General features: G+C 36.1%; 1 protein-coding gene across 1 annotated transcript; it reads right to left on the bottom strand.

Moving 5' to 3' along the window:
• Positions 1-29,544: 29,544 nt before the first annotated feature.
• On the bottom strand, positions 29,545-59,478 carry LOC150099523 (protein spitz-like). Its single transcript, XM_090403450.1, has 7 exons — positions 59,280-59,478; positions 50,915-51,022; positions 34,459-34,630; positions 33,592-33,653; positions 33,334-33,439; positions 32,052-32,154; positions 29,545-29,652 (listed from the first exon to the last, which is right to left on the bottom strand). The coding sequence occupies exons 1-7, from the start codon at positions 59,476-59,478 to the stop codon at positions 29,545-29,547; spliced, it is 858 nt and encodes a 285-aa protein (XP_090259576.1).
• Positions 59,479-72,089: the final 12,611 nt, after the last annotated feature.

Raw genomic sequence — 72,089 nt, 5'->3', positions numbered from 1 at the left:
GAACGGGCTCCCCATAAGGATAATTAGTAATTAAATAAATAATTCAGGAACTAGTTTCTTCCGCGCATGTAAACAAACCCACATGGCGTAAGCGGTTCGTTGGCGCAGCATCTTTACGCTAGGAGTATTATTATTATTATTATTATTACCGTATATGCACTGTTAATCAGGGATCCGAGATACGTACAAATCCGACTTAAAGACGTTCTCAGGAACGTATCTCGTTCGTAACCCGGGGACTGTCTGTACCTCAAAATTTATCCGCTTGTCGCACCTGAAATCCCAACAGTTCTGTATTTTGGAATTTTGATGTAGTGGCTGATGCAGCTGGTATGTTGTCTCTTTTTTTCCCTTACGCACATTACCAGCAGTATTAGACCGACAGCACATATATTGAAGCAGTGAGATCTGTTAAGGATAACTCTTGAAATGCATCGCAAAAAGAAAACTATCATTGATTTCTCCTTGCACCATAAAAAATTCACTAAACTCGTTATATTGAAGCAATGAAACTAGGCAGTGTCAAATTCAACGGTGATTTTCATATTCTCAAATGGAATGTTTTCATTATGAAAGTGGTGGAAAATTTCTTTTCATTTATCACCGACAGAAGTCTAGCGATCTCCGAAATGCAATTTTTCCTTCAGTATAACCTTTTCAGGTAGCAATATTCGTTAAATAAATTATCTCGATCCATGAGTTATGCTTATGTGGACACTGAATTTATAGTTGTTAAGTAAGTGGCGACGTTTTCCATTGTAGAGTTTTATTTGGTGCTGCAAAGGACATAGAATTAAATTGTTCGAAAAGATGAGCCCATTCTTGTATTCTAGTGTATTATAGAATTCATCTACATCAGAGCTTCCCAAACTGTGAGACCTGGATATTCAAGAAGAGAGTAAGACAACAGATAATGGCCTTTGAAATGTGGTGCTATAGGAGAGCTCTGAAAATCCCATGGACAGAACATGTGACAAATACAGATGTCCTACAGAGAATGAGAACACAGAGATCTTTATTACAGGAAATGATCCAGAGAAAGATGAGATTGGCAGAACATGTACCGAGAGGTTCAGCAGGACAGAGTATACTAACAGTTTTAGAAGGAAAAATTATGGGGAAAGGATTAAGAGGCAAAAAACGAAGGACATGGCTTAAAGATATTAGGTTATGGACAGAATCACATGGCTAAGCAGAAACAAAAAGGAAAGCCACCAACAAAGAGAACTGGAAGGACATGGTGCTGCACCCTCTCACTGAGGAAGCTATATGAAGAAGAAGAAGAAGAAGATTTAATTTTTATTATTTCTTTTTCGTTAATTTTTATATTTTAATGGAAAAATTCACACATTGGTGTTGGTTCACAAATTTTGCTTCCTGCGTATTTCGGCGCTCTTAATGAATATTAGTAAATATATGCATATTTACTAATATATTCATATAAGTTTCATTTCAAAGGTATTGATAAGAAGCACAAAAAAGCTTACAAACGCAAAATCTTGCGCTCATTTAAAACGGCCAAGTTTTTCGTGCTTTCACATCACACTTTGTTACACATCACACACATCGATTCACGTCACGCATACTTTGATTCACACATCACACTTTGTTAAATTAATGTTTCATTGCTGGTGTACACAGGTGCGGGCGATGCGCTGATAGCACAGATCACATGCATCAGAACTATAAACGCCGGGGATTCCCTTATTCACGTAATTCACTAATTTCTTCTTGTTAGTCTGTGGTGTGCTGGTATCGGTACGTGGTGTATTTGATCTATTCTACGTTAAAAATTTAACCCTGAGATGGATATTTTATGTTTTTAATTCTTACTTTATTTAAATTAAGGGGATATTAAATTCACATTGTTTTAAAACCGAATAAGTTCACATTGTTTTAAAACCGAATGTTTTAAAACCGGATATTAAATTCACATTGTTTTAAAACCGAATAAGAAACTCAAAGATTGGAATCAGAGAGTTTCATGCCGAATATAGTATAATAAACTATAAAAGAATCGGCGATTACTAGCGTGAACTAATGCAAGTAGTCCTAGTACGTAGTACAATCTCAGGCAACTCGCAGCAAAGGTGGTAAAGTTCTGATCGCTATTCCTTGGTATTTTCCATAATGTAAAAACACATTTCCTAGGAAATGTATGCTGTTATTACATTATGGTGGGAGGTCATTACCCAGACCGGTTTCAGCCTTATGAATAAGTAAAGCCGTCTCTAAAAACTCGGACGATCCCTAGGCCACTCAATAGTGGGTGAAAGACCGTCCATCTCAGCGTTGGCTCCACTCAGTGATGGCCTTCCACCCACCACCACCACCGAGCAGAACCACTCATATTCCGAAGAAAAGCATTCACCGACAAAGCCCCTCACCGGGCCGTGCAGGAAAACACTTTCCCCAGAGACTCAAATTGTTCCCTTAAGGCAAAAACCTTAAGAGAGTGAACTCATATTAGTAATCTCACCGGTTTCAGCCTTTATTGCCATATGTAAAGGTAACGCCTCGGACGATCCGTGGGCCACTCAATCGTGGGCGAAAGACCGTCCATAGGTCTTAAGACGGGACCAACGGAAAATTACGTAAATCGCAAGAAAACGTAAATTGCGGGAACGTAAAAACGGGGTTTTACTGTATCTATCTCTATAAAAATATAAGATAATGTGTCATGTCAAATGTGTATGTAAGATGCTGAAAATGTAATATTTGCATTTGATTTTTGCAATATTCGCTGTATGTTTTGTATTGAATATAAATACAATAAATATTATAATAATATATGTCTGTATTTACAATTTTTTTTTTCGATGGGGGCCGTGAAATATTTAAATTTTTCCAAAGGGGCCTTTACATCCATAAGTTTGGGAAGCACTGATCTACATGACACTTAAATTGTGAATGGGTTAGAAAACTATCATTAATCGAATTATGCAATAACTTTTCAATAGTGGCAGGTAAATGTATTTCATTTTGTTTCATTTAACTATGTTAGTAAAGATTTTAATCATAGCTTAACTTCAAATGATGATGTGTCGTTTTTTTTTTTTTTTTTTTTTTCAGAATTGTAGATGAAAAGAGTTTGCATTTACTGTGTAAGAAATGCATTAATATAACAGAAAAAGTAGTTTTAATAAAATAAAATAAATGATAATACGGTTAGGCATTTATCGATAAAAGAAAAATAAGCTAATAGTATAGTGGTATTTTAAAGTTCTTTAAAAATGATCTGTTATTCTCTATCTTGATTTGGTCAGTTCTTAAACTTAATGAAAAGAAAAAATCCAGACATTTTGATAACAGAAATAAATTCACACATCACACAGGTGACGGTTGCTACATGTAAGAGTTATTTGTTTTATGGATATCACATGAAAACACTTTACTTGAAATCAGATATTGAAAAACGAGACATATTTGCCATCTCGAATCATGTCTGGGAACGGTGGGAAGTTTTTGTGAGAACGGGACGAACGGACACCCAAAGTAGACCGACCGACAGCACATATATTGGAGGAGCAGTGAGATCTGTTAAATTGCGTTATACTTTTAAAGAAAGGGGATGAAAGTTTTTTAACGAAAGTCTTTTTAGAACAGTGTTACGTTCTAGAAAGAATGTAAGATTTTTTAGAATTAAAACGCAGTACTTAAAAAACATTTTTAAAATCATTTTTAAATTGTGACAAAGCTTTTGATTTCAAACAGACTTCAAGCATTCATTCACCCTACTATTTTAATATATGGTAGTGTGGATATTATCTAATTGTTAAATTTTACAGAAAATAAGTGTGCACCACTGAATTAGAAACCTTTATGTAGATATACGTAAACGTCATTTACGCAGCATATATGCAAACTACTTGGTCATGTGCGTCACCAGGTGTTCTAGGCACCTATTTAAGAATGCTGCTGGACAGTAATCATCAATAGTGTTGACCACAATGGGAAAAGCAAATGATCTTTCGGCGTTCGATCAAAGGCTTATTGTCGGTGCACGTCTGGCTTGAGCCACGATTTTGAAAACAGCAGAGCTGCTGGTTTCTCAAAAGGTGAGATATCCCGGTTGTTTAATCACAGGATCGGTATTGGCAGTCGCAAGCCTATACCGAAACCACTGATTTCTGAGAAAGAACCAGAAAGTTTGTCTACAACGGTCTCAAGAACACCGTGACTGGACATTGGAAGACTAGAAAAAAAAAGTCATGTGATCCGATGAATCGCCGTACACCTGCAGAGAGTTTGGAATGAGCCCCATGAAACAATGAACTCAGCCTGCCTTGTAAACACAACTCAAGGTTCTGGAGGTGGTGCCATGGTGTGGGATATGATCTGTAGGTACTAAACGGGTCCCCTGATATTCCTAGAAGATCGGGTATCCTCCAAGGAATATCTGAACACTGTTGCCGATCAGATCCATCCTGCAATGTTGGCTTTTTATCCAGCAGGTGATGGTTATTTCATGGACGACAATGGTAGTGTACATCGTGCAAGAATTATTCTGTGAGCATGACAGCGACTTCCACGATCTTCCCTGGCCATCACAAAGCCTGGATTTGAACCTCATTGAGAATGTTTGGGGGAAATGTTAGAAAAACATGTTAGAAAAACAGATCTGGGATCAAAGTCCTCTTTCGTCAAATCGGAACCATTTAAAGGACTGTCTGGTGAACGCGTGGTATATTGTAGACGTAGATGCAATCCAACGCCTTGCGGACTCTGTGCAGAACCGCATATGTGCTGTATTTCGTCGGTATGTGTATTGATATAACATGGAGGTGGAATTAGAGGAGACTGAACCGGAAGTCAGAAAAAGTGATATTATCCATGTACGAATGATCGTTAAGTATTGAATGCCAAGACTGGAACTCCGTATGAATCGTTCACATTTTAGTGTAGAGCAACTCGAATTAGCTATATTATAAAGGAGCTTCGGAGAAGTGGTTAAGCTTCAGTCGTCGGGGAAGCTTTGGAAACTGACGCACAAAATGAAACAATGCCTCTTAGTTCTGTTGTGAATCCGCTGTCTCTATTCCTCCCCCCCCAAAAAAAAAAAACTGTGCTTGAATGAGAATAAGAGAGAGAGAGAGAGAGAGAGGTCATTTATAACCCATGTCTGCTTTCTTGGTATTACAGTAGATTTAGAAGTAACTACGAATTTCAGGTTTTCATCCTACGCTTTATTTTAATTGTAGGAATAAGCAATAAACTTATTTTAACAAAATATATAGATTGAATTTATCATTTATGAATGAATATTGAATCAATTCAATGCTGCAATGTTAAAGGTTTTGAAATTTGAGAAGCAAAGATGGGATCTAGAGTGCACAGTCGGTGGAAATATCTTGGAAGAGGTGTAGAAGAGATGAAAGATCTGGAGCGATTGTAGACAAGGACCTAAAATTTCGGGGACATATTGCTAAAATTGTGAGGACAGCACATCGGATAATGGGAATGATGCATAACGATGTTATGATTCCATTGTATAATGCTTTGATCAGGAAGATGAAGATGTATTACAAAAGGTCCAGAAAGATTGACTAAGGAGGTTTCTGGTCTCTGGAATATTGAGTATGAAGACAGATTGAGAAAATGCAATTTGCAGCAATTTATGGATAGAAGGAGCAGGGGATATGATTGAGAAATATAAGCTGTTAAAGGGTTATTAGTAGATTAATGTGCTTTGCATAAAATGGGTAAAGGCAGAGAGAGAACAAGAGGTCATACCTAGAAGCTGTATTATAAGGAGGGTGTGAGCATGGAGGTGAGAAGCAGGTTTTTTGTATGGAGAGTGGTGAGTAATTGGAATGCATTGCCCGAGAGTGTGGTGAGTGCAGAGACGGTAAACATGTTTATGGCGAGGTATGATAAACTGTCCGTGGCAGTGGGACCTCCCGCGATGAGTCTTTTGACTCCACGGAGCTTTCAAAAAAAGAAGTAAAAAAAAGAGAAAAAAACGGCTAACTCCTTTGGTTCGCTAACGCAGGCGAGGCCGTTTTAGCCCTATCTAACTTTTGGAGACTGAGGGAGCAGTTCAATCTCCACCAGAGGCCAGTTAGAGATAGCTGGCCCAAGACTATTACTAACGTATCCGGTATCCGGCGAAGAGAGACGGCTGGCAAGTTACGCCATCTCGTGGTCCCTAATCCTAACACTATATATTTATTGTTGAGATGGTGTGGGTTCTACGGTCGATTTTCTTGAGTTTACAGGACGAAAAATTCGAGTTTCCGGGAGGGGGGGGGATTGGGAAACGCGCTTGACCGTGCCAGAGATCGACTAACTCAGGAACCGGTCGAAGAAAGGCTTAAAAAATGTTCCTCTAGTCGGCGACTAGATTTGAAACTCGGTTTCCTTTTGGGCGATCGAACGCCATGGAGTGCAAATGCCACTTCCACCGAGTATATTTTATCATTATCACCATCATCAAATTCCTGACATTTACCCTCAAGGGGTGTACAGGAGATGATTTTTTTTTCGTTTTTTATGGAGTATATTTTACTTATTTAATTAAACCAATAACAAATAAATATTGGGCCAGCTATCTGTAACTGGTCTCTGGTGGAGATTGAACTGCTCCCTCAGTCTCCAAAAGTTAGATAGGGCTAAAACGGCCTCGCCTGCGTTAGTGACTCAAAGGAGTTAGCCAGGGTTTTTTTTTCTCTTTTTTTTTTTTTTTTTTTTGAAACCTCCGTGGAATCAAAAGACTCATCGCGGGAGGTCTTGCTGCCATGCACAATTTATCATACCGCTCCTTAAACATGTTCACCGTCTCCACACTCTCCGGCATTGCATTCCAATTACTCACAACTCTCCATTCAAAAAATCTACTTCTCACCTCCAGGCTCACACCCTCCTTATAATACAGCTTCCAGAGATGGCCTCTTGTTCTCTGCTCTACGGAGGTTTGATAATAATAATAATAATAATAATAATAATAATAATAATAATAATAATAATAATAATCAAACTGATCGGCATGTGGAACACAACAGACCTGACATCACAATTATCGAACATCCACAGGTTTGGGTTATTGATATCACAGTACCCAATAATAACAACATTAACAACAAACAACTGGAAAAAATTACTAAATATCGAGATTTGGCAATCGAAGTTGGCCTGCTGTGGCTTAAACACACCAAAGTCATCCTAATAGTTATCGGTGCACTTGGTGCAATTTCAAAGAAGCTATCTAACTATTTACAGCAATTAAACATCAACGAAGTGACCCCATATGACCTATAAAAAACAACATTACTTGGAACAGTCCATATTTTACGACGCTACCTGACAGACTATTCCTAGATTCTTGGGTGGAATCTTAATTGCTCTGTCACATTGTTGTTTAGATGATATCTTGCTTTGACTGTGTATCAGTTATGTAAATAAAGTAATAATAATAATAATAATAATATCCACTACTGCGAAAGAGTGTTAGAATATTTTTGATCAGATAGTGTATGACGAAATGTCTTTTAACCATCTTAGCAATGTTGGTCCCTGAAATCCAATTGCTTACTATCATCACCCCCTAGTGATGATAGTAAGTAGTTGCTTCATTAGCCACTGACAGCAAAGTCCTTTAGTATAATGCTCTACCTGTAATATCTTCAGCCCAAATTACAAGATTTGCAATTTCAGCTAACTTCTTTTCATAGTCTGATTTCACCTTCCTTTTATGGTTCCCACTCTCCTGTGCCTGCTTATTACCGATATTAGTTCTATAACATTTTATGTATTGTTTGCTTTACAGTTTTGTGCATCCATTTAACTCTGTGATTTATTCTCCTGACTGGAAATTCAGTCAGTTATTATTTACTTCAGACAACCAGCTCTGGACGACTTACAATCTGCTACTACTGGTTCATCTAACCTATCATAGTACAGCTGCCTTCAGAGTTTATTATAATCAGCTACCTTATAGTTCCACATATACATATTTCATTTTGAATAGAACTTCCATAGGCTTTGCTATTATCCAAGTTAAAAGTCCATGACCTTTTACCAATTGGAAGCATAACGGTACCGGAAGCATAACGGTACTAAACTGAGAATCTCAGTGTTATTACTAGATCTAATGTTCCTGTTCCTAGATCTTCCCTTCTATAACGTGTTACTTATGAAAGTTATCCTTCACTTGGTCGATCAATTTTTTATCTTACCACTTGCATCCTTTCTCCTCCTTCAGAGTCTATATCGCCATAATGAAGTCGTGTTTATTCTTTAACTAAATTCCCTTCCACACAGCTGCTTTCACCACTTTTCCTTTTGGATAACCCTAGTTGATACTGTTTTTGGGGCGTATTTCCATATTATTATTCTCAATCTCTTTGTCGTTATAATTACGTTCTATCTCTCATCTTAACATCCTAGTCTAAGCTCTCATAAGTCTCCTATCCGTTCCATAATTTTTCATCTTGTTACCCTGATCCTCATCTTTGTTGCTTCCGCTGATACCATCTCTGTAGTCCTATCTTTCATTATTCATCTCGCACCTATCTTGATATTTTATGCTCAGAAACTTACCTTCTAATTATCATTTCTCTGTCTAGGCATGTTCTCCTCTCCTCTCAAGATCAATCTATCCGGCTTCTCGTTACCATCTCGCTTATATGCAAACCATCAACAAAAAACAACAAACAACTCTTCTATCCTCAAATTTATCTTATAGATCAATATGGACAAAGTCTCTCGTCCTGCATATTCTTGCTATTATACCATTCATAATTTTCGCCCTTCTCAGCTCCTTACTGTTAACTCCTAACAACTGTGTTCCAATCACTTTTACGCTTCACTATCTGTAATAAATTTCAGATCTCGTGCAACCTCATTTACGCTTCCCCGCAAATCATTCGTTTCGACCAGCACGGGCCCGCACATTTCCTCTCATTTCTGTACTCTCAATCACTCTTCTTATTGTCGCTCCTCTTAAATAAATACATCTTCAGCATCTGATCTGTTTTTACATCCTTGGTAATTAAGTCCTACTCAGCACTGCTGCTGCTGCTGCTACTCTCTCTCTCTCTCTCTCTCTCATACACTCATTTACCTTTAACTTTTCTTTTACTGGACCATCCCTGTTCGATTTTCAACAGCTAATCTCTCCTCTAACTTAGCTCACGTTATTCCGCACCCTCCTTAATTCACATATGATATACTTAGTCTCCACAGTTCACTCCTAATATCCTTTTCTTCAACAGCAAAACTGTTACTATCCATTATATTGGCACATCTGAAAAGATAGCCAGAGTACTTAATAAACAATCTTCATTCCATTTTCAAACCCATATATCAACTAACAGCCCTCACGTTCGTTCACCTATGGATAAATTCCATCCTTTTACAGATCCAGGAGTGTAAGAAATTCCATTTACTTGTTAATTGGCTTACTGTGAACAGACAGGAAAGTCAAATGCATTCCCTACATTTTTGTATCAAGTCGCAACTGGCAGACCATGCTTTTAGACACACCGCACAGGATTAGATGAAAAAACCCAAAGTAGCGCTACACAGAAATCGTTAAGTCCGTGATACTCTTTTAGAATCAGCAGCATCTATGAAGCCTTAACCACAACCTCAACAACTATTGCTACATTCCTTGCAATGTTCCTGCTTCTTTTGATAGTCTTTGTCAGGTTTTTTACATGCATTCCTAATTGCAGTTCTCTTGTTTAATACGCCATGATGCCACTGCTTGTTTCATTTAGAATTTTTAAAAGTAATCATACCAGGCAGATAGATTATCTTTATCTTCAGTTTTCATGTCACCTGTATCATTTATATATATATTATTACTAAAGACTTCCAATGACTTTTGTTTAGCTAATTTTACACATCACTTCGCTTTCTTACATTTTCTTTTTATTCTCCTAGAACACGTGCTGACAAAATCAGAAACTCAACTCTGAATAATTCAAGCTGTATTGCTGTATGAACAATTATAAGAGCCTGCTAAGCATAATAGTACATAAGCTCATGTGCGTACGCTGTAGCACAGTAAAACCAATTCTAGGTTCAAGAGCGATCCATGAAAAAAAAAAATAATAATAATCCACCATTATTGGCTGAAATTATACTAATATTTTTGCTTATTATTTATGGAAAAACGATTCTCCCTGATAATAATCATAATTTCCTGGTTTAATGGAATTTAATGAAATTTGGTATTTAGGACATTAAACAGTATGTTTACGCGAGGGTGGTCTAAAAGGTCTCGACCTAACAATGAAAAAACGAATTATAATTTCAAAATTATTTTTATTTTTCAACATAATCTCCTTTAAGACTAATACATTTATTCCAGCGATGCTTGTCCCTGTAGTGGTTCTCAGTAAGAGCTGCAAAACAGCTGAAGTCACCTCTTGATTCGAAGAAAAACGCTGACCAGCGAGGAAGAGTTTTAGTTTTGGGAAGAGATAGAAGTCAGGGGGAACCAAATCTGGGGAATAGGGTGGATGTTCGAACAATTCATAGTGCAGATCCCTTAATTTTCCCATTGCCAAAACACCTTTGTGGGCACGCGCATTGTCCTGATAAAAAATGATTTTTTTCTTCTGCAAACCGGGTCTTTTATCACGAAGTTTTTCGTCTAGTCTGGTTAAAAGATCGAATTATCCTCGGTTATTGCTTTACCCTTTTCAAGATAATTAAAACAAAATTATGAAGCAAACATGCTGTCTGTATCCCTTGAAATGGATAAAATCGAGTATCGTGCGGTTATAAAATCCTCACGCAGTTACAGCAGCAGCCTTCTGACATGGTGCATTGTTTTTCTGAAAGAGACTATGGTCAGTACCGCAGAAACGCCACAAAGTAGGAAGCATTGCATTGTCCAGAATTTTGAGATAACGCTCAGTTAAATGTTCGTGCCACCATAAACAGAAGTCCGAGGCCAATTCAGGAAAACCAGGATTATACCATCACAATGCCACCTCTGAATTTCATATTTGGGTTACGCACTCTGGTAAGAGACATTCACTGGGTATCCACCACATCCGTTCATCTGCTCGGTAGAGGGTGTAGCTGTGATTCGTCGCTCCATAACACAGCTTTCCAAGCTTTCGCGTCCCACACTGTACAGACCCTTTGCATCACTGAAGATGACGCTGCATGTTGGTTTGGGTAATGTAGGGCTTACATATTGCGGTCCTGTCATGGAAACCCATATGCGAGCCTCGGTTCTGAATGTTTTTGTGCAGATCTATGTTGCAGTCGATGCCCGAAACTCCGCATTCAACGTGTTGGCGGAAGAATGGATGTTTCTACATATTCTCCTTCGTATCATCCTACGGTCACGTTCGGTGAATGTGGTGGATCGTCCACTGCGGGTAGCACTTGCAGCCCAATTTGTCAACAATTTGCCGAACAGATAGGCCTGCAACTTGCATCCTGTCACAACGCCTCTTTCAAACTCCGTCAGTTTCCTTCTCGCAGGCATTTCACCCGAACACAGTTGCACTGACTTAAGAGCATCATAATCCTCCAATGCACCTTGCCCATTTGGGTGTCCGTTGACTTTTTTCCAAACAGTGTATAGAAACACAAAAATATGAGGATAACAGCAGAAAAAACTAAAACAATGACAGTTGCCAAGGAACTCATAAGATGCAAATTAGAAATTAAAGGGAAAACAATTGAACAAGTTAGTCAGATAAAATATTTAAGAATAGAAATAAATAAATAAATAGGGAAAAAATGAAGTACAAAACAAGCAATAAAATCTCGTAGAATGTCTGTAACTCTCATCTGGAAGAATAAGAACATAAGCAAAGCAATAAAAATAAGAATCTATAAAAGAGTAATCAGACCAGTATTAATGCATGCAGCAGGAACGCGCGCAACGGGAACACAAATTAGATAAATCAGTGAAGCTACTGAAATGAAAATATTAAGAAAAATTGAAGGTGTAACAATATGTTAACTCACAAATCAGAAAACTTAAAATACAGCCAATAAATGATTGAATCACGAAACAGAAAGAATGCAAAAATTACGTAGAAAGAATGCAGAGTAACAGATGGTCAAAGAATATAAAGAACTGAAGGAAAAGAGCAATAGAGGAAGAGCAAGGAAAAGACGGTGGGATGCTATTTGAAAACGGAGGCACTACGAGCATTTATGCTATAATAGTGGAAAATTGTTGAATGACTGACAGTTCCGATGAGATCAAGCTAAATAGCCATGTTGCTCTCGTGCGTCCTTCGATACACAGATGTATACCGTATATTAGGGAACGTAGAGCCTCCGTAGCTCAGTCGGTATGGACGAAGCGCTTTGGTTGGAAAGACCTGGGTTCGATTCCGTCCGTGACGTGAGGAACCTTTATCTGGTCTCTTTCGACGAAAGGTGAGTTAGCCGGTCCCACGTTGGTGTCACCCGGAAACTTGGGTTTCTCGTCCCCTAGAACAGGCAAACTCCCCCGTGAACACACGCACGGATTACAGTCAGGAATACTTAAGACGGTCCCTCCAGCCATAGGTCTGATTCGTCAGCAATGCCGGTCCTGAGCCTGGATAAAAATAGGGAGGACTGAGGTGGTACCGTTCCTCCCCATATAAAATCATCATATAAAATAAAATAAATTAGGGAACGTAAAGCAATAATTCTCCGTTTTGTGAATTTCTGATTGGCTGGCCACCGTACACACATACCGTAATAATAATTATAATTTTTAGTTCGTAAAATTTGTTTGACTGTTTCCTAATGAGAAAACAAAAGAATATTTTGGTGTGTAAATTTGAAATTTAACCTTCAAAAAATTACCTTTTCTTTTTGGATTGCTTGTGTCTGCCTAGAAGATATTCGAAAATGATTACAGTATTTATTTGGGGGGGAGGGGGGAACTGATCGACGAAGGTTCAAAGCTCTTGCGTGAAAATCTATTTTTTATTCCTTCGTAAGAAATCTAACGTCACAGCTCCAATACCTGTGACGATTGAATGAAAAGAAGAGATAAAAAAAAAGTTCCCTCATCTTTTAGAAGTGTGATTTGGAAAATACTCAAAAAGTTGTTATCAGATATCGATCATTTTCTTACCACTCACACTTCATAATACAGTACTCTTAACAATCACGAAATTGGTCAAACTGATTCGTTGCAAATTCAAAACTTATTTTTAGTATACACGCTATGATTATTGATATGGTCAAGTGTTATTCGCTTATTTCATTTTCTGTATCAGTGGGAGTTGCCTCATGATTATATTTAATCTCGCATGTCAATGGATTTACACTGTTAATCGGTAAATAAATGATCCTATTATACTCGTAGAACTTATACTTTTAGGAGCGAAAATTAAAACCTTCGTATTTCGCTTCGCATTGCTATTAATTGCTTCGAATACCGATAATTTCACGCTTCAGCTCTGATTCTGTTGGTGTCTTACGGCTCAATTACAGCCAGGTTTGGGAAAAGTGACTGAAGTCCTAACGTGTTACATCTGCTTTACAGATTAAGCGAGTCCCTCCTATGGCGTGCTTATGTTTCTCATTAAACGGTGTGCTGTCTACCGTACAGTCAGATGTTAGACCTTTACAGCAAGGTCAGAACGACGACAGATGGGACAACAAGAGTCACCCCTGTTGAGGAATTGCCTCTTTTAAAGCACTTTTAGATTAAAGTAAAATAACAATTGATATTTGTTTCTTTAATTTGATCCGTAATATTTATGACTAACCACTCTCGATATATCTTCATTTTTCCCCATTTTATTATAATCTTCATTCATCGCAAAATTTCTGGTAATCGCATTGAAATACTTTTCCTGTTTGTTCGTTTTAAAACCATATTAAAATAAAGATAAGGAATCTCTAGTTATTTTTTTTATTATTATTAAAAGTGATCCAGAAAGTCTCATTCAAGCAGAACCTGCATATTATTATAATAGTGGATATCGCAATGTGCAATAAAAAAAATGTAATTGCTGCTTCCTATCTTCCATACGAATGTTTCATTCCATTTACCAAAAAAAAAAAAAAAGTAAATAAATAAATACAAACAAGCAAATACAGTTTAACCCGTTGTGATGCGAACCGTTTTATCAGAGACAACCAAGTCCGCTTTTTTTTGTAGTGAAAAAAATGCAAGTATATCAAAAATGATACAACACATTCTATTATTCTAATATATATTGATTTTATAATTTTTCAGAGGAACTGTTTTCATTAACTCTCAACGCACAGTAAAGTAGATGATTACAACATTGCAGCGTCTCACATCCAATATTCAGCGAAGACTTTTAGCACGAATCCTTCAGCTCACTAATTTTGGCTTTAAGTTATTCATTTTATTATTTAATTGTCTGGTATGGCTATTCTTTCATTTATTTAGAAATTGAGGACGTATTTGGTCCGTCCTGTAGACTTCAGCATATAAATAAAAACTTACATATAAATAAAGCTACTCCTACTGTGGTGTTAAAGGACTTTTTTCTCTCTCTCTCTCTCTCTCTCTCTCTCTCTCTCTCTCTCTCTCTTCTTTTTCACTATCATGGTAGTCAAAAATCAAGCCTTGCGTGTGGGCATTCCTTGACAGGTGGTCAGCAGCCCCGGGAACGCCATGTGTCATCATTAACTGAAATTCAGTGAGCCTCGTGCGCTTAGTCCACATGTATTCACCGAAAGCACAAATGTTAGCAGTTGGAAGTACGCCAAGAAAACACAAAACTGAATCCCATTTGTTATAAATAAAATAAATTTTAAAAAAGTTTTCGTGGTTTGGGCTAATCTAGTTCGTTTCTTGCGATTAAATTTATTCTACCTAAATCAAAATTATTTAAATATTTAGGTCATGCACTTAATTCTGAACCGTTGTTTTCTGTATCCATTAAAATGTTTAATTTGTTATCGATTTTTTTTATTCGAAAAATATAAACTTGTCATCATATTGTAAATTTGTTCAACGATGCCAGTGATGCGCCAGATTGCCAGCAGGTAGAACTGACATTAGGTCATAAATTAAACTTATTATTATTATTAAAGAGAGACCTCCAGGGAGTCTGGTACTCAGCGAGAGAGGCCATACTATTCGCACCAGCTGCCATATCTGTTCTTGAATTCATTCACAACTTGCACACACAACATCCAACGGCAATTCATTCCAATCACTCACTACTATATGAAAGAAAAATCTAACCCTAACCCCCTTCTGGACAGCATTCATTCTCAACTTCCATGGATGACCTCGCGTCCTTTCCCCACCCTCCACAAAATGAAAAATTCCGTCCACTGAAATTCTGTATAACTCTTTCAAAAGTTTGTAACTCTCAATCATATCACCCTTCTTTCTCCTGTTTGTTGGAGTCTTCAGCTTACAAATTCTCAATCTGTCTTCATAATCTGTATTCCATAATTCCTAATATCATTTTTGACACTCTCCTTTGTACTCTCTCCACTGTAGCAGAATCACCACGGAAACCAGAAGACCAGACCTTCGCACGATAGTCCAAGTGTGGTCCTATCAAGGCCTTGTAAAAGAGGCAAAATGACTTTCTTATCTTTACATGTCAAGGTTGCCATTATTCTCTGAGTTGTGTTTACAATTTTTGCTACTATGTGACCCTTGAACTTCAACTTCCGTCTACTAAAACTCCGAGATCCTAACCCTCATCAGTTTCTTCAAGCATAATCTCGCCAATATATACGACACTGGAAATCTAATCACACCGAAGTGCATGACTTTGCATTTACTGACACTGAACTGATATCCATTTTCCAATGTCCACAATTCCACAATTACAGCTTATTCAGATCATTCTGCAAGTATTGCATATCAGTAGCTATCCTAATTACCTTACATATCTTTTTATCATCAGCAAATAGCTGTATGTCACGTGTCAAATCCTTCCCAATGTCATTAATGTACAGATTGAATAAAACAATTGACCAAGGACTGATCCTTGAGACACACCACTGGTTACCTTGAATCTTGCAGATTCACCCCCCCCCATATACCACTTTCTGATATCTGTTAGTCAGCCATCCTCTTATCATACCAATAGTTTATAATCCAATCCCATATTCTCCAATTTATGTAACAGTATTCCATGTTGTATTCTGTCAAAAGCCTTAGAAAAATCCAAAAATATCATGGTGTATCCATTCCCCTTCTCTAGTTCAATGGTAACATTACTATAGAATATGAGCAAGTTGCTAAAACATGACCTTCCCGTGGTAAACCCATCTTGTTCATTGCAAAATATAGATTCATTGTCAACCTGTTTCTGAATGCGAAGCCCTCACCAATTTTTCCAAAATCTCTACCACCACTCCTGAGATATTGATTGATCGATAGCTACCCTTGTGCAATGAGATTGCCATACATTCTTTCACTCGGGTGGAATCTTGCCTGTTCTGAGACTCAAATTATATAGCCTAGTCAAGGGAATAGCCACTTCAGCTGAACACTCTTTTAGCATATGTGACAACCAATCAGTTCCTATTGCAGAATTCTTATACAGTTTGTGCAACAGCTTTTGTACTTTCTCCTCATCCACACCAGTTTCCTTATACGGTGAAGAGGTAGCGGTGAGTTCAATGTTGCATGTACCAGATTGATAGCTTTTAGTAAAATGGCTGCTCATTAGTTGAACAATCACTTCTGCATCAGTCATCCGCATACCATTTGCATTCGGTAGAGTTATTCTTTCAAATTTATTCTTTCTTTTACTTGCAGCATAACGATAGAATTATTTTGAGTTGTTTGTAACTTGTGAAGCCAATTTCCCAAGTGTTGCGCGGAAAGCTTTCCGCACAACACTTGTGACTCTTCTGGCTTGCTTCGTATAATTTTCATAATTGACATCATCCTTATGCACACTATACTCCTTCCACATCATCTTTTTCGTACGAATTTCTTGCTTAATTAGATTACACATCCATTTCACTCCTACTCTATTTATTCTTCCAACCCTGAGAACACATTCTCATATTGCATCATTTAAGTATTTTTTAAACACTTCCCACGAACTGTCGATATCTTTCCCATCCAATAACTGATCCTATGACACTGAACCTAGCATATCCCCCTCAGGTGGTCATAATTTCCTGCTTTGTAGCTCGGCATGTGACCTTTTCTGAATGGAACATTCATAAACTTAGACACTTCCCAAGTGAGTACCGCATGATCCGTCACCATCCGGAGGCAGAATAGTTACGTCTTTAAACTGAAACTCCCTCTGACACTATAATCAGATATTTAATTTTAGGATGCCTTTCTGTTATTTCTGCTTTATTTATCTGATTCCATCTAGTCACGCATCGATGTCGTTCAGTAACTAAGGGAACCCAATGAAAGGAATATCTTATAATAATCGTTAAAACAATATTTTATTCTAATTTATTTAATTTATATATTTAAGAAACGTGTATTGTGGGATGCATGATTTTGAATAATTAAGGAAATTGTCAAGGATTATAACAATTTTTGCAAACCAAAAAAACATGGAGAAGATTAGTGTTTTTGTCTGACCACTGTACAAGGATAGAAAAACATTTCCTCTCCAAATCTTCCTTTTGCCACAAGGTCTGTGAATAAACTTTCACCATCAGAATTGCTAAATACAGTTGCTTCATCTGATTCGAAATGTGATGTCATTATAAGCAATGAATATAACTCCAACTAGCCTTAAACTATGAATGAAACTGAAGCAGTTAATTCTGAGTGAACTAATTTGGAATTCCTAATTCAACACTTAAATTTAAAATGTTTAAATTTATTCCGAGCCTCCGTCGCTCACTCGGTTTGGCGATGTATTTTGGGTTAGAAACACGTGTTCTAATCCCGTCTAAGACATGAAGAACCTTTATCAGGACTTTTCAATTGAAAATGAGTAGTTAGTCGGTCTCATAAGGAGCTTTTTTTCCTGGAGGAAAAACCCTGCCTTCATACGCGAACTCTGCCTGTCTAGAAGGCGAAAAACCGTCTAGAGACTAAACATAGTATTCCCTCCAATCGGTCCAGGTCTCCAGTAACTGGGAGATGATCTACCCAACGATAAAAATAATATATCGCCTAAAGGCATTCACAAACACTGATAAGGTGAGATTCGATCCCTGGTCTTTGGCAGTGATGTTAGGACTAGGTTTCTACTGTATATTCCGGGTTTTCCTAAAGAAACAAAGCTGGTTTTGAACATTTGTAACGTCAGGTGTAAAGTCAGTATGAGTCGGATAATTCATACGTAGGCTCATATCTGTTTCCACTCTAGGTGAAATGTCTCATGGTGGCAGAAGGACGAAATAATAATAAATTATCTGACAAGAAATTTAGGTCTAACTGAAGATTCTGCACAGCTTCTGGGTTGGAGACTCAAATGAATCGGCTCCTGAAAAACCTGCTTCAGATGCTTAATCGCGAGAATTCAATTTATATATATTTCGCATGAATATTCACTAGTGTATTGCGGCAGTATTTCTGAACCTCTGACTAGCTAGGGTGAAATATGTGACAAGTTAATGGAAGTTGTTCATTGGTTCACTTAACAAAATCTTGTAAGATATACTATAAAATGGCATTATTTTTGCTTCCGTTTCAGTTTCTCATTCTGTTCGCTTAAACCAGTGTTTCTCAACGTGGGGCGTATGCCCCACAGGGGGGGGGGGGGCAATGTGAATATTTTGGGGACAATTAGAAAATGTGCATGTACATATTTATACATATTTATATTCTACTTTTTCAGAATTTGGCTGACTGTTATGCTGGAGAGGGGGGGGGGCATCAAAATCTTTGAGACGGTGATGTGGGGCATGATCCAAAAAAAGGTTGAGAAACACTGACTTAAACGAAACTTAAGAAAAATATATTGAACTTTTCCTTGATAAAGAGAAATATCAAGAACATCTATGATTAATTTGTGGAAATTTCGGATTTATTTATTTTTATTTAGAAACTGTTTATTCTAAAATGTTATGCGTTTTAATTAATGTGACAGCAAAGCCTTAATGAAGGAGCAAAAAACTGGATTTAAGTTCAGTATCTTGCTACATATTTCCAAGTCTTTCCAGGTCCGAGCTTAAAAAAGTATTTTGATGGAGCCAGACATAAGAAAAATAAACAAAACCGAAAAAGAAGAAGCATTGATTTATTTTAAAATTTATTATTATTATTATTATTATTATTATTATTATTATTATTATTATTATTATTATTATTATTATAAGAAAATCTTTCCACCTGGCAATAGTCTGTATAGAAAAACAAAAATACAGCATGGACTCCTGAAGTAAAACGTCTGACAGTATAAAAATATATTCGAAATTTTATGTATTAGAGGTACTTTCTGGAAGAAAACAAATACAACCTGATAATGGCTCTGCTGTGGAGTCATTAAAAATAAAAATAAATAAATCCGCACACGTAAAAAAAAAATAATAATAATAAAATAATAATAAATAAAATACAAAAAAAGTCTTCTTTAAAGTGGACATATATGATTGAGTGAAGATGCATAACTAATTAATGAATGGTACAGCCAATCAGGTAGAGTCTGGATTGTATAGGCAAATTCCGATCCTGCATATTTGGGATTCTGGAGGTTTTTGCTTAGTCTATTTGTACCAACACTTACGAACAGTCAGTTTTATTTAATCAAATCAAGTTGACAGTTTTGTTTTGGTACAAAATTTGGATGTATGGGCTGAACAGACTTCTTGAATACCATTCAAAAATTGTTTCTTTTCCAACTAGAGCATCATCCAGATCAAAGGTTAAGTATGTACTCTGTGGTTCTAGGTGTATGTAACACCTAAATGAGTGTCATGGTCTAGTCGCTCTAGTGTAATACCACCGCTTGTTTAATTCTTAACTTCTAGTGGCAAAACTATATTTGCACCACAGAGCAAAGATCCGAGTTATATTTTCTGTTTATTCCATCAAGCAATATAAGTGACGTTTTCAGAGTTCTCAACCTGGTTACTCTGAAACTTCACTGTTTTGGTTATTGAATCACAGATGATCATGTTTCAGTGATAAAATGTCTATGAGGTCAGGGTGATTTTTAGAATTTGAACAGCAGGAAGAATCGCAGATGAGGGAAGAAAACCTTAAGCAAAAGAAGGTCTGAAACAGTGGATTTTGGATTTGGCATTCTCTGAATGGGAGGATACCGAATCGCATCAAGAAAGAATTGTAGCACAGATTACGCAGATGTACGCGAATTGCTAAGGTTATTTGAGGTTCCTTCCAAAAAAAAAAAAAAAAAAAAGAAGTCAGGTCCAGGTGGCAAGACACAGCCTCTAAGTGATGATATACATTATTTGTTTTTGTGTTTATGCTACGATGAGAGATGTGGAAATGATTTTTATAAGGGGGTGTGTTTTGTTTTTCCTTTCCGTAGTTTATTTTGTTGAATAGTTAATGTAGAGAATAGAGACATAAAATGAGAAGTAACGGACTGAAATAATTCGATAATAATCGATCATAGAATGTTCAGTTTCATTTGTAAAACGCTCTGATATTTTTGTAATCACGTATTATATGACAAATTGCTTGTTCATTAAAATATGAAAAGATTGACTTCCAGGAATAAATGACAAAACAATTGTTGTAACTCATTTTTATATGAAATAAAATTCCAAAAGTTTAATCGAAATACATGGGGGAGCCTTCTGCAACAAAGTTACGTAACTATAATAAATTTATCTTTCCTACTTATTCGATTTGGCAACAGTAAAATGGCATGAAAATTCATGCCAGACAGCCAAACAAGCAACTCATAGCTCAATACCCTGGCACTAGCAATTCAGGGCAAAAAGAAAGCAACACTCTCAGTAACATGTGCAGCAACGAGGCTTTTTGGTATTCCTTATCAGTTTGATATTTCCTTGATGGTGTTAGAAAATATCAAAAAGTTTTAACTTTAATCAGTTCATGATGGAAGGAGGATCCGGCTGAAGCGCCAAAATAACTAGGGAGGTTCTGTGCATATGATCAAAAAGAAAAGAAAATGCCATTCATCTTATCGCCTGAAGGAGTAAATGAATATATATGACAGAGTGCACATGAACACAAATACTAATTTGGACAAGTCGAAGTTTGGATTTAGAGAAAAAAATAAATAAATAAATAACAGTCTGGTTCGGTTTCAATTTCGTGAGATTTTTGTTAGAAATTTTACTTCGCGTAATATGAAACGTCGGCAAAGACTGTTACTGAGATAAAAGGAAAAATACTCGGAAATTAGACAAAAATGAATGTTTCATATTTAACTATTTTAGAAAACAACAAACATATATACAGATGTTTTGGCCCAAAATAATAGTATTAACAACTAGACAGAGAGTGAGAAATGAAAAAAAAAGGTTAACGTGAGGAATGAGGTTGTTGAAAGAGATCAAGATCAGAATATCCGTCAGGGTCTCGGAAACTAGTCATCAGACTGCTAACGGAACTGATTGTTAGCAGACGAGCTTTTGCGTTTACTAGACTGCACAGCTTGTTGGACAGGACACAGCCTCTAATAAACACCGACACCTTGCTCCTGTAGCACTTCAAAGGTTTCGGCTCCATAATTGCTACTATCGTCAGTCAGGCATAAATCAATACTTCAAACTTAACATTAGCCACAATCCTAGTGTACAAAAATGATCATAGATGGTGCCACTGTCAAAACGATTTTTTTTTTCTTTTTTTTTTGGAACGTTACTATTATATGGAACCAAGACGATTTCGTGTCGGTAACTTCTGTGTAGCGGAAGACAAAATATAGTCCTAAGCAGTAGAACTGTACTTAAAAACGGCGGCGAACGTTTTTTTTTTTTTTTTTTTTTAGTTCGTCTTCTTTTTGGCGTCAGCATACTTACGGCTTTCTTTACTTAACAGTACATTTCATCGATAGTAAGACGTAACGTTCTTACTATCGATAATGGTATCTTCATTAAAAATTCCGTTTCTTAGTAGAAGCAATCAATTAACTGCTATCTTACAACACAAATATAGACTATTTATTGTTCGATATAATGTCACATTTACCCCATAATAATTTATAGCGTTTGAACAGTTTTTCTCATAGCACCTTGTCATATGCCTTTTCCATATCTACAAAACTTAAATACATATTCTTGTTATATTCCCATGAATTATCAGCTGTTTGTCTTAAAGTGAAAAGTTGATCCTAATAACCCCACTTTACCTGAACCAAGCTTGTTGTTCTCTAAGTTTCTCTGGCATAATTTTTCTTAACCTCTTTTCACGTATGCTTGCATAAATCTTACCTGAACACACAGTGGGGAAATTCCTTTGTAGTCCTCATCCTCACATTCAGTTTTATTTCCCTTTTCACAGATGGGAACTATGAGAGCTCCGCTCCAATCATCTGGAATTTGTCCTTCTGATCTATGCTCTATGAATATACAGTGTAACACTGTAAAAGTTTCACGCCTGATTGCATTCCTCAATAAGGATTACATATGAAATATCTCCTGGACGTATTTTATTGAAATACCGTATTGGGAATTCTCGCAAAAACGTGTGCAATTTTTGTTTCAAACGGACCACTTGAAGTGGCAAAATTATGCAAAACAAAATTATTATGGCAAAAGAGTACATATCGCCAACAATAAGGAAATGATTTCGGTTAATTATACCAAGTATGGAAATGACTGTACACAGTCAGTATCGATTAAATCCTATTATCATGCCATGAAGTTATTATTTCGAATTCTTTTAGCAATAAAAAGAGTTCAGTTAAAGCGAAAAAATAAAATAAAATAAGCTTTGAACTTATTTAAAAATAAGTTCAAATCATTTTGTCAATAACATCGGAATTATAACGAAAGAAAAAAAAAATCTTTCGTTAAGTTGCTTCAGTAACAGAGGTTACTGCGAGTAGCGTATCTGTTTAACCAAATAGTAAATAGCTCTTATAGCTATTTACATACAAACGCAGTTTGTTCAGAAATTAATTATTAATTGTCAATATTTCCATTGTTTTCGCTAGAACTGTCGTGAAATGCCAGATAAACGTTTATACAGAAAACTCTGTCGAATGATAGTACACGTGTGAGAACATCGACGAGCATATCAAAAGTTATAGCGGGTTTATGACATGTCGACTTATTTTTAAATTCTGTTCACAAAATGTGTCTATTAGAATATTCGTTTATTCCGTCCGTATGCATGTTATTCTGGGACTCTGGCTGGTTTATTATTATTTTTTTAAAATTGGTAGGGACATAAAGGAGCAAAACTAGAAACTGTCCCGGAGATCACCGGTCTCGAAATCGGAATGTCATTCCGCATATGAAAAATATAAAACGAAAATTCTAGTAAAGATAACATTAATATTGACCTATTAAAATTTGAATTCGAAGAATTGTTATCCACTTTGGCTAAACTCTGCAGCATAATCAACATCAGTGAATCCATCCCTGATCATTAATCATCTGGCTCAGCTATTCATGACTAATAGCTAAATTCAAAAATAATTCTTTTACACACACAAAAAAAAATAAAATAAATAAATAGAAATCAGATATAAATAAATATAGACTAATCAGACTTATTTCTCATAACTACAAGTTATTTATTAGTTATTCAAAACAGTTTAAGCCAAACTAGAAGCAAACTAACCATACGAACAAGCCTAATTTATGGATTTTTTTTAATGCTCTAGATTACTTGCATACATTAAAAATCAAATATCAAATTATAGAAAAATAATTTAAATATAGAATGTTTACATAAACTTAACTATTTGAATTAAATATAACTACATTTCTATATATTGATTTTATCAATGGCATCAAGCGTGCCACAGAGTAATATAACAAATCATTTGTGTCTATTTGATCTATAGTCTAGGCCCAAAGCGGCATAGGTTATGCAGTCATTGACATCTTTTAGCTTTTGGCAACAAGGTGTAAACATATAACTTAAATGTAAACGTTACATAAGAGAGAAGGGGAGCGATTAAATAATTTGTGATTACTTCTCATTTTAGTTAATCTCTCCTCCCATCTCTCTTAAATTGTGTTCCTTTTCCGTGGAAAACGAAGCTGATGGATTCTTTTATATTGTTATGTTTTATGATCGTTTCCAATCATAAAATCGTATGGCTTTGGCCAAATATATACGCATCCGCTCCCCAACCAATGGGCTATGGATTTGAATGACAGACTTTCTTCATCGATATGACACCAGAACTCTGTTACTATAGGCCTGAAGCGATTGAAAAAGTGTCATGTGTGGTCTCTAGAGCAGAGAATTGATTATTTAACCTCATTGCAGCCATGATTTTTAAATCATCTCTCTCTCTCTCTCTCTGTGTGTGTGTGTGTGTGTGTGTTTATCAGAGAGAAACAAATTTTGTGTTAACGTATTATATATGTGTATAGTATTATTCGGTTGTATAAATCCGCAGTTTTCCTTTCGTGAAAAGATTTTATCTAAATATTATATTATATCTTCATTTCATTCTTCATTAAAATATTTTAATATTTTAATTAACAAATTACATTATCGAGTTTTTTTTAATCAGCTGATGTTTTCAGAAGAAACTGCCTTTGTATTTGAATTTTATTTTAATAAATTTTATTATTCATTATTATTTTATTATTTTAATTTTAATTAATTTATTTATTTATTTTAATTTTAATTAATTTATTTATTTATTTTATTATTTTTTATTTTAATTTTTATTTATTTATTATTTTATTATTTTTTATTTTAATTTTTATTTATTTATTATTTTATTTATTTATTATTTTAATTTTTATTTATTTATTTATTATTATTTTATTATTTTTTATTATTCATTTATTTATTTGAGATGAATTGCTTTTCAGCAAATTGTCATTTGATGAAACTATTCATGAGTTGTTTTTGTGGACTTTTTCGCACACCCTTTTTATGACTTCCAGCAATGAAGAATCCTCGAAACAGCAATGGAAAGAAAAGAGCTGTCGTATTTTTTTAAAGATATCTTTCGTCGATTGAAAATGTAATACCTTGAGGTAAGTTTATTCTTATTATTTTAGAAATAGAAGTGAGACAAGGCTAGGTTCAATGAATATGATCAGTGTTCTAGAACTGTATTTTGCTTTTCAGGAAGATTTTTTGAAGCACATTTGCCCAACATACCCAACTTTTTTTTTGACGTTTCATTCCCAGTGTGGTGTGTCGTGTGCTGCCATTTTGACAATGAATTAAAATCTTGCATTTTCAACACTTTTTATCACAATATGACATAGTTGGGCATCATCATCAGCATTTTCTCTGCCTTCACATTTCATTTCATTAATTCAAAAACATTGAGAGGGAGTCAGGATATCGCGCCATTTCCATAAACACGATTCAAGAGTTCAATAATTTCAGAACTTTTTTTTCCCTCGAGTTTCATAAAAAAATTTTAAAATGTTTTTTTCCAGATATATGCCATTCATTTTTATTATGAAGCACAAGGATATAATAAAACACAAAACGCTTACCAAAATAATTTGCTTCTAAACAGAATTCAAGCATGTAGGAACTTACGACAACTATCTTTCTCAGTGTTGCCACGTGCAGCGTGTAAAATCAATTCTATTATTTTATTGTTGGAACTTGTGTAGTTAAGCATTGTAAGAAACTTAGTATATATAAAAACAAATAAATAAGTAATTAAAATAGAAAAATATGTGAGCTGAACTGAGAAATTAGAAGGCCAGCTGCAATTTAATGCCAGATATGCTGTTACTTGGCTGTTATTGTTTTTAGTGACATTGTTGCTGCTCGACTTTTTAGAGAATTTATATTCTTAACAATTAAAAGAATCATTCCAGCCAAGTAGCCTCTCTAAATTGCAGCCAAACCTACAAGACTTATTTTATTTTTATACATGAGATTTTTAGATTTATTATTATTATTTTAAAAGAGCTAGATAAACCGATCGATAGGTTGAAGAGTGCGTCCTACAGTGGTACTCGCGCATGTACAAATTTTCGGATGACCTTAAGGAATGTAAGAATATATTCGAAATTTAGTCTAAAGCGGTTGAACGACAACCTGTAGAAGAGGGATAAAGATTTTTTTTTTTGTAATTTTTTAAGTGCTCTAGTTCTTTCATAATTTACAGCAGGTTGAATTTGAGCCTTCATGATTTATGTAGTTAGGGTAGTCAGTGACTATTTTGGTAGTTGACTTGAGAGTCACTGCCAATATATCATCAATCTGCAATGAATTTATCAACATGCATTTTGAAATATTGAATAAAAATATTTCCCCGCGGTTCTAGGAATACCTATATGCAATCTTTCTCCGAAATTCTATGAAAGATAGTTTATGACATACTAATCATCTCGTAACCCCCCCCCCCCCCAAAAAATAAAATAAAATAAAACTCTCCTTAAACTTAAAAAAAATTAAGAGGATTTGTGTGGGAAGGGAGAATTATCTTCCCTGGATTCTTTAAATGAATAAATAACCAGCCATCATTATATATTTCCAAATTAGAGGATGGAATCAAGAGAAAAAAATGTTTGTTATGTATGTATTAATTTAGTTTAGACGGTCACGTTTTCTGACCTTGTTTCTTTCAAGAATGATTGGAAGGAAGTTGCTGGAGTTTACACTAGTATACTCCTACAGTACAGGAAACAAATTAGATTCATCTAAGACATGTTCAGTTTTATGATGAGTTATTCATGTATAGGAATGTGACTTAAAAAAAAACTTATCGCTTTGATATTCTTATTCCAGACAAATTGTTTGCCGGGTTAAAAAAAAATGTAATTAACTTTCAAATAGTGAAGCGGTATTTTGGGGCATGCTATTGTTTTAAAAGTCACATAAACTGTCGTCACAGTTACCAGGCGTCTTTGTCTAAATCAAGAGTGAAGTTGCAACGCTGCGGAAGGCAACGGGGTAATGACGTCAAGCTAGGCTCTCCCAGCTTTCAGCAGGTTAAACATCCTTATTTGTAAGTCGGGTGGAGGAGCACGGAGTAGAAGCCTGTTGGCACACCCATCTTTTCATATGCAGAGAGACAAGGCATTTCAGTTGCATTTGTTTGTTTGTGTGTGTGTGTGTGTGAGTGCACACACTCATAAGCCACCTACGTTGGATGTACTTGCCTTTTTTTGAGGAGGGATATTATTGTTATTGTTTTGTTTTTCGGTTTTTGTTTGTTATGGCAACGATCAAAATAAAATAAAATAAAGGAGGCATACAACAACACAACAGTTTGCTTTTACATTATTTCACAATTCAGGACACAGATACAACTTAAATAGGAACTGAGAATAGTCTTCCCATCCACAGTGATTAAAAAATTATCTCAAACAATTAAGTTATTTTTCTACGTTAAATCAAGCAAATTAACTTATGTACAATAAACAGATCACACTAATGGTGTGATTGCTAAGAGGGCATAGCGTAATATCAGCATAACGCCACACCGGAACATTTTTACAATGATCCACTGGCTTAAAAAAAAAAAAAAAAAAAACATAGGCAAAGATAAACAGAATTTCATAAATAAACTAGCGTTGAGCTTCGTCTGTGTCCGAACTTGACCTGCCAAGTCTTGCGGAGCCAGCCACAGTTTCATTAACAGAATACACATACACATGTACACAATTGATTTTTATATACATATCTATAAACATGCCTTAAACACGTAGCGATATGCACAACAATGAAAAAAAAAATCGTGTCCTTGCTTGGATTCCGTAGTCTCTCTTTCTTTCTTTCTGTTTTTTTTTTTTTTTTTTTTTTTATCAGACCGAGCTCACATAAATATTTGTTATAAAATAAGTGCAAGGTTGCACGATACGTTTATAACAGTTACACATCAGGTGAATTTATATCACATAATTAAATAAGCTTTTTTACAACAATGAAACCGAAAATAAGCAGTTTTTAACAATAAAATTTGCGATAACAGAGCTTTATTAAAAGGGAAATTTTTCCATACAATATTATTGCTTATGTACAGCTTCCCAACATAAAGGAATCTTTGCACAGTCTGCTAGACTACGTATATATATAAACCACAAGAATTTGTAGTTTTTATTTTTGGAAGTATCAGGACTGACCGGTAAGGCAATCAAGGAGACTTCTCAAATTCCCATGCTTCGACACCACGAGTTTATATTTAAAATAAAATAATAAAAAAAAAGTCGCGCTGGTTTATCCTGATCTCCTCACTTTCCTAAAACCGGCTTCCCTGTAGGCATACACATTTTTCCAACGAAACACTTTGTTTTAATATGCGTTTTTATGAGCAATTAATAATATTAACATTAAAAAGTTCGATTTTTTTTTCATTTAAAAAGTTATAAAACATTTGATGTTCAAATACTTGATTTTTAAATGTTTTAATTATCTTCCGAGATAATTAATAATCATATGGATACGGTAATTTTTTTTGTCAAAAAATTTCTGCGTAGAATGATAAATGGTATTAATTATATTTTCATTGCCCCACGATTGTCAAAGCAGACCTGGTAAGAATTTCTTACATTAAACAATCTTTAAAAGTTTAAATTTCATACGCTGGTTGTATGTAATGTAAGGATTAAAAAAGTGAATTTAAAATAACAAACATCAAAACAGTAAAAAAGAGCTTGCAACGAGACCTGCATTTTATTGCTGTCTGTCTTTAGACAGGAAATAACTCTTTTCTTTAATAGCTGAATCCAGTCATACTAATAATAACATCTACCATATATAACAGAACACTAATTTTGCATTAAGCCAAAGTGAAACATTAAATCGTGGAGAAGAAAACTACATTATCACAGTAAAACATGATTGAAACAATTTTTCTATCTTTTTTTTTTTACTCTCACTTTTAACAATCTCTGAACGTGCATAATTATTCCATGCTAACCATTTATTGATTTCTGTTCTCTTTCATTTTTTTTTTTTTTCATAAAGGCAATTGTGCCCGACTTAACACTGTGAGAATAGATTTTTTATTCATTTTCCCCTTCAATATGACTGCTTGAAGCAACTGGCAGTCTGGTCAAGAGTATTAGGACGACGGAAAACAGAAAAATAAAATAACTCACATAAATTAACCCTATCAAGTATAGAGTGATCGAATAAGTCTCTGAATATTATCATTCAAAAGTTCTATAAAGGAATGCATGTCACTAGAAAAAATGTCTTTGGCCAAAAAAAAACATCTTTACGAAGAGTTTATTAGATTCTTCTCGAGTTCATTTGCCTGCTTCTGAAAAACTGTACGCACATGCACACACTCGTTGTCCGACTAACTTATCCTTGGCAAACTTCGGAGTCTCTTTCCTAAAATCTCTCCAAAGAGGCTAACTGGAATCAAGTCTTGTAAAATCTCTTTGGACGGACTGATTAGTAACTTGTCTCTCTTGCGTTAAAACAACCGACCCTGAGGGGCGAGGGGTTGGCCACCATTACCACACTATTCCATTGCAGCAGGAGTAGGAAAATACGGCAGCCACATCACCTGGGTAGGAATCGAGAGACAAAAGATGGCTTGGTTTACTTGCTGAAGAGGAACGAAGCAAACAGTCTGCTTGCAAGTGACAGCAACGCCACCTGCTGTGGAGCTATAACTGTGGATCACATAAGTACTGCTAAGGACCGCTTCCTCGACTTATGGTGGATATACGTGTAGATAAATGGGTGGAGGGAAACGGAGGGACTACATAGGGTGCTCTCATACCATGTCCCACTTCTGGATCCTGTAATATAAAATATAACAATTAGAATATATCTCGAATAATAATAAATAAAACATTATGTGTATTTCATTATTGTAATATTGCATTGCATTTATTTCTTAACTGCTTCCATCCTATTTATACGAAATGTGTATACTCAGTCCAATTCCGTTTTGGTTTCAATCAGATAATTTTCATTGGTACAGTTTGGAAAAACGATTGTGAATGATAGAAATAATGTCATATGGTTGTATGGAACTTAAAACTTTTACTGTCTTAATTATATAATCGTTAAGGGACAAAATAAAACTGTCTACATTAGAATTAAAAAATTGTCTACGGCCGTTATGATGATGAATGGTCATTATTCCAAGAATGCTATAACGAAAATTAACCTAATTTTAGGCTTGTTTTGCCAAATATACTTATTAGATTCATATTGTCATCCCATCCTCTTATTCAAATTCTGGGACTGTAGCTGGACTATTTGCGTCGAAATTTGGCATTTGGAATCTTTACAATAAATTGTATAGCTCGTCCAGTTTTTATTTCAATTGCACGATTTAATCACTCCGCTTTGCTGGATAGAATGGATAACATTTGAGATTGAGGACGTATAAAAGATATTCGTATGATTCAGTTTTGGATTTAATCGTTACTGTTATTGGCAAATAGTGAAGTAACACACTTAGGCAAAAAGAAAATCATGTCTATACTATAACACGTAAGCAAAAAACGGATCGACGTATCATAAAAACACTCTATAACTTTTGACACACAACCATTGGATTTTTACAAAATTCCGTCACTCGGAAGAGTTCCTTGATTTATAACAGACATCGTGATTGTTAATTCTAAAGCAAAAGAAATATAGATAACCAAAAATTCATCCCTAAACAGTTCCAAACAGTTTGGTATGTAAATACATCGCAGTTTGCTGTCCTGCTCGGTACTGATGTATTATCGTTTGCAACCTTTCTGGTGGAGTCACTTAAAAAAAAAAATAATAATAATATTTATAAATAATTTATTTGAGGCTGCTAAGCCTAATGTGTGTTTAGTCATATTGGTACGTTGCAGTGTAGTGATCTTCATTGGTCAGAACTAGGCCCAGGTTCAAGACTATTTACTAAAAGCTTTTTCCCCTTATTATAATTTCATTTTAATTGGCAAAACTATTTCGAATGATAATAATAATTTCTCTCTGGTTCGATTATATTTAATGAAATTTAGTATTTAAGATCATATATTAAAATTTGTTGTTTCTACTGAACCATTTTAATAGCAAAATCAGGCAGAACAAAATGATGTGTACAGTACCAAAAACGGCTTTAGGTACAATCGTTCTAATAATGAACTGTGTTACTATACAAAAATGCTCAATACGAAACTCGTCTTTTTATGATTCTCTGAAATGATTTCTTTGCTTGTTATGTTTATCTCCTTATGTAATAAGAAAGAAAATAACCGTCTCCAATAATTTCCTCACTTGCTATCCCCCCGCTACCCCTAGAAAAGTCAGGCAATTCAGTTAAATATAAAATTTAATTGCAAAAAACCAGATAATCTCCATGTTAACAATTAAAATTATCTATGCAAGCAATTTATTATTTTTGCCTTTTTTATGAATTTTTCTCGTCATTCTTATCAGTAATCTCAGGGTTAACTTTGTTTGATGTGCCTTTTCACTACTTTACAATGAATTATTATTTTCATTAATAACACTAACTCGAAAACTTAATGATATGATGCATGTATAGGTTATGGTTCTGTATTTTATATGGTTTGAATGAATTTTTCTTATCTTTTTGAATTAAACTGCATTCGTTCATTATCTTGTTCCCCACTTTGGTTTAAAGTTCCAATTTTCTACTACTTTATGACATTCTCTACCATTAGCGCAGGTAATGAGATGATGTCAGTGCAGATGAAACAGTGTGTCGTGGTTCGGTTTCTGATTGTCAGAAACGTTCCACATGTTGACATTTATTGGCGAGTGAAAGTTGTTTATGGAGAAGCGTGTGTAGACATCAGAACTGTTTGATGTTGGGTTGTACGTGTCTGCGATGCAAACCTCAACATAGAATGTGAAAAGTGTAGTGCATACAGAATTCTTGCCTGCTGGCACCACCATTAACTCTGAATGTTCTGTTGGAATACTGAAAAATTAAACTCACATTACATTGCTGTGGGAGGAGCAAATTTACAAATGTTTTTCAGCACTCCTACGAACACCTCTGTATTGCTGAATGTAAAACGGAATGTGACCGGCTTAAATAAATAATTATTGCTATTTTGTTAAAAAAAATTAAATCTTTAAACACAAGTAGAAATTATGAGAAATGACAGAGGAAATTAGATATTAGAATCGGAAAGACCAGAAAGGGGAAATAGTTTAGAACTACTAATCTAGTACCTACCAGGGTAGGTATGAACTGGCTGTACTCAGCAGAGAGTTCTAACCGCTTCCTCTCTAGGATCTCTGGGTACTCCTTTAGCATCTTCACTTTCTTCCATCTTCGCCTAAAACAGAAAAGGATATACCAATTAGATAAACTTCCTTTACATAATATATAGGGCATCTAATTTCAACTGAAAATATGAGTTCATATAATCGCATACCATTGAAACCAACTGACTGCCATGCAACAAGCTGTTCTTAAATGTATATCCATTACATACATACATTTTGCCTTCTTTTTTCCATGAATAATGACCTCAAAATGGAAGTCCGAAAACAACAACAACAACAAAAAAAACCTGTGAATTTGACATCCATGTCTTTGCTTTCGCATGCATGCTCATTTAATTTTTCATTAATAGATACAGTTTTTATGTGCATCAGCAGTGTATACAGGGGGAAGTTCTAAAATGGGGGTATCTGCCTTTAAAGCGAGTTATACGCCTATCTGTAGCGCAATCAACACTCCAAAATGGTATCTCTGTCGAATTTTGCAAATGCTAGTATTTTATAACCTATTTGTAGATGATGGCAGAAAAAGTTAATTTAAAGAAAATTAAGATTTTGCAATAAGAAAATTAAGAAAAAACGATCTATAAATATTATTAACATAAATTTATATTAACAACGGATTACATAAAAGCTGATTTTTGTCATTTGTGTTGCTGTCTTTGTTAGTCCACTTGTAACTGTCGACATATGTTGCAACGATTAAAAAAAAAAAAAAAAAAACCTCTGTACTAGGCTTCAACTTTTTTTTTTTTTTCGTGAAAGTGGGAGTGCATGAAATTGCCAAAGTGGACAACGCCTCTAACCAGTATTGGTTTAAAGCTGCGTGAACACCAATCTTTCTCTGTCTCCATTACTTGTCCCCATTACTCAGCTAAAAGCTACCCAGCTTAAAAAGGAAATAAATTTCTACGATGACATCACACTTTTATTTTCTGATTTTTTTTGTATTGCTTTCAAAGAAAATCCAAGAATAGCTAGCTTTGGCTTTCAAAGAACACCAATAATAAATAGAGACCAAATAATATCATCCTTATTTCTTTGGTATTCACAAAGTTATCAATAATAAATATTTCAAAGTACTCATGATTAAGTTAATGGTCCCTCGATTAATTATTTTATAATTTTAAACTCACTGTATATGTTAAACGAATACTATACACAAAACAGTAATCGAACATAAACAGATGAAAACGTAAGTACATAATTAAAAAAAAGCATAAAAATCTTACCTAATGTGCATATAAAATGTTAGCGATACGAGAACCACAAGGAGTACAGCTATAGTTACGCCTCCTGCTATACTAGCCGTCTCTATCATAACCCGTTCCCGTGATGCTGTAAGAGAAAATAAACAAAAAATCACATTATATGTATTGTTCTTCCGAAACAGCAATGCAGTAAACTGTACAAGAATGCAATTTGTCTACAATAAGAAAAACTTCATATGACGGGGCGGGGGGAGGGGTGACACCAATAAGGATACTTACGAAGATAAGATCCATCCAAGTCTTTAAATTCACACCGCTGACCCATGTACCCATCTGCGCATCTAGAAAAAAGAAACATAAAAATCAGGAAACCTGCATTCCAAGAAGTTTAACATTAATTGGTTTTTTACTGCTAAGTTTCGGAAAACATTTAAATCAGCTTTTAAAATTTATGACTTTGGATTTAAATTTATGTTTTTAAGTTCAAATAAAAATTAAATTTATAAAGCGAGTAGCATACACCGAAAATTACTATAGGGAGGATCGAAGTAGGCTAACATTTGCTTATTTTAATTAAAAGGGTTGTTTTCGCGACTGCATTTTCTGCTAAAAATTATTGCGTCAGTATATTAAACAGTGGCTATCACCTCTCCAACGGTGAAAGCGCGGTTTAAATTAAACTATTTCTGAATTTAAAAAAACAGCATTAAACAGTGCACTTAAATAAATAATTAATTAAAGTACTTTAATAATAATGCAAAACATTAATGAGCACAGAACATCTTAAATATCAAATATTGATTTAATATGTCCTTATCAAATGACAATAAAAGTCCAGGAAATTGAGGACCAGAAGCCATTTAGATCAGCGTAACAAATAAAGAATAGCGAAAAACTGTTTTATTAAATAGCGCTACTTTTATGCATTCCAGTTCAGTTAGTATAACAACCTCTTTATATTATTATGATTTTATTGTGCTTGGGTTATCGGAATCAATGCAGTCAAGTAATTATTGGTGCAATCATTAGTGCAATCGTGTAATCATCACTTATTATATTTTGCGCATGCCTGAACTAATCCAGCATTTTCATTCAAATAATAGTACAAATAACGAATTATAGAAAACAGATCAAGCCAGTACTTACTCGCAGTTGTAAAGTATGGAGTCCCTGATTTTCACGGCAAAGCAGGTAGCGCCGTTGAGACAGTACCATTTCGCGTAGGCCTCCGGGCAAGCGTACGTCTGGAAGGTGATGTTAGGCCGCATAGTGGGCGAAGGTGGGCGAGGCTTGGGTGTGGAACGCGACGAGCATGCCTCTGAAAGAAAAATGCGCTTGTTAAGCGTATGATCGTTTCAAGAGATTCACTTGGTGTAACCTCCCCTTCATTCCTTGGCCCCTTAACCCCTCCTCTTTCACTCCATGAGGTCCAGAATATGGCAAACCATAGCCGATTGGAAATAAACTGGTGGGTGAAGATAACAGAAAATCTGGTCTTCATTCGGCCCGTCTTCTGGGGGTCGAGGAGATGGCAGAGTAAGAGAAAAGAGGGGTTAAAGGTCCACTGAAAATACCTTTTTACAAGAAATCAAAAAAAAAAAAATTAAAATCTATGAAAAATTCACATATAATAATACATTCAATATCATTGATACTTCTATGCAACGCACAAAACAACTCTCACAACAGTTAATTCTTAATCTTTCACAGCATCAAATATTTTATTATCATCATCTTTCCTAACTCTCCCTTACTCCAAAAACATGCATTTTTTTTCACACCTCCTAAAGACTCTAAACACACGAACTGGAAGTCTACTTCTCTCTCATCACCTGTTATAGCTTGCAGCCAATTATTCCTACCGCAAATTGCAGGTCTCTTTTACTTGCTTATAAATATTAAACGTATTTCGTCATGACCTCGCTAGCTTTGCTGTGCATGTGCGTGCTTGTAGGTGGGAGTTTTGAATATCGGCGTTGTATATTTCGAGCCTGTTAGTACTTCAGAACAAATGTACCGACTTGCGTAGTAACGTGAGAACTGTTCCAGTCTAACGCGGAGAGCTATGGGGTGTGGCTCTTAAACAGCAGGGGCCCCACTGGCTTTCTTCATGTTGAAAACTGCAGGAAATCTACGATTTAATTGGTCGCAGGAATGGTACCAAAAGACGCGAGTAAGTTGATTAAATACGCCAATGGAGTAGCTCTTGATCACAGCAGTTAACAAGAAACGCTCAAGTTTAACAAACTGTAAAGGGAGATTTTTTTTTTTTTTTAACTGTAGTTCTGTAAAATATCTCGTTATATGGTTTACTCGTTTTACATACCTTATCGATTTAATCTTTCATAAATAAATGAAAAAAATGAAAGAATATTAGAGAATAGCTTATTACAAATACAACAAACAGACCACTAAACTTTTTTGTACATTTCTTAGTTGCCATAGCAGATTATTTTTATTTTGCAACTTGTAATTAGTTGTTTGATTTTATTATTTTCCCCTTAGCTTGTAATCCTTTAATTATGGCTAGTTCTGCTCTCTCTCTCTCTCATTCCGATTTCATTACAGCACTATTGTAATAATAATAATAATAATTTTTTTTCATTGGCTCATCACTGAAGATGAATGTTGAACAGGCTAGCACTTATGTAGACAGAAACATCGGAAATGGCTTAGTGTTCAATCTAGAAAACCCCTTAGAAAACCAGACATCCGTCTACAACTTTAAATTCCTAGCCTCACGCCTTCAACTTTATCCGTCGTTGTAAAATTCAGAGATATCAGAATTTAGAAGTATTCTTCCTGACTGAACAATTGATATTTAACTTTTAATTAATATATATCTATATCTTCACTTTTATGCAATTGTTTACAAAATAACAAAGCGGCATGAAATCAGTGCTGTAGCTAGGGGACCTGCGAAACTCTTTCCCCGAGAATAACAAGTCAAGAGTATAACATATAAAAAATAATAAAATGAAATGAAACAAAACTCTTTTTTTTATTTTACGTTTATTTTAGTCAAATGAAGGGGCATAACATTTTGCCAAGGGCACAAAAATAATTAAGGGGACGTTGTGGAACTGTTAGAACATTCGGAGCTCGGGGATATTTTAGAAAATAGATTTTTCAAGAATGTATAGCCCTTTAAATCTTTGGGGTATTATTTAGGATATTTTTAAATATATCAACGGAATCCATATATCAATAAATGAATCAATAAATTTCATTTTCGTAACATAAATAGTTTGCATCAAAATTAGGTTACTTGCGATAAGAGATATGCACGCAAAACACGTTTACGATTCATTCGAACTGTAGAATTATTCAAAGGACCTTAATTTCTAATTTAAAAAATAACTCGGTTTTTCACTGAATACTAATCTTTCCCTCCCAAAGAAACTTGTAATTTTCGCCTATAGATGTCACTTTCATTCAAACGCAGTTACAGAAAGAGCAGAATTTGACAAGTCATTATCGTCTAGCTGAGAGGTTGCAAAGAACAGAATTAAGAAGTCTACGCATCTTAGAGGATAAAGAGTAAAGATTAGCGTAAGCAGAAAGTTGGTGTGAAAAGCCGACAAAGATAAAGGCGGAACTAGGCCATTAGAGACGCGCAAATTTAGACACACACACACTTACTCCCACCTTCCTGAGATAGCTTAAGGGTCACGTTCTAGCTTTTTATCCCTGATAACTCAATAACATCGTGTGGGGTCTACAAAGGGGGTAATTTCAGACTACCATCGTAGATCCCAGCCTTCCCGACAAAGGACACTGCAATCACCAAGATCCCCTAGTAAGGTGGAAGAAATAATCCACCCCCCACTCTTTCCCCTTAACCTCTCACTACCACCTCCACCACGAAGTTTGTAATCGCACTTCACTAGCGCAAGCTTAAGAGATATCCCCGACAAGACACACCTCTGCCATTATCCTGAGGATATAAGGGCCCCTTAGCGCTTTGACACACACACACACACCGATGTCTTCATTCAGGGATGTTCTAATGGGATTGAAGCGTCTCCAGCACTCTTAGTGATAGTTCATTGAAAATGATTTAAAAATTTAACTGCTTCGGATGTATTTTAATGCTGCCTTGTAGTAACAGATGGCGCTGCCTGTCAAGGAAAGAAATATATTTCAAGAATTCACGAGCCTTATATGCACACCAAAGTTTTCCTTTTGTGTACCACATTCTTCATTTTTATGGTAAATTCGAGCACGCTACAATTAGTATTCAAGTGGTTATGTCATTATGCCTATAATACATAAGTGTAGGCGTTGAAGAGATTAACTAAAACAACTGTTTTAATTGATATAGCATTATATTCGGAAAATATTAAACACGATTCCTCTCATTGTATTACAGAGAATCGCTTCCATATTTATTTACCCCATCTGAAGCATGAATTGTAAAATTCATGCACTCATTTGGCTTCTGAAATTTAGTGGACCTATATTGAAAGGAAGATTTACATCTAAATCGACAATAGTATTCATGTTTATGATTCCATCTATCACCCCTAACACATCTATCACAAAAGCCCAAGTTTGGAAAGGGTAGTGGGGAAACGGTGAGAAACAACACAATTCTCCGACTCTTTGTCACTCCTGAGTAGCTTGGACATTTACTGGAAGACGATATATCACCTTAACGAGCTTTCATTTAGACAAATGACCCTTGTTGACATTCACTTTCTCCCTGTCCTTTCTAACCAGCAGACTTTATGACCTTGCTGTGCTCAGTGCTTTGAGGACGGTGTATTTGTCGACCTGTGTGTCCTTCCGAAGCCTTTTTCCAAATGGCTGTCCATTTGGGAAACTCAGGATCACAGACACCGCTTCTCACCTGGCTAGTGACCTCGGCTCTCCCCTTCTATAAACTACGGGGACTTAGCGTGACCACCTTCTGCCGTATGGTCATTACAGTGCGATGGTTAACCCCGTGGGAGGGCCTGTCCTTTTGTTGACGGACGATACTTCATTAGAACTGCCTTGGTCGAGCAGATGACTCTATCAGTTGACAGTTCCAGGGAGACGGTAATTTGTGGACGTCAGGAAACTGCGCGAAAGTTAATTAGACCCCCAAGTTTAGTGCAGGATAAATGAAGTGTGTATGTTCGCCCTTGCACGCACAGGAGAAGAGAGAGGAATACGTACATTCAAAACCGCAAGAATCCTTTAATAGTAGTTAATTTTGTTGGGGGGGGGGGGGGGGGAAGAGGACCATCTAAGGTCCTTTAAAGTTGTTTATCATGTTTAGTATCCAAAAATAAAGAGGATCTGATGTTTGTTTTATTTTTATCTCGATACAAAAAAAGCAAACTTGTTATTTTCGTGTAAAACATGATATACATCTCTCAAAGAAAGAAACTGACAGAATGCGACAATGAAATGAAGCAGTGCTACATATTATAGCACAATTATGTTTTCATATTTGTAGTTGCTTTCTGCAAAAATGTATATGCACCTATTCGTTTTATCCGTCCGTCCAACATATACCAACTCGATTTTCACTGTATGTATTTTAATGGAATTTGGTCTTTAGGATTTACCAAGATTCGTAACGTCACCACAAATCTTAGTTTTAACCGGACCATTATCTGGAAAATTAGGCGAGATGATTTCATATACGATAAAAATTATATGTTACGAATTACAATAGACAAGCAAAGTGTATACTACATAACCAAAACCGATTCTACATTCAATCGCTATTATAACAATGATCTTTACAATTATCCCATGATGTCAAAATACAATAATGTTTGTGCGAAATGTATCCTTTCATGATTGTCATGGATCATTTCCTTATATTTTACTTAGTTAAAAGTGACAATTGCTAAAATAAACTATTTTTTAAACACATTAAAATTGATTCTTGTGTACTGCAATTAAAATGTAAATGCATTGTTTATTTTTCATTTATATATTTATTTATTTCAAAATTTTAACCGCAGCATAAGTTCCGGATGTTGCGTTTGTCTGTTATCATTGCCATAGCAACCTTGTTATTTGAGTTTACCGTTCACTTCACTGTGTATTTAAAATACTGTATATCATACACAACTTGTACATGTATTATTCACAGCATAGTGAATATATAGCACAGCTTAATGTCACTATAAAATAGACTGTTTGGAGTTATTTGTGAAAATTGAACATTTCTAATCTCTTAACCGATCTGAAATATCGCGAATCGATAGGTAGACATATTTGCTTGTGTAACTCGATTTTATTTTTACATATTTTGTAAAACTGAAATTATATCATATTTTAGCAGTAAAGAGAGTGTATACGTCATATTTATTTATTTTTTTATCTTGAAAGATTTCTAAGAACTGCCAACCCTCCCTGCCACTTCTATCTGTTTTTCGCTCACTGAACCGCACTAATCGAAAATGTGCAGATCTTACATTCAGAGAAAGCGCTATATCCCCTATGTCCCCCTAGCGGAGAGTGTGGCTTTTCTGGAACATGTGGCTGCTAGGACAATAGATAGTTGTTTTGGTGACGCTGCCTAGCATATTGCATATTTGCTCGAGATTCGGGAAGGATGGGGAGTAGAACCAATAATGTATAGGGATGGGGGAGAAGCACAAGGAGGGAGACTGATCTTGCTACAAGAAAAAGTTACGCTCCCCATTCCACCCCCGTCCGGTTTGATGCATCAATTCACTCTCCTGCCCTACCAGGTGAAATGTTGCTTCTTGGAGGGGCATGACCGTCTGTCGCGTGTTCTTGACACGTGCGCGCATGGCGGTGACCATTTAGTGGCCTTCCTGATGCAGCTGGCCGGCGTTCCGGGGGTTTGACCACGACAAACAATTCCCATTTGCTCCATCTACCCCCCCCCCTCCCTCCCTACTCCCCGTTCCTATTCCATAAGATGGAGGCAACGAATGAGGGCTTTTGCTACGATTGGTCTCTACCATTCCCGGCGGAGACAGGTGAGGTACCGTTAGGGATTGCGGCCCCCCCCTTCGCTTTCCTCTCCTCATTCCCCTCACCTACTTCCCCTTTCCTTTCCTGCTTACGACTGCAACCTGCCGCAAGTTCCTACCGAACTCCGCGCAGAGGTAGCGGGTGGCTTCTACCCTCGTGCCAGCTGGGAGGGATGTCTAGACTACTGATTCACTAGCATTCTCTGCCTCAGCCAGGTGGTGTCTCCCTTTCTGCTTACGAGCATTTGGTCACGATTTAATACGGGGACGATCGCCAGATTGGTACGTTCTGTGCTGTTTGGGCAAATTTTGCACTTTTAACTAAATTGTGTAGTCGCCGGTGTGTTCCGTAGGCAAACGAAGAACAGAAGTTAAGTACTCACATTGTTCATTACGTCAACACACACTGTTCCCCTTCTCTTTAAATGGGATTTCAATCCAGCTAATCAGTTACCGAAAAAAATTCAGCACGTTACATTTTACGCTTAAATGACAGGGTTATGGCTTTACATTTATTTCCAACAATTATAGTTGCAGTAACATCTTTGTTTTAAGCTTTGCGTTTCAAGTAAAAAAGCTGGATATATTCATAGATCTTAGGATCTCAGATGTGAATAATGCAAATATGGTCATTTATTTACTTGTTCGATGTTGAATATGTTTTCGTTTAAAAGAGGGCGTTTTAATTGCTAAATCTCTCTGAATATATTAGAAATATTTGACTAGTACGAAAAATTGCAATCTCGATGTCATGAATGCTATGAGACATCATTTTCATTTGTGTGCACTGTTAAAGATTTGCCTGAAAAGAATTATTTCCATTAACATGCAAAAAATGATTAAGAAAATTCAAAGAAAAATAAAAAATAGCAGTAGTAACCTCATAACAAACGCAGACTAAGCCCATTAATTTCATTGAACAGGGGAAAACATCTCTGAATAGTCTTTAGGGAGCAGTGAAATGTGGGAGGGGGATGAAGTTCTCCATCTGGCATCGTCTCTTGGCCACCTGATGGCTGGCTCTAATTTCCCAGCCGTCACCAGTATCGTGACACAGCGACCACAGCTATCCCCTGGTAACTCTAGTACCACAGCTGGGTCAGCGGCATCTTTTGACGCACACCTCTACAAAAACAATGCATGTCCCAAGCTGTAGCACGCGCAGGGAATCCACCCACGCCCTCCACCTTCTGTTCTTTCTGGAAACCTGCTAGTTATTTGTGTACGGTTATTTCTGAACACGCTGCTACACTGCCCAATAAGAGATCGAGGGGAAGGTAGGGGTCACAAAGGGCATGCCGGTAGCTTGCCGACCAAAGTGCACCGACAACTGTTTCGCGGGTGAGGAGAAAGGGGATGGAGGAGGAGGGGGAGAGACAAATCATTTCCCTTTCATAGTCGGACACAAGCATCGTGGATACACGTTTCTTTCAGTGATTCCAACGTACTCTTAGTCTGCACTGCGACAATAACAACAGCAGACAGGGAACGCAAAAATCCCTTTGTGAAACATGCGCTCTCCACCATGCAAAGATCACAGATTCAGAACTTTGACAGTTGTGTTCGTTTGCACTTTTGTTGCTCACCTTCATTATTCTGTTTAGGAGAGAGAGAGAGAGAGATTTTCGATTTTTCTCCGTATATATTTTTTTAAATTTTAATCAAGGGAGACGAAGATTTATATCTTAAATAAATAAATATTTTTGTTTTGTTGCTTAAAATACTTAACATTTTATTCATAAATATGCAAAGAGAAGCACAGAACACCCCCCCCCCTCCTTTAGTTTCTCTAATAGCATAAGAACGAACACATGCTGAAATATCCTCCTTCCATCCAAGACGGAGTGAGTCCCCCCCCCCCCGATTAAGTGTTTTAGAGAAAGAAAGAGATTTTCCATTTTTCATTAAATTCGTTTAGACAGTTTAATGTAGCTGACCTTATGTTTCTCTGCTGCATCCTTCTAAGAGTATTTTATGTCTGTAGATCTTTGTGGAAAGGGCATCTGGGACCCTACCACTTCTTCCAGAAGACTTCTTCACTCCCAAACACCCAATGAGATACCCTAGTGCTTCGCCCTAGACGGGATTCGAACCTTGGTCTTTCCAACCAAAGGACTTCGTCTATGCCGACTGAGTTAGAAAGCTCCAAAATATCCTATCACTTAAATTACGGTAGTGATCTATTCCCGTAGTTTCGCAACCGATTTTATTAATAAAATCCAACCTTTTATGAGTTATTAATGGGAGATTGAAAGAAACCGAGAACTCAACAAGTTTTATTTATAACTTCTGCGTCTTTGTGACAACCAATGGATATTTTTGGATTATGGATTTCCCAGTATTTAGGTCTCTTATTTGGGAGGCATAAATTACCAGACCAGTGAGTCACTGTCTAGTGGGAGTGATCCCAATTATCAGAACAGCAAAATACTCTTCTTACCGTACTCTAGATTGGTGCTCCGATAATTGGGATTATTACTCCCAATTATCGGAACCCGACCGATTTCCATCAAGATTCCAACTGTGAAAGAAAGGGCAATGGAATCACACGAGAAAGTGTTAAGCAACCAGTTAAACGGCGTTTCCCACAACAAACTCTATATAATATATACACCCCTGAACGTTAGCACTACATTAATCCAGTGGCCAACACAGGAAGCCATTACTCACCTCCCTCCCCCCTTCTATTTCCCCGTCCTTAAAAGAACTGGAGAATGCCACCCAGGTCGCAGCCTAATAGAATAGCGTTACACCAGGCCACATGGAGTTGTGTCGGACATAATAGATTGACAGTAAATTTTTTATGCGCGCAGCTTCATAAATTTCATTCATAATGCGCAAGTTTACATAAGGTCAATGCGTTTAATTGCGCTTGAAAATCTGGCTGACAGTGCTTGTTGGTGCAGCAGGGAACAAAATCCGCCTGTAATAAATTACAGAAATGTTCTGTTGTATTAGGTAAGCCAACACGTAAAAGTTTACACAAGCTGTAGAACGTGCCGTGTAGCTCATGGGCATCCCTTGTCAATTTCGCGCTTGCACCGGTAGCGCGCGTGCGATGCGATGTACACGCTTTCATACATTCTCACGTGTTGATCTACTGAAATGTGCATTGTACATTACTCTTTGGGGAAAAAAAATTATGAGAAAGCCTCAATATTGGCCATTGAAACAATGGTAGAAGAATTAAGAAGCATAAATCCACGTTTCCTAACCGGAAAACGAACATTTATATCAAGAAATTCAGCTCGTTTCCGATAGTCTATTTGATCACAAGTACTTCTTACTTTTTAGGACTTTTTTTCGCTATTTGGATATCTAATCAGAATTCCTAACGATTTTCTGTAAGCTGTTTTTGAACAATCAAAAAAAAAAAAAAAAAGATAAGAAACTGACTACAATTCCAATTTACTGAAACACTAATAAGAAGCGACATACCATCTGCATTATCAAATTAAATATCTGAAGAATATGTCTTTTTATTCTTTATTGCTAAAAATTAAAAAAAAAATGCTCATTAAACTGCAGCCACACCAGTTAATGATTTTAAAAAGGAAATTCAGATGATGAATAAAGTCATTGGAAGCAATGTTATCTGTTGTTGAGATAAAACTTTTAATAATATTATTATTATTAAATCGCCAGACTATCTGAAAAACACCTTTCCTATACTCCATCTCCATCCGTTACCAGCCCGCAGATATAGGAGGGGTTAATTACTGACCGATAACAATAGTAAAAGACGTAGCGACAGTGCAGGTGTCCGCAAACGTGCGTAATTTACGCAGGTAACAAGCTTAACTCCGGTGCGATTATATCATAATGGGAAAACCGTTCAGCTGCTCTAGCAAACGGTGTTTGGCACGTGGAGCAGTACTTAGGGGGAATGGGGGAAGAGATTAGCAATTATTAACGTTCAATTTACATAAAAATAAAGGACTGAATTAAAACGAATGGAGAACGAGATTAAAAATTACAAGTTCTATTAATAAATTTATTGTTATGAGAACGAAAGAAATGGAACTTTCGTTAAGAATATGTGATTCATGTTTTGGTATGGGAGTTTGAAATCAAAGAAATTAACTGTTAATTACTATGGCAGCAATTAACTCATTACTGCTTCGAAATGAGACTCTCAAGCCAGTTGGGTTTAGCTATGATTGCATTCCATTTCTATAAACACGTGGGTTTGTACCAGAGATGTGGGTAACTATGACAACCGTGAATGCTACGAAGGTGAGTATCTATTGTCAGCTTTTATCAGCAGAACACCTCTACACATCCAAGTGAGTGCCTTTTGATAAATTAAAGAAGTCGACATGCCCTACAGTTTTTCACGCACGCATGTTTGCGTGCGAGCGATACTTTGCGACCTTCAGGGAGGGAATATTCGGCAGACAATGTGTGTGTGTGTGTGCATTGGGCTGCAAGTAGCGCGCGCGCTCGTGTGCAATGCACACGTAGCATATGTTGTGAAGGTGAGAAGGTGACCCTAGGGCGAGTGGCTTGCGTCTCGTTGAATAGTGGAAGAGATACGGTGAAGTAAATAGGCCTGCTGTATGTTCGGGGGGGAGGGGGGGGGGAGTGCTGCATGCCCTATACTTTTACCAACAAAGGGAGTAGTTAATTTTTGAATATTTATCAAACGAAAATATCATTCTTTATATATATGTTTAATAAAAAGAGGTGCAATATAGAGGCTGTTTAAAATGTCATAAAAGAGAAAATAAAACCGGCTGTTGCGTTTTTCTTTTCTTTTTTCCCACTTTAAACAGTGGGTCTTATATGAGCTGTTATAAGTACCATTGCGATTAGTGTTATTTTTACTTAAAATTTAATAATAATAAAAAAACAGCGTATGTTAGTTACCTGTTCTTCCAAATGTCCTGAGGTAAGCATTCAGTAATTGGCTCTTTTACAGAGTTCCACATAAATGGGACTAGAAGACGAACCTAAACAATCTGCACTTAATATCACAGTTTGAGGAGGCCATGGTCGATTCCATGTGTTTCCGTTCTTACGCTCTACTGAAGCGCATGTAGACCCGCGCGCGCGCGCCGTTCAAGTGCAACACACGCTATGGCAAGCTTTAGCAGGATGCCCGTTTGTGGTCAGAATTCATCGTTGTACATTAAGTTCAAAGAAATCCGGTTTGAAAAGCTTGGCTTTCTTTTTTTTTTTTTTTTGTGCGTGTGTAGGTGCTACTAGTTTGTATGATTTAATCAAGCCCGAAGAGAAAGTAAATTTTATAACAGAAAAGCATGGTAGGAAATGCGTGAAGATAGAGGGACTTGTTGCTAATAAATGCGTTTCTCTCCTTGAATTCAATCAAACATTAACATTTGAAAAAGAAAATTAAAAGGATTTACATTAAACAACAGAAATTGTGTTGTCTGAATTTCACAATATCTTGTATAAATCCACTAGGAAATCGTTATAAAACAGCATATTGTATGATTTCGCGTCTTCTTTCATGTTGAATCTTTCCCAATAATGTGTTTCTTAGAGGCATCGCAATATCTGAAACTAGAATTGTAACTCCTATTTTGTTTTGTTTGAAATTTCATTCCAGCATAACAGGTCAGTTGCTTTCTCTGACATGCCATAATTATTCGAAATATCACAATACATTAAAATGTCATTTTAAACTTTCCGTTTTGTTTGAAATTGTAACAGGATATTTACAAAGGCTGATTATAATTATCATCGAACTAGTTAAAGCCATGCCAATGTCTTATGTCACTTGTGTATTTCCAGATTGCTTTATGAGTTTGCAGTTTTATGCAGCGCTCTGCTATCTCTTTTTTTTTTTTTAATATTTTTAGCTAATATGTAAAATTTTAAAATTGCATTTAATTAAGTGTATAACGTAAGAAATTATCAAGGGAAAAAATCACGTTTCACTGGCTTTGCTGCTGGTTTCTTTAGAAATAAGAGACCACTGAATCGTGTGCTTAAAATTCCAAGTGTTTTTGCCTCATACTATATGAGATGTTATACTGTACAAAACTCTCATCACTCGCTCTCTATAGGTTTCTTAAATGTCTAATCTGCGACCCATATGGAATGACTTAAGTGAAGTAGCTTGCTTCTGTTCATGAATGGCAATTAGAAATACTCTGAGCATCTATCAATATCCAGTCATGCGCTTCATCCAGCAGAGGTTGGCAACAGGGAATTATAGACTGACGTATGTCGTTAGGACATACGTTCAGTCTATACATTGTTGCAAGCGATTCATTGTGTGCATGTTTGTGTGTATTTAACTCACTGTGAATATTGTAGCAGAGGACATCTGCTCTTTGAGAATAGATACTTTTTGAACACACGCCACTAGTCCAAGTGAGAACGTGCAACACATGAGGAGTCGGAGTGTGAACATCAAACTTGTTTTCTGCTTTGACTTTCATTTAATTTCGACTCAGCTCAAAACAATTAAACTGTCACTTGTAATTACTTTTAATCCGAACCTCCTCTTCTGTGTAGGATATAGATAGAGAGACATGGCAAAGTCTGTATATCTTTGTCCTGCACAGAAGAGGAGGTTCGGATTAAAAGTAATTACAAGTGACAGTTTAACTGTTGAGCTGAGTCGAAATTAAACGAAAGTCAAAGCAGAAAACAAGTTTGGTGCTCACACTCCGAGTCCTGGAGATAGATAGCTATCTATCTCCAGCCAACATACTTGCACATATCCAGGAATATCCCTCTTATCTCTCTATGTGCTCCTTTATTGCATCCTACAAGTTTTGTGAAAGCATTCTGTTGGCAAACCATTTATATTTTCCTAATCTCGTCAAAGGAAAACTGTATGTCATTTATTATGACTACATGACCAACCTGGTATCATGACTGAAATACCTCAATTACACTTGTGATTTCTCATTAATACAGTGCTGGGCATGATTTATTTCTAACTAGCCTTAAGACTTCACAAAACGTCCAGTTTTTAAGTAGTTTCTACATTTTTTTATTTCTGTGTTTTAACGGAATGTGAATTAAAGTCTTTTTTAAATTTGTGTGGGTTACCCGGCGGGGGAAAGAGTCATATTCATTGTAATGCAGAAGATATATAAAATAAAATAAAAATCATTAATGTATATGAACCAGAAAAAGCACTATTTATTTTATTATTATTTTTTCATATTGTCGAGCGTAAATGTTCTCTTAACACTATTCACGGTGTTAATGACAATCATTTGATGTAGCAAAAAATCGGTCATTTATAATTAACCATCCAATTACGCCTAAAAATATATATATCATTCGCTGTCTAGTAATGGGCTGATAAACGAATACCTTGGAGGGATTTACGCGAGCAGCGTCCATCTGGAGAAAAAGAGGCACGCATGTGGGGTACGAGCCCAAATGCTGGAAGTGAGGGGGGGGGGGGAGAGACTTCGGGTGTATGTAAAGAGGGAGAAAAGCGCGCAAAAAAAGTCACAACAGCTTACCATCTGGTGCAGTATTACCTTTCACCGGCGTCCGTAGCGCGCGTGTCGGTCAAAAAGGAGGGAACTAGGTGGTCCTTCTTGTGATGAATAACTCTTCGACACCGATGCACGCGCGTGTTGTGTGCACACGAGAGAGAGCTCAGAATCCCTTTTTTGAAGTTGCACGTTTGTGAACTGGCAAACCGAGAGATTATATATATATATAGTAGGAGGGATGTGAAGAAAGTGGAGTGCGATGAAATTTGTTTAATTTGACTCCTTCTTATGGCTTGAAAATCACAGATTAACATTAATTTCTTACTAGTCAGTTAAACAAATGTTGCTATTGTCTTTATTTAGTAAAGTTTAGTAAAGTTATCGAAAAGAAATGATTTGAAGAAATATATTATTTTACCATTGTTAAATAACGAATTAGTGAAACAATCGATACATGAAAAATTAATATTTTTATCGATTCCAGTTCTTACATAAATACACACACACACACAAATTAGCGCAGATTCGTGTCACTTTTATCTGCCACTAGATGGGGCTGATTACTTGTTAAGCTTATCTCGTTATGTTGGATCATTGTGATCTTCAAAGTAACTGAAAACTGCAACAACCGAGATATGTATACATGTGATGGGGAGGGGGCAAAAAAAGCATGTTTCTTGGGATATCCCACAAGCCCTCAAGGCAGTCCAACGATCTGTAAGCTTCAGTAGCTGCGGTTCGTGACCCGTAGGTCGTTCACACCAATGTAAATGGGGCGTTACTGTAGCACATTGTTCAGTTTGTGTGGGACCGAGTCGGCAGTAAGGGTTGGCTCATTGCTGAATACGACACAGTTACGGCCCTTTTGTGTGGGCAGACGTACTTGGCAGGCGCGGTGCTAAAAATCCCACCCTCTCATCATTACTTAGCTAAGAAACCTCTAAAAACGAAGCAGAAAAGTCAGAAAGTGCAAGCAAAACCAAACACGTGATGTACATGTACATCACCATGGCAACATCTCCATAGCAACCAGTTGCATAGATAATACCGGCATGTTGAATGCCACCTGTAGAATGTCAGTTGCCAGTTTTTTTGTTTGTTTGTTTTTTTCTTGTTGTTGTTGTTGTTTGTTTGTTTGTTTTTATTTTCAAAGCTATTAATCGAACCACATAAATGCCAGTTTCTAATCAAATTTGAATGAAGTTGTGATCGTTTGGATATTCTGAACAGCAGTCTAGTCTGAGTAGCACAGTAGTTGTATCGTCTCCTGTTTACTAATTTGGCATTATTACTGCACACAAAGGAACATCAGGTGACCTTGCACAGCACTTACTAATTGTTCTTCATGCCAAGTTAGATAAGCACGTGTCTGTTAAACTGCACATTTTACAGCAATGCGTATCTTAAGCCTAGACTTGTGGAATGTCAAACAATACTTGAGCTGGTCATTATAGTTTCGGGATAATTACTTAAAGGATTAATCATTATGTAATACTTACTGACTTTCCTCACGCATTCACGTTGAGAAGGTCAAAGAGGTAAAATTATCTGAACACAATAGAATAATTTGTCAACTCTCTACAGCATACCAACGCAAGGTCACCCATAGTGGACCCGATCCATTACATATTTAAAACTTGAAAAGAAAAAAAAAAAACTGATGTCACTGAGAGGTTATCCCGTGCATGATCTAGCCTTTTGTTTGCTTATTGTGTAAGCAATATAGAAGAGATAAGCTTTTGGAGTAGAATTTAAATGATCGAAAGTTATAGATGCCGAGACTTCTTATAGACTTCTTTATATATATATTTAAATAAAAGAAGGAGCAGATAAAACAGGATCAGAGAAACCCCATAGTATCCTTAATCTGCACTGCTTAGACCTTAAGCGAAAAGCATTTTAAATGCAAGTCATCTGATGTACAAAAAAGATAGAAAAACAATTATGCTGGTTACTGCTCTTCACTATCAGCATAGTCAGAAAGTAAAGATTTTTTTTTTTTTTTATGTTGGGCCCATATACAGGAGGTTGGCTGGTTAACCTATAGTACGTTAGTACCGTGTATGGGTGATGGGTTGTGAAAGGAGAAAAAAAAAGTTTCTATTTCTCTGTCATCTGACTGTGTTGAAAGGGAACAAAAGGATCTAATAGATGCTTTTATATATATATAATGTGTGTGTGTGTGTGTGTGTGTGTGTGTGTGTGTGTGTGTGTGTGTGTGTGTGTGTGTGTGTGTGTGTGTGTGTGTGTGTGTGTGTGTGTGTGTCATCACGAAGTATTAGTGGAATATATTAAATCGATTTTATTTTACTTAATCTGAAAAAAAAAACATCGTCAAGATATCATTTTGGAACTTTGCTTTGCAAATAGGATGTACTTCTTTTATAAATACGAAACGTCTGCTGACTTCTTCCTGTGATTAGCTAAACATGCGGTAACACTTTGAAAATCATCATGTGACCATAAGTACCATGTCTTCTGCTTTTATGACATCTTTCTCTAAGCGCTTACAGAGCATCACAATGGCATATGTTGAATTTATTGCACGAATGCAAAACACTATGTTAAAGTTGATTGATCATCAATGGAATATTATAAAATGACGAAAAATATATATGGGAATGTCACTCCAGGTTGTGGAACTGCCTTTGAATGGTTGGAAGGTTTTAAAGAAGGCCGAAAAAACTTTAACATTAAGAGGTAAAAGCAATTAAAAGAAGAAACTGGTGATGGACAGTGTATTTGGAAATACACTGTCCATCACCTATGTATGTGTGGGTTTTCGAAGGCACTGTCCATCACCAATTTCTTCTTCTTCTTCTTCTTCTTCTTCTTCGAGAGAGAGAGAGAGAGAGAGAGAGGGGTGAATATAAAAGTGTATTAAAATTCAGGAGGCCTCAGATAGGCTTTCAAAACTATTTCACGATTTAGAGGATCAGAATACATGTCATAGATGTGGACAATGACTGATTTTTTCTATTATCTCCTCACCCTAAAAACAGTCTGAAAGCTTTTTTTAGTACTTCATATCGTAAAGAAGGCTCTGTATATTGATTTATGGAGTGCACTTTCCTTTTTGTTTAGGTGTATATACTGTTATCAAATATACATAGAGAACAAAAATATCCTACCCAATTTTGAAACATTTAGACATTCTGTCCGATATATAGATAGATAGATGGATATAGATATATAGATTATACCGAAAAACAAAACATTGCTTACCTGCTATCCTAAAGACGGTAGAAGCAAATAGCACCAATATTAACAGAGGTGAGTACATAGTAGTTGATGTGTGTTGTCTACATGTTAGTCTCTGAGGCCGAGTGGGATCTATAAAATAAAAAACAAAAAACAGTTACACAAACATATATAATTATCCAAGTATGCCTTTATTTTATGCTGCAATATTATTATTCAGAAAGGTAATTTATGAGGAAGGGTAGAGAAATACTATATCTATCATTATTGGAAATGAACTGGGTGAATATTGGTTTAATGTATAAAGTACAGCGGTTTTAATTTTAAATCTACGTTTGTCTGACGTTTACTCAATGTAATTTTGCAATTTGTAAACTTGCATGCATACTAAATGCGTACATTTTATTCTATCTAAATTCATGTACACAGCATATCATTGTGTACATGATTTAGACAGAATAAAATGAAATAAGAAAATTTGTTTAATTAGTTAATTTTTCAAAACAAATACTTTCAATTCTGTTATAAGCAGGTTTCGTTTCTTTCAGTTTGAGAATATCTTTGATTAAATTAGGTAACTTAAAAGTAAATAAATAAATGGTTCCATGGTGGCGCCCTCTTGATGAATACTTAAGTTGGTATGTAACAACAACAACAATAATAAAGAAATAATAAAAAAAAAGACAGTATTTGGCGCAGTGATGCGAAGCCAGCATTTACAGCCTAAGCAATGTGGTAGTGTCTTCCACTGTGGCACGTCCCGACAGGTTGCTTACGAGAGATTTAGTAACTACCGACTATCACCTAGTGACAAGGTCGGCGTTGCTATTTCGGTCCCCCAGGCGGAATGTTCGAAATGAAACTAGAGAACAAGGAAGTAGCCACATGGGTCAGTTCTTGAAGAGATGGCAATTTATTCACTATACGCTATTAGTTCTTCCCCTTTCTTCATTTCTTTCCCCCACCCCCCTTTAGAAACGCTAGCTTGGCCTTTGAACAAGTATTGTTTTGGACGAAACCTAGATTTCGAAAGAATGTTAGAAATTAGTGGTCTGAGGTAGCATTTCTTGGGTCTTACCATTCTCATTATAACTCAAATTATATCAACACAATAGCTACATGCCTGCCTGGTTGCAGGTTGCGACTGGTATCTGTTGGTGATACACGGATCAAAATTCACATCTTCCTCTTATGCGGCTGTTTTTTTACTTAAAACGTCGTGTGACATGAACAAGATACAAAAGAGTTTTTAGAGGATGTGCGGTTCTGGCAAAGTGGCTTGTGTGTGTGTATGGGGGGGGGTTTCCTACGTTTTATAAGCTGAAATTAAAAAAAAAAACTATATATATATATATATATATATATATAGAGAGAGAGAGAGAGAGAGAGAGAGAGAGAGAGAGAGATTAGATCAATCGATAGACAGATATATAAGCTAGAGATACAAAAAAAAAAAAAAAAAGAGGCAGAAATGGAAGCTATGAGACAACCATTCGCTCATCGTCAATAGCTCAGTCGGTAAAGATGACTCTTTTGATTGGAAAGACCTAGGTTCGAACTACTTCCGGACGCGAAGAACCAACCTTTATATGGACTTTTCAACTCATAGTGAGTTAACTATTCTCATAGTTTTTCCTCCTGGAACTCGGGTAATTCGCCCAGCAAGATAGGCAAAAAACCGGCTAGAAGAGGAAAAAGAAAAAGAAGATAGGCATTTTAATATTTCAGTAGGAATTAAAATTAAAGAAAAGTTATAAAAAGAAGAAAGAACAATGTCTGTTTTTATTAAAAGAAGGTACTTCTGGGTCGCTTTCTTAGGGTGTGTGTGTGAGAGAGAGAGAGAGAGAGAGAGAGAGTACATTGTCTTCTTCAGTCCAAAAAAAAAGTTGGATTCCACTCTTCGTTGAATTAGATTCGAGTTCCTTTTTAGGGTGTTAGAAATAGAAGCGGTATCTATGCTCTATCTTCTTGAGATATGTGTTTTAAGATTTCTGGACAAGATTTAGTCCACAAGAGACCATAATTTAATTCTAGCAGGAAATTTGCCTCGCTTAGTTGGATGGAAAAAGATGTCCACAGCATCTTTCCTGCTGTTCGTCTGTAAGCGATCCTAGTACTGAGATCGCATACAGACAAACAATAAGAAAGATGCTGTTTGTCTGTATGCTATCTTAGTACTGTTTGTCTTGTAGGAGAGTATTCATGTGAAATTGGGTGGCCCATTTATATCAGTATCATAAAAAGTGTTATATTACAGTTGAGGATGTTATGGATTCATCCATATTTTATAGCCAAATATAGAAGAAATTTAAAAGTTTTAAAAAATCAGGGGAGCTTATGGAATAAAACTTTTGGTATCGGAGTTGCCTTGATATGCACTACTTAAAAAACACGAGTGCTGCCCAGAAGCTTGCATGTTCGCCTTTTATTAGTGCTTAAATTAAGTTTCACTGGTCTGACAACTGTTTCGAACTGTTAGTTCTTATCAGAGATCAGGCGGAACCACAAATAGAGTAAAAACTCTCTGTTCAGTGCCTCTCTATGTATTAGATGGACTTTTTTTAGTAATGAAAAATTCGTATCTAAATAGTCTTACTTACAAAAGGTATTCGCGTTCTACTCTGTCAAAAGCTTTTGCTTCATCAAGGCTTGTTAGTGGTGAGCTTTTGTTTAATGATTATTGAGGAAGTTGATGGTAATAAGGATGAACTTAAGTCAATTTGCAATTACTTTGGAAATGGTTTAGCATTTTGCACTGGTGTGTGTGTGTGTGTGTGTGTGTGTGTGTGTGTGTGTGTGTGTGTGTGTGTGTGTGTGTGTGTGTGTGTGTGTGTGTTACCTATATTAGGGTGGATTGTGAAACACCATTAGAGTAATAGTCTTCTAGCATTTTAAGGATGAGATTTGACCCAGAATAACTTTAATGCATCTCTATCTAAACTTCGATATTTGTTCTTTTCTGGATATTTATTTGCATGTTTTCAGTTCTTCCAATGTGATATGCTGTTCTTAGTGTGTAAGAGTTTCTTTTTATTCCAGTTAGGATTTCATTGTGGCCTACGAATAGGATCCTATGAAATTTTATGTTGTTTGGTAACGTTTCACTCTTTCCGAAGTGACTTTATTTGGATCTTCTGTAGTGTTGCCGTCACACATTCTGAGATGTTGTTTGATGCGGAATGCTTAATCCAAAAAGACTTCATGGGGCAGCTGATCATAAACCTGTACCATAACTTTTCTAATGACCGTGTTGTGAAAACATTTTCAGGCAAGATTTCAAACTGGATCTTCGTGTTTTTCATGAATTATGTTGTCTCTTTTCCTGAATAAGATTGAAAATCCAAAGTTATGGTATAATGATATTTGATTATTCCTGTGGTCTGAGCCTACTTCATTGATCCCTAGCACCTTATGCTCTTGACATATTGTTCTTGACAGCATAAATCAGTTCATCTAAAGAGTTATAGGTTTCTCTCATTTGCCCATACCAGCCAGGTATTCTAAGATATTTATTGGTACATTCATTTTTATCGGGAAATATTTTTTTAAACGTAACGCCTTTGAAAGTTACTGAGGACTGGCTAACATTAAACGTATTTTATGTTAGACAAATAGTATAAGTAACTGGTCTTCTGAACTCATGTGAGTTGTAACTTTTTTTTTTCTCGGTTGCCTCTCCAAAGTTCTTTTTTCACTTGTAGAAAAGTAAAGTGAAGATCACTGATTTTTAGAAAATTTTCTCTTCCTCTTCCCCACTCCCACAAGAAATACTTTGCTGGCAATTCTTATTTTATAGATTTTGCCAGAAGGGACGACCGGATCAATTGACAGTCTTCGATGAGTCTATTAGCGCTGAATTTCTACGGCCCGTCACATCTAGCAACTGCATATTGTCTTGTTAAGAAAACACACAACGTGGGTGGGACCTTGTTGATCCTCACATTTTTTCACCCTGCAGTTTTTCCCTTGGTTGCTTGCTCCACCCAGCTTCTCTATTCCGAAACCCACACCTTTCGCCCCGAGGTGAGAACGACAGTATACCAATAGATCGGCGCTGACAAGGGCACCGATCGTTAGACCCCCTGCTTCAAGTGAAAAGGGCCCTCCATTAGGAGATAGTCCAGATAAATGATTGGCGGCCAACAAGAAAAGGAATAAGACCTTTTCTGACCGATCTATTCAGGGAAGACCGAGGGATGGGGAAGCGAATAAGGGGAGGTTTTAGGGGTCCAAGCACATTCCGAAGGAGTGCAACAGAAGCAGATGACGAGATAAGATCTTCGTGTAGGTACGTCGGCCTATCTGTGAAGTTATAAAAGCTGTCAGTAGGTTAGAAGAAAAGAAGGGGAAAAGGTGTTTTTCCGCTGTCTTCATCTTCGCATTTTTCATCTGTGCAGGAGAACATCATTTATGAATTTGTTGATCTTGGCCTGTATTTGTCAGTTATATTACGTTATCATTATCTACATGTCACTCAGATCGATAGATGCATAACGTTTTGTTGTTGCAAATGAAATTAAAGCATGTGTTTCTATAGAAAATATAGCAAAATTAAGGATATCACGTTTACTATTTTGTAATGCATGTCGAATTGTGAACATTTGGAATATAAATTGAAATTCACGTTCTGAAATATAATGTTTTAGTCTATACTTCAGAATATAATGTAATATAATCTCGTATATTTTGATAACGAGAAAAAGTGGCACAATGCAATCTGTTGCGTTGAACACTATCGCTCACTGAATTCGCAATGGACCAACCGGATTTCGTCTAGTCTCACTGAATCCCTTTCCAAAGATTTTGAGAGAGAGAATTCAGTAAACTAAAGGCCGGAGAAGACAGACAAGAAAGAGGCTATTTGATGAATCTAAATGAATAGGAAATAATTGATTACTGTTAAATACACCATCAAATATCTAACATAAAACGTTTCATATTTTTATCACGAGTTTGAAAACACAGGAAATGAAAACTGGTAAAAAATAATACTAAAACACATAATTATTGTATTGTTCGTATTCCTGTGGGAGTCAGTTGTGAGTGTCTTGTCTATTAATGGGTTCAAGAGTGGTGAAATGATTCTTTTGAAATTTTCTATTGGGTTAGAAGCAAATAAGCTTGTGATTCCCTTAATCCAACTGCGAAGATTCATAACAAGAGTTAATTATATGAAGCTGCTACCGTTTTTCTGCCTCAAGAGTAATGTTTTTTACGAGTGAGACCAAGACCAATGAAAAAATGTTACTATTTTTGTCCTATTGTAACAGATACAACAGTTCTCTTGTTAACATGTAAATCATTTATTGTACTCAGTATTTCATTGAAACCATCCTTTGCCAGCACATTGGATATATTGGATAGATGTTTTTTTTTTCCCCGTAATGGACAAAAATCATCTCATTTATTAAGTTTAAATGGAAGTTATTGAGTTTAAATTGTATATCTAATTCGATAGCATGTGAATGCATCGTGCTCCTGTTTTGTTCGTAGTGGCGACACCTAGTGTTCTGACGACTAACTGTCACTTGATAGCAGTGCTGTATGTGTATGCTAAGTTACAAGAAGTAGACAATGGGGCTATTTAATGCAATATTTTTACCTGCCTGCACCTGTCTGTGACGCAACAACGAATATAATGTACAATGTGCAACACAAGCAGCCTGTCACGGTCTGTTTCTCATGTTCAACTACAGTACGTGTAGTAGCTGATATACAGGAAAACAACATGGGAACCAATAGTAAAAGGCTGTTCTGTATTTGAAAATAAACTTTAACGTTTTAATATTGCACCGACTCATACCAACAAGAAATCATTGTATACTTTCAAATAAACTTTTAAATTTCAGTAATTAAAACACATATTAAGCAATAGTTGAAAGATCAAGAAGCGACATCTACCGGATAAATGATTCCAAAAATTTTATAATTGCGCCTAGATTCTTGAAGAACACTTAAAAACAACCAATTAAGTTCCAAAGTCACACGGTTACTCTCCTGGAACGCCATATTAATATTCTTTAGTGTTCAGATGACATAATAGTAGCCACCTTCTCAGTACTCCATAGCCCCAAGTGATAATTAGTGGCTCCCTGAAGGTAGCTATGAGTGATTACTGGCGTTCTTCCACTTGGTTAATTGGTACGCGAGAATTTACTTTTGTTATTCCCAGTTAAATTTACTTGTGCTACGGGGGGGGGATATCTTGACTTAGTTAAAACTTATTTTAGATCTTCTTCTTTTGCTTCCTACTGTGGTTCTCAAAGAATGTAATTACTAAATGCCTTTGTATGTAGGAATGCAGCTATATCAGGCGTCACCTTTTTTCTTCCGTAACTGCTTAATGTGCATAAGAAAAAGAGGTTGTTTTCTTAACTCACTATTGTCTAAGGAATTAAAATAACTCCTGGGGTGAGCACATAAAAGCAGAGAGAGAGAGAGAGAGAGAGAGAGGGGTGGGGATTGTGCTTCCTTTATCACTTCATTTGGCATTCATATAAAAGTTCCACCATCCTCAAACAGTTTCAAATAGCCTTCAAGTTCGAGATGATTACAGTAACTTAAACTTACAAAGAATTCTGTCCCTAGTTTGGCTTAGCACTTGAGTCATTCACTGTTTACGGTCCTGAGTTTTCTTCTAGACATTCTTGTTTTGAATCGATATAAAGGCCTTCGAATACTTGACGATACAATATACTTGTACGAATATATACTAATTGAATAATTAAACTCTCAAAACATTTCTTACCTGTTTACGCACGATACTTGAGAACTTAGTATTAAAGTCACATCTTAGGGAAAGGGTGTTTGCTGAGCCTGCAGGCTTGTAAGTGTGATGATATGCGCTTTGCATTGCCCTAAGGGAGCCCCTGCTTGTTCAGTTGGGTTTGTCTCTCTCTCTCTCTTTCGCATTGCTTGATTATCTTCTCTAGTTTCTTGAACAAACATTAAAAAGATTCGTCACAGATGTTGTATCAAAGGTTCCTAAAGTGGACATAGTTGCTGTGTTGCTGCGCCCTTCACCTAGGTGTAGATAGACTAGTAAAAGAACTGTAAGACTGAACTAATATATGTTTAATAAAAGCGGAAAGGTCTTACAAAAAAGATCTAAGAAATTTTAGAACTTTTTTTTTTTTTTAAGTTTCTTTGTTTGGGTAATATTGTAAATAGTAGGAGTGGCTATTCACCCTTGCTGGTTGTTGAGCGGAAAACTACAAACGAGAAATAGCCATATAGCAATAAATAAAACAGAAAAATAAAAGAGAGAGGCATGTTTAACTTATTTTTTTAGTCGTTGTTTGTTTTTGAAGATTTTTTGTCAAACGAATACTTGTAGGTTTGATAGTATATTATGATAAGAACTAGCATAGTTCTTATCATAATATACTATCAAAAATATTTTAACAGGGATCGAAAATCTTTAATCCCTGTTAATTCTTCAATCGGTATGCCGGTTGTAATTATTTTTTATATGCTTTTTTTAATAATTATATTAATAAAACTGGCAGTCATGTAAAAATAAATATCGTTGTTTTTATTTTTATTCAAATGTTCCAACTTTTTTTTAAGGATACATTGTTATTTTATATTACTATAGAGACATTTGGTGGGTGTCTTATGAAGCAATAGCACTTACTTGCTCATCTAAAATGGTTCATGCAAATAAATAAAAATACATATTAAATTTACAGAAATATATATTGGAATATAAGGATAAATATCGGAGTTAATTTAAGAAAAAAGAATTAAAGAAAATGTACCACCTTGTACATTATATTGTACAAAGAGTATATTGAATTGGATTGATGTAATGGGGAGGATGACCTTATGTTACACACGCACACACACACTTCCCTTATTCATATCATAGCCATCTGGTATCTCAAAGGGAGGAAAAAGGGGCAATTTTTGAATCCATTATTATAATCCACCCCCGCCTAAGCGCTGATGTCATCATGGTATAGGAGGTACGCCCAAAAGTCAGGATGACTGATAGGGAGAGTTTGGTTAGTATAGCATCCTGATTCTAAAATTACACAATATTTAAGTAATAAGTTTTTAATTATAGAATTATGACACGTAGAAGGCATATAATATAAACACATAACGACTTTCTCTAATCTTAAAGCACTAGCCATATATATATATATATATATATATATATATATATATATATATATATATAATACACACATACACAGAGATCCTGCGCTAAAAATCATGCTAATCTAATATAGAAAAGGATAACATACCAAGTGTGCAGTAAATAATGAATTAAATTTAATGCACAACGTTTTTTAAATCCTGTAGTACTGTCAACTACAGTGATCAAAATGGATTCCTCCACACTTCTCAGAGATCTTAAATTGCCTTTTTCAATAACACTTACCAAATATTCGCCTAAGTCCCGATAGTCCAACTGCGAGGCAGTGAAAAACACACAGTTTAGGTCCATGCCTTTCACCTTCAACAACACTACCGTACTTCAAAAGTTGCATGTTATGCCGCCCTCCATATTCGGGGCTGCCGACGGTATCAGGCGTCCGTTGCCGGTGATCGGACGGTGTAGTCCACATGGTTGGAGTCATATACACGCCACTATCACAGGATGGTGTCAAGGTAAACAGCTCATCCACACATGGGCATCATCCACTAGATAAGCACAAACACAACACAACACTAGGAAGAGTTAAGCCTAACTACTCACAGACAATCATGTCTGTAAAAAAAAAAAAGAAAAAAAGAAAAAAAAGAAAAGAAAGGCGCACGTCTGGGCATCCACGTTGAACAGGCTAGCTCGCTCGACACTGACTGACGGAGACGTCGACTGCCGCTCAGGTTTACAGTACACAGTGCAAGCAGCATGCACCAATTGGCATTGTGGGCAGGGCGGGAAGAAGAAGCCCCGCGTGCGACTATCAACGTGGACCTACTTCAATGCCGCAGGGCGTACGCTACTGCATGAGGCCACCTGTCTGCGTTGTAGTGAGGGAAAGTAGAGCCCTTCAGGGGTAGAGAGAAACCTCACGTGCCTGGCGATGTTCCGAGAGAAGCCAAAGAGATACATTTTTTTTTTTTTTTAAGTCAGATTAAAACAATGCTTTCGACTAGGGAATAATATTGGATAACGCTTCTGCAACCTGGTGCATCAGCATGGGCCTTCAAATCGATTATAAATAAGGTATATGTTTAGCATCTCAATAAGAAAGATTTTTTTTAGTTTCTCTTTCGAGCGGTATAATTTCGACAACTGCTGAATCATTCTTCATCAAAGTTAATGCATACGTTCTACCTAAAATTTCAAATTTATATCATATTGTACAGAAACATTAGTAAAATTAAAAACATTAATTAGTTCGAGTATCATTTCACTGTTGATCATTCTGATCCTCATCTGCCGATCTATTCGGATATACTACATATAATAACATTACTAAGTTTATAGTTCATTTTATATCATGAGGTTATTTGGTTCTATAAAACATGGCGTTGATGTGAAATCAGGAATTATTATATTTCATGTTCAGATTATAGATGCAAACTGCCTCAAAAATCAGCATATTATCGGTGTTAGGATGTAGTTGTTGTTGTTGTTTTAAGAAAAAAAATAGAAAAGAAAAGAACACAACCAATGGTTAGTTGATTTATTATATATATATATATATATATATTTACCATGAGAGTAGTTTGTGTATTTGGGGATCTAAATGAATTAAAATCAGCTCACTCTGGTAAGTTTAAATCTCTGGTAAGTCTTTAAATTTGAGGTCGAAGATACATTTATTATAGTCTTTTACTGATACCGAAATTTAACACTTAAAACACTTCAAGCGAAGCATTCAAGTATAGCCGAGATAATAATTATATTTTAATAATAATAATTAATTATTACAATATTATAATAATGTCTGTTATAAAATTGCACTTAGTGCCACAGAGAACGAAAACTCATTTGCTAAAATGCATCATTATTTCATCAAACATGTAGACCTGTAATTTTTTTTTTTTTGTTTTCATTTCATTACTTTTTTATTTCTTGAATGCTGTCAAGTGCAGACTATATTATTTCGAGATTGTGCATTGGATTTTCAGCTGAAAGATCTAATAACGAGTTTAAACATAAAAATTCCTCTAGTAGTAGAAGTGTCTTCGTTATATGTGTATACACTGCTGGACAAAAGTACTATAGCAAATGACGCATTTTGCCAAATAGGCGACTTTACAGTGCAATGAAACGCGCGGAACATAATTATTAGTAGTGAAAGAAATCAGTGTTTGGAAAAAGGGCAATGAAAAGCAATGAAAACCCATCTACTACTTTGCTATTAACGCAACTAGATTTAGCTAATTTAGATTGAGTTTAACAAAATGTTATTTTTGATTTTTAAAGTGAAGCTTTAGCATGAAATATCATGCTCAAGCTTCATCATTAGTAAAAACTGATGACGTAATATCAATCCCTTATTTATTACAATGAACTTAAGCATGGGCCTACTTTGCTATAGAGCAGATTAGGAGTGACTTTAAGTGTAAGAAGTAGCCTGTTACAGTATGTGAGCCAAGTAAAGCTGTTGAGGATATCGTTGGGTATATCGAGGGAAAGGAAGAGGAAAAAGGGGGACGCAATCAAAATACGAAAAATCTACAAACTACCCTGTCATCGGTAGCACTAGTTTCGTGTCTTCGCACTCGTTCTAGACAAACCCCATCATTTTCTCCAGAGGTTGCATTTCCTTCCTCTGTGAGCCATACAAAGAACTCCTAGAGAGAAAGGACGTGGTTGCTGGGGAGGGAGACGAATATGAGGGATGGTAAACCGGGACACGACCCGTAACTCCGCACTCAAGAGCTGTGGTGGTGGCGGCGGCCGTGTTCCTGCACACTTCTCACATTTGATTAATGATCAAAGTGCTTCCAAGGTAAGGGATACCCTACTGACGAACAGACGGCTTGCTATACCTCGCGTGCACCTAATACTTATACGTCGGTGTCACCGTGGCCAGCCGGAGGTCAGCGTAGAAACTAGCTTGCTTGCGAGAGAGAGAGAGATGGGGGGGGGAAGAGATCTTTAGTCTATATGTGCGTGCTGGTATATCTATAGGTAGGTGCTCTCTCTCTCTCTCGCGCGCGCGCGAGTCGTAGCAGCTGCAGAGTTAAGCACCGACGACTTGATCCGTTGTCAAAATAGAACACGCAAACTAGGGGATTGTCCACCGCACGAGGCGGCGCGTGCTGTTTGCCCGGAGAACCTACCTTCTTCCTCTGTTCGAGCTCTTTCCCCCCCAACTTCCTTGTCCCCCACTCTCTTTCTCCATCCCCCTTTTCTTCAGCCCCTTCTTTCCCCCTCGTTTTTCTTTCTGTCTCATAACCCTGATAGAGGTTAGGTAAAGGAATTGGCTCCGTTATTTGATCGTAAAACGTTGAGGGTTTTCTGTAACCTCTTGTAACAGGTTGTAAAAGAAAAGAAATATATAAAACACCATATATATGTACTTAGCTTTACTTAATGCATCGTTTATTTTATTACTGAATTTCCTTCAAATGTATTTCTTGTGTTTTTATTATGAAAATGCAGATAAGTCACTTTCTCAGTTTGCATATCCACGAAAAAAATAAACAAAAGAAAACTTGCTTGTAGTTTAATGCGTGTTAATCCAGCAACTGCTAGTTATGGCATGATTCGTCGTGCTCTTCTTAAATAATAATAATAATAATAATAATAATAAAAACGTTGTCATAGTCAAGCACATGCATAACAAAACTAGTAAAAATTAAAGCTATGTAATCTTTTCTAATCCGCTATCTCAAATTTTGATTTATATTTATAAAATATGAACTGAGATCATCCATAAGAAAAATATGATATGGAAAGAATTAAGGATATTGTCAAAATAGAACACGCAAATTAAGGGATTGTGTGGTGCGTGTTATTTTTGTATAACAAATGTCAATTATAAAATGTGTAAAAATTGATGTCTTTTAAAGAAAATGCCACGAACGCGCGCGCACACACACACACACACACACACACACACACATATATATATATATGGAATATCATTCTGGCGCGTGTACACTAAACACTACCATCTATACATACGGGCAGAGTCATATCCTGGTGGTCTGCAAGAGCTAGTTTGAAAAGCTAGTCTTTTAAATGCACCTTAAGTATGCAAGGAATCTACGGACGCTGGTCTGTCTTTGTCTTTTACGATACCTCCCAGACTGGGAACCAGTTCAAGACTAGCCTAGAGGGTATAAATAGAAGAAAAAAAAAAAGAGAGAGAGAGCTGAGAAGAGAGAGAGAGAGAGAGGCGGACATGTGAAGATGGGCACTTAATGCTGGCTACGAGCCGGAAAAAATGGCAACATTCCTCAGAATCACTAGCCCAGTGCTAAGTGTGTCCCCGTTCGGATGGCCATTGCCCGTATCTACGTGTACTGTACCATAACAATACCAGCAAATGAAAATAAACATATCCCACTGTGTTTTACTGACACCGCCACGCCCTCTAGTTACCACATTTTTCATTTAAAATAACAATAGAGAAACTATAGATTTAGCTGTTTCTTTACCAAGAAGATGGTTCCAGTATTCAACTGAGGGGAGGTTAATGAATTGTGCAAAAGAAAAAAAAAAGCGCATACAGAATCACTGAACTCTGACCCCATCTTTCCATTAATCACATATATAAATGCTCAACATTATTATATACACATGATGAACAAAAATTATTTATATTGTCACATTCTTCCTATTTAGCTTCTGTTGTTAAAAACACATTCCATGTCTTTGCCATTCACTGCTCAAAACTTATTACTAGTATCATTGTAAAACTATTATACTGGAATGTCTCCGCTGACTATTATTATATATTTCTTTTCTTTTCTCCTCTTTTCTCAACTATCTTATTATTACGAAATAATAAGATACGGGCAGGAAAGGTGATACATTCCAGAACGAAAGTAATGTTACTTTGTTTTTTCCCTTCGAGGAAAGAAGGGATTTATATCTCTTTAAAGGTTACGAAATCGGGCCATTATGAGTGAAATAAGAATAATAAGTTCGTGAGCATCGAGAGGGATATATCTTCTTATATGTACTATTTTCCATGAAGTTTGCTTATGTGTTTATATTTCTTTATATTTTTCTTTGCGCCTATTTGTATTGCCAGTTTATAGAAAATAGTCTTCGCCGTTAATGGATATATGAAGGAATGAAGTTCAGTAGCTTCCATCCACTCCTACTGCTCACATTCCCTTCTTTCCGAGATCCCTTCACATTTCTTCTCCCCCCCAAGTTTCTACTGTCCCGGCAGCCGCCTGTAACACGCCACCCTGCTATTACAAGCTGCTGTAATGTACCATAGAGGGGCTTACTTTCTTCCAACTGGCTACAATAGGCCGGAAAATCTACGCGCAAACACAGTCTGCCGCGTGCGAATGCAGACGGCGATCTACAATGAGTAACGATACACGCGCTCGAGTCACAAACGCACGTACACACACACACAGACACACGAATGCAGGTCTCGCGCGCGCGCTCTCCCTATTTAGTCGCTTTCTCTGTGGCGCGTGCAGTCTGCATTAGTGCCTCAACCACGTGCGCGCGTGTGCGTTCCTTTGAAATGTATGGATGTACAATAATCGTGACACGCGCATGCGGGTTTTCAAGCCAAGCGATTAAACTTGATATTGGATTATTTATTTCGCATTTTGTTTCACTGGGCTTTGACTGCAATTTTTTTGTTCTTTTAAAATGCTAAGTAACTCATTAAATGAAAGAAACAATCTCAAGACCACATAAAAAGAATGACAAAATAAAGAAAACTTTTCACATTTTAAACTTTGTGTGTGTGTGTGTGTGTGTGTGTGTGTGTGTGTGTGTGTGTGTGTGTGTGTGTGTGTGTGTGTGTGTGTGTGTGTGTGTGTGTGTGTGTGTGGACAAAGAACATGGATTCTAAATGGGGGAAAATGAAAACTTATTCAGATACAAATTGCAGAAATGAAATTAAATGTACATCATTGGATCATATCAAATATGTGCATCCTAAATTGATAGCTGAATATAGAGAAAGATGGAAAGACCATGTGAAATAACAGAAGAAGGATTACCAAGATAGGTTCTACTACCATCCTAGAACCTAGAAGAGCACGAGATCATGGAAGACTGAAGAGACAAACAATGAGAATATCAATTTTGAAGTCGAAAGAGAAGACGATTTTAGCTTTTGTGGGGTATGGATCTGAAAGTTAGGTTTAAAATAAAGCAGTTGATCAAAAGACTAGAGATCGCAGATAGAAAAGTTCTGGGCTAAATTAGGTAAATAAACAGATCGTCAGAATCGTATTATGCTTTACAAAGGAGCTCAACGTAATTATCATTCAAAAATATGTGAACAGATCTAATTTAAGGAAATGTTAGCAGGTCTTAATGCTCCCCCACCCAAGAAAAAGGACCCAGAGGAATATCAAGATCTAGGTGGTGTGTTGCAATTAGTTATCATTATCATCATCATGCATATCAAGGATTTAGGCCTAGCACGGCCTGTTCCGAACTTAGAAGTCATCGTTGAATCTTTTAAGAGGACGTCCTGGTTTTCTTTTTCCTAATGGCTTGTACTTGCAATTAGTTATGGCTTAGAAAATCGAAATATATATGATCTGACAGTATTGGAGACTTGACAAATAACAATAGACAAAATTTTAATAGGAGGCTAGTAATGATGTAAACATAATTATGAGACTTACATTACGCCCATTGAGAGTACATATCAAAGATTTATAACGGTGTGAAGTTGCTATTATATCTTAAACAAAATTTGCAAACTTAATTTGCATTGGCTGCTTTTTTTATAGTTTCTGGATAGTTTCTTTTCAACAGGAAAATTATAAAGACGTCAATAGATTTTCCGTAATACTTATTCTGACACGCTTCTACTTCCACTAATTTTCTTTTATCATTCTACAATAAATCCTGTTCTTTTGGTAACATTTTTTATATTTTCGTCAATAATTATTGGCCATATAAAAATAACACAAAATGCTAAACTCAGTAAAATTTGATTCCCTTGGTGTATATTTTCCTCGGTACATTAGATAAAAGAATAAATTCATCACGAAACGAAGTTTTCTTTAACGTATCTAGAGTTAAGGTATGTGTATCGATGACCAATCCTTTAATGACACCATTAAGTAATAGCTTCCTGACGCACCTCCGGAATTTTTCACATACAAACTCACTTCCGTTCTCCTTAGTTGGTAATTTGTTTCATTGTCATGAACACAGTTGTAGACGTATTCGGAATTCTATTTTAAGTTGTTCAAAATGCCGCTTTTAAAAAATTACAGCATTGGATCTGCTACTTTACAAATTATAAAGAAAACGCTGTTTACATAAATATAATTGTAAATAACAAAAATTGCAAATATTATTTTATAATAACAATATATTCACATTTAGAACTACCTTAAATCTGGAATAATACTACAAGACGATATTCTTAATAAAAAAATTGTTCGTAACTTAAAAAGTAATCCAGTCATGGATTTTAGATAAATTAGTAAGAATTTATTACCAGATGAAAGATAAAAGACCAAGTGAGAGAGAGAGAGAGGGGAGGAGGAGGAGTAGAATGCTCTATTATATCGATTTGTCAAAGCAATTCCTATTTTTTAAAAAATACTTCATTAACTGACCATTCATGCACTCTTTTCTGTCTTCTGATTAGCTTGCAACGAGATAAACAGGTTTCTAATATTAATCTTAGGGCACAAGCCCATAAATAACAATTGTGTGCAATTTCAGATCCTTTCAATATTTGTTTCAGAATCCATAACATAATTTTGCATAGTGATATTAAAAAAAAAAAATGCGACTCTTCTCTCTCTCTCTGTATATATATATATATATATATATATATATATATATAGAGAGAGAGAGAGAGAGAGAGAGAGAGAGAGAGAGAGAAATTCTGTCTGGTGACTGTTGAGTACCAGTGTGAGAAACAGGAAATATATGTACGACCCGTATGTTTAACGAGTTCGTTCAGTGAAGTGCGTAGTGTAATTGTTGAATGTACCCCTAATTAAAACAAGATAGAGGTCCGGGAATACGCTGACATCCAAATCAAATCGATAAATAGACTGTGTGTACGCAAAAACTCTACAAAGGAAAGAATAGATGTAGCATTTGCAAGTTACGTTTTATAGAATCAGTCTATCACCTGGACGGAACGTGTATGTCCAGACCTCCCCTATACCATACCCCCCCCCGTCCCCTCTGTGCGGTGCTACCACGGTCACGCTTGTTAGCGCACGCGTCGGAGTTCATTGAAGTCCGTGCGCGTAGAGTGACACCAGCCCGCTACCCAATGGAGTCTCTTAGGTTGCCAGATTATTACTTGGACGTCTTCGAGAGGTTCTGCACGGATGCTTGCCAACCAATTGCACTATTATTGGTGACTATCTCAGGCGCGCGCCCTTTTATTCGTCTTTTTGCATGCGCGCGCTCGCATGGCTGCGGCGGTGAACCTCTTCTCCCTTCCCCCAGACAGCTGAATGCACGGTCACTCTTAATCTGGCACTTGCTGTTTCCCGTATAGCAGCTGTACTGAGTTGGTAAGAGCTGGGGAGAAGTAGGGAAAGGCTGGGGGATGCAGAGGGGAAGACAAGACGACACGCACAAACTCAACCTCACCTTGTCCTCTCTCTCTCTTTCATTTCTTCGGGTGCCTTGTGTAGTCTTGTGCTTCGTTGAATTTTTATGGAGCATTTATTTTCTGTTCATTTGCCAGAGTGTGGGGCTCTAGAAGACAAATTACCAGAATTAGACGCTCTCGTTATACATCGTTCAAGTGGCACACTCAGAAGGTACTTAACGCAGTTGTAATAACCTTTCAAGTTTCACCCTGCTTTACTGCACACAAGTACTTGACATCGCACAAATAAAGAACACTCCTTTCTCACCATCTTTGCAGCGCCACTTTATTTTCATGCGAGATTCGGATTCGTTTCGGATAGTTGGGACGTCATGAACAGATGAACGCATGTATGGAGAGAGAGAGAGAGAGAGAGAGAAAACAAAGACAATGAGAAAAGTAGATATAGAAAAGGACAGTTTTTCACTCTGTATATTTCGTGTTTAACTGTAAGAAAGAAAAGAAACTCCGAAAATGAAAGCGAAATATACATCAGTTTCTATCTTGATAAGATAGAAAATAAAACTAACACTATATAGAAAAACAGAGAAAACAAGGTTATGTGTGTATTCCGGTTTTTCATTTTTATTCCCCAAAATAGGCAAATTGACTGGTAGAACATGCAGTTAACGGACGTAATGTTATGGCCTCATAGCCTTAGCTGCTTCATCCTTAATTCCAAACACACGCATGCACAGTCGAGGAAGTGTCTGTGTCTGTATGTTTAACAATGATTGAACATACGATTGCTTATGAAACGTTAATGTTTCAATTGCCTGCTTTACGCTAATAGCAATGTGATTGCTGATGGCTTAATTACATTTTTGGACTCCTCAAAGATATTTCGATATGTTCGTGTGAGATGATTTTATTGAGGGGAGGGGAAGAGTACGTGTATAGCTTTTATTGTTGGGTGATCCACTCAAGCTCTTTGACCTTCCAATATATATATATATATATATACTAGGGGGCTCTGACGCCTACGGCGCTCAACCCCCCCCCGAGTTCCGGACTGATAGACCGGTTCTCCTTGAATTCTGATGACTCGAATTTTGAAAACTCGAAAGGGGGTTCCTCTTTCCCAACTCCTTGAGTTGCGCCTATGGCGCAACTCAAGGAGTTGGGAAAGATTATTTCTTTTTTCTTGATGGTGAAGCGTTCGAGGATTTCATAATATCACACGGTACTAATGGAAAACATGGGTTTCTTGAATTATCATCATGGATCTTTTGATGATCATAATATTAACGTTAATGACTAGATATTCCTATTTTATATCGACTTCTGTGGCTGAACGGGTAAAGCTTTCTGTTTGCTGTTGATAAGCGGCTGCGAATTCGAAAATCCCACAGTTGCAAAACTGTTCCCGGATAAGCTATTAACTTTCGAAATATCTATTAAGCTGGTATAAAAAAATAATAAAACAAAACGGGTTGGTAAATGGTTTTTGTCCCTCGGTACCATGTTTAGTCTCCACAGTGGAGTTTCCGACCAACCTACAGTACTAATATAATGAGATTTTAACCTTCCATGAGTGAAATGCCAAAAAAAAAGAAAAACGATCTTTATTTTTGAATAAGCTTCATGGCACCAACTACGTTTCGCCACCAGTCGCTGTATGTGGTTCAGTAAATGGTATCAAATTTTGCAGTGATGATCCCATTTGGATATTCTTCTTCTTCAGAAACTCATGTCACGCAAATCGTCAAAGAAAAGATTCGCTGATGTGTTGGGAGATTGGTGGAACTTTATTTATGCCATTCAGATCTCTACATCTTTGGCCCTGTAGTCTAGTCTAATAAAGCCACCATAAACAGTACTCGCCACCTGGTGAATTATGGGATGCATATGATGCTGGCGGTTTATGTAACCAGACCAAAGGTTCCGAAACTAAACCGGCGCCTTCTCGATAAATTTCGATAAACAGCCTAAAAATCTTCAACTTGGAAATGAAAATTATTGAAAGAAGAGATAATAAATATACATCATTTATTTCTTTATCGTATGCCAAAAAAATAAATAAATCTCTCCAGCGGATTTGAATCTCGCCAGGGGCATAGACGTTTGTGATTGTCCTACTAACCGTTTATCATATGTACTGCTGTAACCTCTCTCCTGGCGCAGTATGATCTCTGATGTGTTTGCGCCATAAAAATAAAAAATAACTAGATAAATATTCATCATAATAAATTATGATGGATTTTCGAGAGGATAGATGAATATCTCTTATCCTATCTTTTAATGATTCTAAAAATTATTTATAATTTAAACTGATGTTTAATTCATGTAAAATAAAAGAAAGTTTTATAATTAAATTTATAATTGAAATGTATAATTAAAAATTCTAGACTACTTTATGCGATGCTAGAAGAGCTTTTGATAGAAATGTACCAAATTGAAAAAAAAAAAAAGAATCATACTAAACGACTTTGCGTTTTCTGTTACAAATTTTATAATTTTGCCAAAATGTGTGGCGTCATCTTTATGCCAAACATTTTGTCATAAAGATGACGTTTCAGCTTGTTAGTTCGTCATGCTGTCAGCTGCTAATATATGAATTCATATCACGCATTGAGGTCGATCCTCCTCACAATCACGAAACTCGTAAAACCCAGCGATAAATATGATGCATTATATTTTCTTGCTTTTGGTTTGTTGGTTGCACTATTTAACACCTGCAGCTTTTCAGATTTGCTTTTTCATTTCCTTTAAGAACCTATTCATTACGGATATCCCTGAATAAAAAAAAATGTAATATATATATATATATATATATATATATATATATATATATATATATATATATATATATATATATATATATATATATATATATATATATATTTATATATTTAATATATTTATATATTTTATATATTTAAATCTTTGCCAAAAGAAAATATTGAAAGAACAGCCAAATAGTTTAGCCGAGTTTTTGCCGCATCGTTTAAAATAAACGTCTCCAAGTAACAAAGGAATGTATCAAAAGCGCAATATTCTACCTATGGAAGGGAGATAACACGTCACCAATACATATAAACCAAGTTTATTGAGGGTGGATTTCACTGAATTATTATTAACCGGAATATTCAGGTGAAACTTACTTACTCTTGTAAGAAAATAAGTGGACACACACTCTCTCTCTCTCTCTCTCTCTCTCTCTCTCTCTCTCTCTCTCTCTCTCTCTCTCTCTCTCAAACTGATTTCCATCGAAACCAAAACTTTTTTAAAAGGATAAAAGTAAGCACTTTGAGTGATTCGAATTTAATATTTTTTATTTAGGGCTCCCACAGAAATAAGTCGCAGCATATTACTTTTGGTTTGCGTCGCATCACTGGTGCAAAATTATTATTATTATTATTATTTCCAGTTCAGCGACGCATCAATACATTCCAAGTTTGTGTGTGTGTGTGTGTGTGTGTGTGTGTGTGTGTGTGTGTGTGTGTGTGTGTGTGTGTGTGTGTGTGTGTGTGTGTGTGTGTGTGTGTGTGTGTGTGTGTGTGTGTGTGTGTGTGTGTGTGTGTGTGTGTGTGTGTGTGTGTGTGTGCGCGCGCGCGTGCGTGAGTGCGAATTTCTCAATCATAGATTTCGTAGCTTCCCAACACAGCAAAAAAAAACAATAAATAATAAGTAACTGGTGTCATCCTCAGATAAGCTTACATATAAGCTTCAAGGATGAAAGCAGAGAAATTAGTTCTCATCAAGATATATCATATGTAACCAAATACATGTAATGTACGTATCACATGTAAACCAATGTATGTAATGTATGTAATAACTGTAACAAAAGTATGTAATGTATGTAATAACTGTAACAAAAGTATGCAATATAGAGTGATTATATCCATTGATATTGTATATATAGAGTGTAAATTGCAAAGAAACATCTGTAATAATCATCATTATGAATATTATAATAATATACGTTGTAAACAGTAATTGTTATTATTATTATTTAAAAAAAAAAAACTTTATGTACGAGAAAGTATTTGTTATGCATAATTGTGTTCCTATAATGTATGTAATTTATCTGAGAAATAATTTAAAAAAAAATAAAAAAATTATTACCAGAACACATAATTCCATCTAGATGGAATGACACAAACTCCACGAATTACCCAAATTCCTACTTTTCACTTTTATGTAACACTGCTATAAATGCGGTTGTTTGTTTGTATGGAGAAAGCCAGAGCATCTTGAGGAAAACCAATCCCAAAACCAGTGCCGCTGAAGAAGACGGAAAAAACAACAAACAAAACGAACATCAGGTTAACTATGTACTTGAGAATCATCACTGTGGTTAACGTCCTGTATAGGTTATCCTGTGTATATTTACATTGATGCTTATCTTCTCCTCCTCCATGTTTATTATATATATTTTTTCATTTTATTTTTATATGACAACAACACCGACATGTTCGCCATGCTAAATTGGATAATAATTATAAATTTTTAACTTTCCTGTCCTTCTATATCGCTTCTCGTGACTCATTTTATAA

This window comes from Typopeltis vanoorti, chromosome 14 (genome assembly GCF_054136105.1).
Source record: "Typopeltis vanoorti isolate ZY-2024b chromosome 14, IOZ_Tvanoo_1.0, whole genome shotgun sequence".
NCBI lineage: Eukaryota > Metazoa > Arthropoda > Arachnida > Uropygi > Thelyphonidae > Typopeltis > Typopeltis vanoorti.
Note: the sequence above shows the minus strand (reverse complement) of the source record. Positions and strands in the feature narration are given on the sequence as shown.

Excerpts from the sequence above, each read along its gene's own strand:
- LOC150099523 (XM_090403450.1), bottom strand. The coding sequence starts at position 59,478 with ATGACTCCAACCATGTGGACTACACCGTCCGATCACCGGCAACGGACG. Across the intron at positions 51,023-59,279 it reads GGGACTTAGGCGAATATTTG|ATCCCACTCGGCCTCAGAGA; the intron begins GTAAGTGTTATT and ends TTTATTTTATAG. Across the intron at positions 33,440-33,591 it reads CTTGGATGGATCTTATCTTC|CATCACGGGAACGGGTTATG; the intron begins GTAAGTATCCTT and ends TTTCTCTTACAG.